This window comes from Sciurus carolinensis, chromosome 2 (assembly GCF_902686445.1).
Source record: "Sciurus carolinensis chromosome 2, mSciCar1.2, whole genome shotgun sequence".
NCBI lineage: Eukaryota > Metazoa > Chordata > Mammalia > Rodentia > Sciuridae > Sciurus > Sciurus carolinensis.
The window spans coordinates 172000353-172061600 of NC_062214.1; the positions used below are offsets into that span (position 1 = coordinate 172000353).

General features: G+C 40.3%; 2 protein-coding genes, 1 non-coding gene and 1 pseudogene across 3 annotated transcripts; 3 read left to right on the top strand and 1 right to left on the bottom strand.

Annotated features, from left to right (window-relative positions):
* Positions 1 to 4619, top strand: part of LOC124976631 (acyl-coenzyme A thioesterase 1-like) — a 5920-nt pseudogene extending 1301 nt beyond the window's left edge.
* A 30272-nt stretch (positions 4620 to 34891) lies between these two features.
* Acot4 (acyl-CoA thioesterase 4) lies at positions 34892 to 39780 on the top strand (the record flags this gene model as incomplete). Its single annotated transcript, XM_047539403.1, has 3 exons — positions 34892 to 35420; positions 36394 to 36596; positions 37340 to 39780. Coding segments are annotated over 3 exons (1338 nt in total), but the record flags the coding sequence as incomplete, so codon positions are not given.
* Trnav-cac (transfer RNA valine (anticodon CAC)) lies at positions 38408 to 38481 on the bottom strand. Its single transcript has one exon. It is a non-coding gene; the product is annotated as a tRNA-Val (tRNA).
* Positions 39781 to 47126: 7346 nt separating the features above from the next.
* Positions 47127 to 54847, top strand: Acot6 (acyl-CoA thioesterase 6). Its single transcript, XM_047540011.1, has 3 exons — positions 47127 to 47715; positions 51118 to 51320; positions 52943 to 54847. The coding sequence occupies exons 1-3, from the start codon at positions 47259 to 47261 to the stop codon at positions 53546 to 53548; spliced, it is 1266 nt and encodes a 421-aa protein (XP_047395967.1). The 5' UTR covers positions 47127 to 47258; the 3' UTR covers positions 53549 to 54847.
* Positions 54848 to 61248: the final 6401 nt, after the last annotated feature.

The following is a 61248-nucleotide window of genomic DNA, read 5'->3' on the forward strand; positions in this document are numbered from 1 at the left end:
CATACATAGGAGAAGAATGTCGATAAGCACATGAATAAATTCTCAACTTCTTAGTGCTCACAGAAATATCCTTTTAAAGTACTGTGCAATACCATCTCATACCTTTCAATAAGGCAAATATTTTTTAAATGATGGTCAAGAGTTGGTGAAGATGTAGTAAAACAAGAACATTCCTTATTTCTGGCACGTCTGTGCAGTAACACAACTTTGGAAAACAACTTGGCAGCTCTTGGTCAAAACTGAAACATACAAACTATATAAATAACCTAGGCATGAAAACTGAATATACAGTCCTAGCTAAATACAGCTGGGGTTTAGAGGATATGTGTCACTGCAGTATAAGTAATAATCAATTGCAACAATCTTAATGAGTATCAAAAAAAGAAACAGATAAATTGGGCTGTATTTATTAACACATTGTGCATGGTGCAGATGGATTCCCCACCCTTCGTTTGGAAAGAAAGACAATAATAATCTGGGTCTTTGTTAGTTATAATCTTACTACAAAAATAAAAATCTGGAAATTTGTGACACCAGGTATAGATGAAATAGGGACTCAGTTTGACTATTTTGATGGCAATCATGAAAATCATAAGCCTAGACCTAGAATATGTAAACACTACCTGAGATTTGGAGTTCTTTTCCAGATTTTCCAAGATGACCAATAGTACCTTTTGACATCACAATTTTTAAAAAATTTGTACTGAGAATTGAACACAGGGGTGCTCTACCCCTAAGCCACAGCCACAGCTATTTTTATTTTATTTTTTTTTTATTTTTAGACAGGGTCTTGGCTAAGTTGCTGAGGCTGACCTCAAACTTCTGATCTTCCTGCACCAGCCTCCTGAGTTGCTGGGATTACAGATGTGTGCCACCTCACCCAGCTTTGTCATCATAATTCCTGGAAACTCAAATTAACCAGAACTTAGAATTGCAAGCATCAAAAACAAACTCTGAGTTACCTAAATAAGAAAGGAATTTATCACAAGGCTATTGGTTTAAGAACAAAGTTGACAAGAACTCTGGGGATCAGAATCAGAAAACTGAGAGGGTCCACAGGAGATTCTACCACTCATACCACCACAGGACGTCACTAGTGCTTCCGGCTCCTGTGGACTCAGTGTCAACCTTGCTGACCTGAATGAATTCTAAGCTGTGCTTACCTCTGTCACTCATGGGAGTGAGACCAGGTCTCAAGGGAAGTCAGGTCTCATTCTTGGCTTTTGTAGTAAAAGGTAGAGCCAGGGGTTTCACTAATAAAGCCGCCAATAAGGCATTTTTTTCAAAACAAGAAAGGGGGCTTCGATGCTCAGCACTCCCCAACCTGTCCCCTACCCCAAATAAATGAGAGTCTGATTCCAAATTATTTGAGGACTAGATCTGTGTTCTGTTTCTTTCCAAGGACCTGGGCCCTATCCTGGGATCGTGGACCTTTTTGGACTTGGAGGTGGCCTTCTGGAGCACTGAGCTAGTCTGCTGGCTGGGAAGGGTTTTGCTGTGATGGCTGTGGCCTATTATAACCATGATGACCTTCCCCAGAGTGTGGACACCCTTCACCTGGAGTACTTTGAAGAAGCCGTGAATTATCTGCTTCATCACCCTCAGGTTGACTGTTCTTTTAGTTTTTTAATTCCTAAATACCTGCCCCAGATAGGGTCAGATTTTCAACTCTATGACCTGAGAGATTTTGCTCTGTGACAAAATTAAATATTCAGTTTCTTATAAATTTACAGAGAAAAGCAAATTTATTCTTTTTTAAATATTTTTTTAGGTAGATGGACACAATGCCTTTATTTTATTTATTTATTTTTGAGTGTGAGGATCGAACCCAGTGCTTGATACATGCTAGTCAAGTGCTCTACCACTGAGCCACAACCCCAGCCTGAGAAAAGTAAATTTCTGAGCTAGGACAGTCCCACAGGGCATAGAATAAATAGTGAAACCTCATGTTTGAATTCCAGGTAGGGGGACCTAGCATCCCAGTATGCCCAGTACAGTGTGTTTTCTGGGTTATAGACCTGTCCGTGCCTCACCAGGAGGGTTCGTCACCTCAGAAGTGTCATTGCTTTGTGGCTTTGTGAATCTGTCTCCAAACTCCAGGTATGTTATGAGAGTTAAATGAATCATGCTGGTAAAGCCTTTGAAATGCGTCCAGATGTTTACAGAGAAAGATATTCATTCCTATGGCAAACACTCAAGGATCTGGCCTAGCATGTACAGAGTGAGGAAGACCAGGTTCATATTCACATGAGCTTAGAGTACAGCGTGGGAACAGGGGAGGGAGGGCTAGGAAAAAAGGAACCTTAAAATTCCAAGTGTTAACAAGGACACTAATGGGGCAGTGATTAAAAAAAAAGGCGGGGGGGACGTGAATGGGACTAGAGAGAGCTCAGGAAGTGCCTCAATTAGCAAAGACTGAAATGATGATGATTATTATTAGTGGTGGTGGTAGTGTTGTCTGTTGTTAGGAGATAATTCTAGTGATTTTTAAAAACCTTTTGTTACCTGCTACCATTTACATGTTAGAAACAAAACACACACGGAACAAAATTCATTATGACTTAGGGTCAGAATTATGACTTACATTGATACTTTGGGTTTATTCATATATACTTGATTATTACTTTATACCCATGTATATACTGTTTGTCTGCTAGGTGAATAATTACTTCCAATATTATTTAAAGAAATAACTATTTTTTTAAACTTCATTTAGTTTTGAATGTGGTGCTGAGTATTGAACCCAGTGCCTCAGGCATGCTAGGCAAGCTCTCTACCACTGAGCCAGAATCCTAACTCCTAAAGAAGAAACTATTAATCTCAGGAAGAATGCTTTTCTTTGAAACCCAGGACTCTTCTTCCCCGGTACTTTCCTGGGCATCCTGGAGCCTTTCATACAAATGGAATGTTACTTAGGTTCACCTTAAATTTCTTTAGACTATCATAAACTTCCATGAGTACAGGGCCCATTGAAGTATAAAGACACCAGACACTACAGAGCAAGCAGTTTTGGAACTTGAAAGCTTCTTACTGACAAGCATCGAGCTCAGAGCTTACACGTGGTTTCTCATTTGAATTTCACATGGATTTTGTGGTGTAGGGTTGAGCCTTATTTTACTGCTAAGGAAACTGAGCTTAACAGGCTGAATAATGTTTTCAAAGCTATGATATTGATGGAGCCCAGGTTCAAGCTCATGTCCACCTAACTTCTAGGTGGTTACTACTCATGGTCTATACTATTAATGGTCTCATTCTCCTTTTTCTTTTTCCCATTTTCAGGTAAAGGGTCCAGGAATTGGGTTGCTTGGGATTTCCAAAGGGGGCGAACTCGGCCTTGCCATGTCCTCTCTCCTGAAGGGCATCACAGCTGCAGTCATAATCAATGGCTCTGTGGCTGTCGTTGGGGCAAGCATACGCTACAAGGATGAGACGCTGCCCCCTGTGACTGTCATTTGGGATCGAGTCAAGATGACCAAAGATGGCATCAAGGACATTGTGGAAGCCCTGAAAAGTCCTTTGGAGGATGGGAAGAGCTTTATTCCTGTGGAGCGTTCTAACACCACCTTCCTGTTCCTTGTGGGTCAGGATGACCACAACTGGAAGAGCGAGTTCTATGCTAATGAGGCCTCTAAACGCTTGCAGGCCCATGGGAAGGAAAAGCCCCAGATCATCTGTTACCCAGAAGTGGGGCACTACATTGAGCCCCCTACTGGCCCCTGTGCCGGGCTGGCCATCATGTCTTGGTGGGTGGCCCCATCTTCTATGGAGGGGAGCCCAGGGCTCATGCCATGGCCCAGCTTGATGCATGGAAGCGACTCCAGACTTTCTTTCACAGACATTTGGATGGTGTTGAGGTGACCATCCCAGAAAAATTGTAATTTTGATTGCTCTCTCCTGGGAATAGCTGCCACACTTTGTGTGTATCCTATTGCCTTTTTAATAAGTACTTACAGTTTTGCCAAAAACCCATTTTTATCAACTGTGTCCATTATCAATTTGGGAGGGGAGTGATTCTGCAGAAAACCAGAAACATAAGAGGTAGAAAAAGGTTACTTTTCACTCTTGCACACCATGCAACTGACAAGGCTTTAGCTCTCAAAAAAAAAAAAAAAAAAGTAACACTGATTAACAGTGCTTGTGCATAATTAAGAGTTCAACAGTTGTTTGCTAAATGACTGATTAATAAGTAAATGACTAGGTACTGTGTAAGAAAAGCAGATATGGTGCCCTTTGTGTCTGTGGGTTCCAACTGCCAACTGAAAATATTTTAGAAAAAAATTGTGACTACTGAATGTATGCAGATGTTTTTAATGTTAGTATCCCCTAAACAATATAGTTTAGCAACTATTTACATAGCATTTACATTTTATTAGGTGTTATAAGTATTCTAGAGATTATATCAAAGTATACAGGCAGATTTGTGTACGTTACATGCAAATACTACCCTATTTCATATAAGAAACTTGAGCCTCTGCAGATTTTGGTATCTGCAGGCATCCTACCCAATCTCCCACAGATACCAATGGATAACTATAATACCAAAAAGGCTATACTATCACCTTTGAGTTTCTTCTTTTAGAATGAAAGTAACACCTTAGTTATTAACTATTAGTTGGATATAAACCTAATAAAATTTTCCAAATTCAATATATTTTTGTTTTTTGGTGTTTTCTCTTTGGATGAATATGGATTCCCCAACAAGAAAAATTTGTTAGGTTCCTGTTTATACATATGACACTTACGATTTTGTTTCAAAAGCTGATAAAACATTATTTAAATGAATTACCTAAGTGATTTTAACAGTGATATACATGAAGATAAAAAATAATACATGTATCACTTAATATAAATAGATGAGGAACTTAAACATTTCTTAAACTTTATTTGTATTTAAAATAAAAACACCACATCAGGCACAGTGGTGCACTCCTGTAATCCCAGTTGTTCAGGAGGCTGAGGCAGGAGGATTGAAAGTTTGAGGCCATCTTGGGTGGCTTAGGGAGGGAGACCCTGTCTCAAATAAAAATTTAAAAAGGACTGGGGATGAATCTCAGTGATAGAGTGCTTGCCTCGCATGCATTAGGCCCAGTGTTCAAACCCCGGTTCTGCCCCCCACAAAAAGCCCTTTAACTTGTGGTTATTATGATCTGTTTCCTTTTATTTTTTATTTATTTATTTACTTACTTATTTATTTATTTATTTATTTTGCGGTGCTGGGGATTGAACCCAGGGCCTTGTGCTTGCAAGGCAAGCACTCTACCAACTGAGCTATATCTCCAGCCCCCTTTTATTTTTTAATAAGTCAATTCCTGATAGATTTTTTTTCCCTTGAAACTCAGAAAACAGTATTAACAATGTCACAAACACCTCCTTGTTTGGTTACTAGATGATTGAGAGGGCATAATCTATCAAGAGAAGTTAATGAGTGATGATCCGTGGCACAGCCCTTGCAGTGGAGTCTGCATGAATTCCTAGTGACAGATTCCTGATCGGTTCCTCTTTACTAGCTATACCACACTCTTCTCCCTTACTGGCCTTACCAGCAAAGTCAGAGGAAATCCTGTAAATATCTGACTCAACAGATAAAATCTCCTATTTCTATGTTGTAGTGTTGCACATGGTTTACTGTGAAAACTGGGAGCAATAAGCAGAGTTCAAGGATTTTAACAACTTGCCATTTGACCAGAAAAATGCATACACAGCAGGGACCAAGGAAGGTATGCTTGTTGAAGAGATTACTCCTGACCCTGCCATGAGCTGAGCAGCTTTCGTGCACTGGGCCCTTCCCCCATGATGTGCTGCCTCATCTTGGGCCCAGAACAATGGAGTTGGGTTATCTACGGACTGAGAAGGAAATAAACTTTTCCTTCTCTAAGTTGCTCTTGTTGCTTGTTTTGGCCACAGCAAGGCAAAAGCTGACCAAAACAGTGGAGAGTTTATAATTTCTTTGACTGCCTAGGATCTGAACATCCTTCCAAAACCAGATGAATATCCTGTGAGTCTTAGGAGACTTGCTGAGATGCATAGCTCAAATATTACTGCTGATGGTGGAAATAGCACCAGGGTTAGGGATAACTTCTAGTCATGGAAACTCAATACATTGGTTTAAACAAATCAATGTTTATTACTCTCTCAAAAAAAAAGTTCAGGTTCATCACACAGAGCAAGGATTAATTGCCACAGTATTACAGGGCAAGGATTAATTTCCACAGTGTTAACAAGCTAAGTAGCTACTACAACTCCAGCTCTTGCTATTACATCTAGGTCTAGCCAGCTGGAAGAAGTAAGGGGCAGAAGGGCACACCCTCTCCCTTGAGAATACTTCCCTATATTTTCACATTCCACTTTTGCCTCTACTAATGACTGGAATTTTTTTTTTTTTTTTTTTTTTTTTTTGCTTTTGTTTTTCGAGACAGGGAAAATCACTCCGTTTCCCTGGTTGTTCTTGAATTACAGATTCTCTTGTTCATCCTGGGACTACAGGTACATGCTCGTGCACCTGACTTATGGCCAGAATTTTATTTCCTGTCCATATGAAGCTGTAAAGTAGGCTGGAAATTGTAGTATTTATTCTTTGTAGTGATGTACCATTAAATATGCAATCCAGCAAGACATTAGCATAGTTATGGGCATTTATATAACTAATAATATGAATACGTAAGACAAACATTTTAGAAGTGCAAAGAGAAAAATACAATACCATCATTGCATCAATCTAGCCCTTCCCTTAATTTCTCTTTTACCTATGAGGAAGTCAGATATTCAAGATTGGGAAATTTGAAGGCAAATGTATACATGGGGAAACTTAGAAAGGGACCATGCATGCTGCAGGAAAGATACCAGATCAGAAAGGATGTGAGAAGACCTTGAGTTGACACCTCAGTCTGACCCCTGGCATAGACCTAATCTATAACAATCAAAACGGCAAAACAATATACCAGAACAAAACCCAGCTGACTGCGGAAGGGCAAAAATTTGATTTCCAGAATTAATATATGATGATATTTAAATTGTTCAATTTTCAACAACAAAAAGAATAAGGCATGCACAAGAGAAAGTATGGCCTGATCAGGGGGAAGAAAAGTCAACAGAAACTGTCCCTGAAGAGGACATGAAGGCAGATCTATTAGATAAATACTTTGAAACAACTATCTTAATGATGCTAAAGAAATAAATGAACATGTCAAGATATTCAAGAAAATAATGCATTAACTGAATGGAAATATCAACAAGGAGACAGAAAACCTTAAAAGAAATCAAGAATTTCTGGAGATGAAATGTATAACTGATGCTATGGTTTGAATGTTTGCATTCCTTCCATGTTCGTGCATTGAAACTTGACTGTCAGTGTGACAAAAGTAAGTGGTAGGGCTTTTAGGAGGACTCTACCCTCACAAATGGAATTGATGACCTTGTAAAAGAGGCACAAGACGGTGTTCATCCCTTTGCCCTTCCATTTCTTCTGCCATCCAAGGACACAGTGTTTATGCCTCTTCTTTGAGAGGGTACAGAAAAAAGTTGCCATCTTGGAAGCAGAAAGCAATCCCTATAGCAGAAAAGTAAGAGGCACTGGAGGTTGAAATTAACATTTGGATTATACTGTGATAGGTGCTGAAGTTAGGATATACCAACATACTTCACAAGAGACCCCCTCCTTAAAGAAGAAGAGCAATCTATCTGTGCAGGATGAAGAAACCAGCAAACAAGTCTCTTCCCAAAATTTATAATCCCCCAATAAAGGAAGCCCACAGACATAATTCAAGGGGATGAAATTCCAGAGAAAGATTACAAAAATGATTGTTAAATTTATTACTAAGCTAAAAGAAGATCTGAGAATAAATTCAGAAAGAAATGTAAGGAATTAAAGGCAATTTTAATAAAGAGAAAGGAAACCAATCAGATCTGTTTGAAATGAAAGCCACAATAAGTCAAATAAAATTTCAGTTGAAAGTATCACCAATAATTTATGTTATGCAGAAAAAATTTAGATTATGTAGAAAACAGAACTTCAGGGTTCAAAGACAAGGTATATGATTTTTAACACTCATAAGTGTGAAGGGGAAAAAAGATAATGATCAGAATATATGGGAAAACATTAAGAGACCAAATTTAAGAGTCACTGGGATTCAAGAAGGCATGGAGATACAGGTTAAAGACATTAAGAACATTTTTCAGTGAAAAAGAGTAGAAATTTTTCTAAACCTTGGGAATGAGCCAGACATACACATAACAGGCCCAAATAGACAAGATCAAAAAAGAGTCCTTCTAAGACATATCATAATCAAAATGCCTAACATAGAGAATAAGGATAGAATATTAAAAGATGCAAGTGAAAAATGACAGATCCCACTTATAAGTAAATCAATAAGGCTTACTTCTGACTTCTCAACTCAGATTCTAAAATCCAGGAGGGCTTGGAAATGAGAGGATTCAAGCTTTGAAAGAAAACAGTGGCCAACCAAAATTGACATATCCAGCAAGACTATCATTCAGAATTGAAGAATAAAAACTTTCCAAAATAAGGATAAACTGAAAACATTCATGACATGACCCAAGTCAGCGCTAGAGAAAATATTTTTTAACAATACTACAAATGGAATAATTCAAAAACAAATCCCAGAGCTCCTGAATAAACAAAGTTCACAAGAAGAACAATTAAGAAGATGAAAATTAAAAGAGAGTTAAATACGTGAAACATACCACATAACAGAAAATAATATCTCTCCATAAGTATGAATATAAATGGTTTCAACTCCAGTTAAAAGACATAGATGGGCAGAGTAGATTAAAAAACAATATTTAAATGTATGCTATTTGTAAGAGACTCAAGTTATAGGCAAAGACAAGCATAGACTGAAAGTAAAAGGATGGAAAAAGATATTCCATAAAAATTGTGTTCAAATCAAGCAGGAGTAGCGCTATTCTTGTGTCTGACAAAGTGCAAGCAAAAAGTAATCAGAAGAGATAGCAATAGCCAGGTGCAGTGGTGCATGCCTGTAATCCAGCAGCTCAGGTAACTGAGACAGGAAGATTGCAAGTTCAAAGCCAGCCTCAGCAATTGAGCAAGGCTGTAAGCAATTTAGTGAGACTGTTTCAAAAAAAAGAGTAAAGATTGATGGGGATGTGATTCATCTCAATCCAATTAGAATGGCAATCATCAAGTACATATTATCAATCCCTGGTACTAAAAAAAATAGAAGAGACAAGAAAGGCCACTACATACTGAGAAAAATCAAACAAGAAGATATAATGATAGTAAATATTTATGTCTCAAATGTCACTGCACCTAATTACCTAAAACAAACACTTCTTGACATTAAGTCCCAGACAGACCTCAATACAATACTGGGTGATTTCAACACACTCATTTCACCAGTACATCCAGACATAAAATCAATAAAGACACTTCTGACATAAATAATGTTATAAGTCAAATGGACCTAACAGATATCTATAGAATATTTCATCTAACAACAACTGATTTCACTTTCTTCTCAGCAGCTCATGGAATATTTTCCAAAATCAACCATGTTTTAGATCACAAAGCAAGTCTTGGCCAATACAAATATTGATATAATCCCTTGTATTTTATCCCATCATAATGAAATGAAATTGGAAATCAACAGCAAGAAAAATTATAGAAACCACATACATAAAAGATGATTCAACAATACTCTTTTGATCAAGGAATGGATCGCAGAAGAAAAGAGAGGGAAAAAATTTCCAGAATCAAACAAGAAGAGTGATTAGTGTATCAAAATCTCTGGAATACTATGAAGGTGGTTCTAAGAAGAAAGTTTATCAGCATTAAATGCCTGTATTTAAAAAAATAGAAAGATTCTAAATAAACAATCTAATGCTACATTCCAAGGCCCTAGAAAAGCAGGAACAAACTCCAAAACAGCTGAAGACAGGAAATAATTAAGATCAGAGTCAAAATTAATAAAATATAGAATTAAAAAATACAATGGATCAATGCAACAGAGATGGTTATTTGAAAATATAAATGAGATTGATAAATCCTTAGTCAAACTAACCAAAAGAGAGAAGACTTGAATCAAAATTAGAGATGAAAAAGACCACAGACATTTCTTTTTAAAAAAATTTTTAGACCTTTATTTTATTCTTTTACTTACATGTGGTGCTGAGACTTGAACCCAGTGCCTCACACATGCTAGGCAAGCACTCTACCACTGAGCCACAACTCCAGTCCCACCACAGACATTTTTGAAATCCAGAGGATCATTTGGGACTCTTTTGAAAATTTATATTCCAACAAATTGGAAAATCTAGATGATATTGCCAAATTTCTAGACATATATGACTACCAAAATTGAACCTGATACAGAAAATCTAACAGACCAATATCAAGCAATAAAACTGAAGCAATAATAAAAAGTCTTCTAACAAAGAAAAACCTGGACCAGATGGATTCTACCAGACCTTTACAGAAGAACTAATGAGAACTAATGCTAATCCTCAAATTGTTCCAAGAAACACAAAAGGAGGGAACCCTTCCAAATTCATCTAATGAATCCAGTATCAATCTGATACCAAAACAAGATAAAGACATATCAAGGAAAAAAAAAAATACAAGACCAATATCCCTGATGAACATAGATGCAGAAATCCTTAATATAATAATATTAGCAATCTGAATTCAATCATTAAGATTCTACACCACAATCAAGTTGGTGTAGAATTCAACAGATGCAAGTTTGGATCAACATATGCAAATCAATAAATGTAATTTATCACATAAATAGAATTAAGGACAAAAATCACAAGATCATTTCAATAGATACAGAAAAGCCTTCAACAAAATCCAGCACCCATTCATGAGAAAAACACTGACGAGACTAAGGATACTAGGAATGGAAGGAACTTAACCTCAACATCATAAAATGTATACATGACAAACCAAAAGCCAACATCATACTGAATGGAGAAAAAAATGAAAATCTTTCCTCTAAAATCAGGAACAAGAAAAGGATGTCTACTATCCCCACTCTTGTTCAATATAGTCCTTGAAACCCTAGCCAGAGCAACCAAGCAAGAGAAGGAAGCTAGAAGAATATGAAAAGAAGTAACATGATTATGTACTTAGAAGACCCAAAACATCCACCATAAGACCTCTAGAGCTGATAAATTTGGCAAAGTATCAGGATACAAGATCAACATACAAAAATCAATAACTTTTCCATATTCAAATAATGAATCTGCTGAGAAAAAAAATCAGGAAAACAATTCCATTCACAATAGCCTAAAAATGTAACTAAACTTTGGAATAAATCTCAGGAGGTGAAAACTTCTACAATGAAAATTATAAAGCACTGAAGAAAGGAACTGAAAAAGACCTTAGAAGATGGGAAGACCTCCCCTCTTCTTGGACGGGCAGAAGTAGTATTGTCAAAATGGCCATATTACGAAAGTAATCTACAGACTCAATGCGATCCCTATCAAAATACCAATGACATTCTTTACAGAACCACAAAAAAAAAAAGTCCTAAAATTTATATGGGAGAAAAAAACACCCAGAAAAGCCAAAGCGATCCCAAGTAATAAGAGCAGTGCTAGAGGGATCATAATTCCTGACCTCGAATTATACTATAGAGCTATAGTAATAAAAACAGTAGGCTATTGGCATAAAGACAGATATAAAGACCAATGCAACAGAAGATACAAAGACAAATCCATGTAGATACAATCATGATCCTTGACAAAGGTGCCAAAAACATATGTTGGAGACAAGATAGCTTTTTTATTAAAGGGGAAAACTGGATATCCATATGCAGAAGAATGAAACTAGATTTCTTTCTCTCATTCTGTACAAAAAACAACTCACAGTGGTGCAAAGACCTAGGAATTAGACCAAAACCACTACAACTGCTAGAAGAAAACATGGGGTCAATATCAGCATATTCACATAGGCATCAACTTCTTCTCAGGCTCAAGAAATAAAACCAACAATCAACAAGTGGGATGGTGCATATTTAAAACTTCTGCACAGCAAAGGAAACAAGAACATGAAGAGAGAACCTACAGAATAGGAGAAAATCTTTGCCAGCTACTCTTCTGACAGAGGAGTAATATCCAAAATATATAAAGAACTCAAAAAGCTGAATGCCAAAAACAAAACAAATAACCCAATCAATAAATGGGCAGCTAAACTAAACAGACATTTTTCAAAAAAATTATATAAGTGGCTAACAAATATATGAAAAAATGTTCAACAGCCTTAGTAATCAGGGAAATTCAAATCAAAACTACACTGATATTTTATCTCATTCCAGTTAGAATGGCAATCATCAAGAATAGAAATAACAAAACAGGGAGAAAAAAATAACACAAATAATAATAATCCTGGAGAAGATGTTGGGGGAAACTCTTACACATTTTGGTGGAAATGCCAATTAGTACAACCACTTTGGAAAGCAGTATGGAGATTTTTTAAAAGCCTAGAAATGGAGACACCAAATGATCCAGCTATCCCACTCCTTCACACTTATGCTGATCTAAAATCAGCAATACTATAATATACATACATACTAATGTTTATAGCAGCGCAGTTCACAATTGCCAAGCTATGGAACCAGACTCAGTGCCCATAAACAGATAAATGAATGAAGAAAATGTGGTATATATACACAATGAACTTTCAATCAGCCCTAAAGAAGGAAATTATGCCATTTGCAGATAAATGAATGGAAACGGAGAACATCATGCTAAGTGAAATAAGCCAAATCAAGAAAGTCAAGGGTGTAATGTGTTCTTGCACATGCAGAAGCTAGAGAGAGAGGAAAAAGGGAATTAAAAAAAGAGGGGATCTTACAAAAATAGAAGGGAGATCAATAGAGTAGAAAAAGGGGATCAAGAGCAGGGGAGGAGGGAAGGACATGGGGAAGTACTGGGGAATGAAATCTGCCCAGTTATGCAATGTCCACATACAAAGATATCACAATGAATCATATAAGTATATGATTATATAAATAAGTTATATATAAGAATATAATGTTATATATAAGTATATTGTGTATATTATATATGATTATGTAGACTATATTATATATTATTATAGCACACTAATTAAAATAATAATGACAGAAGGGAGATTAGTAGAGAAAGCAGATGGGGAAGGAAGGGGGAAAGGAAAGGGAAAGTGAGGAATGAGATTGTTCAAATTGTTAAGGGCAGGTATGAATATGGTGTAATGAATCCCACTATTCTATATAATTATAACACACCAATACAAAAAAGAGATTATAATTTGCAAGGATCATTTGGGAGAGAGAAAAAGAGAGGAATAGGTGGAGTGCAGGCAGTTTTAGGGCAGTAGAACTATTCTACATGGTAGTTTAATGGTGGATACAGGTCTTTATACATTTATCAACACCAGTGGCATGAAGGACACTAAAAGCCAGCCCTTGCTTAATGGGTCACAACAATCTACTAGGCATTTACCAACAGAAACACTTATAATTGTAAATATGCATCTTTTGCAGCTGAGATGCATCTCTCAAGGACCTGAGAGCAGTTCTCAGGCATGTAACCATCAAAGAATAGGACCTCCATCTCCTAGATCCTGGGGAGGACAGAATCCCAGCGTTAATAATTACCCTCCAACAAACACAGCTGACTTAGGCTCATTTTTACCAACTAAGTCTTATACCTTATACATTTTATCTCTCTGACTCAGTCCTTTTGCTCCCCACCCCCCAGTCCTTAGCTACTTGCTTTCAATTGGTTTTAAAAATCACTAATCTTGGAGGTTGAGCAGTTGAGTGTGTTTTTTGTAGTTGTTTGTTTGAAATGGGGTCTCACCATGTTGTCCAGGATGGTTTCAATTATGTAGATTATGATGATAATGTAGAGATTGAAAGGGACCTGACGGCCATTTTAGTCAAAACTATTGACTCCTCCTTTGGACTTACTCAAGTGTCTGATAGGTTACCTTTTGTTGTCAAGAGGCCAGAAAGTCCAGCCTCAGGTGCCACTAACAATCCCATTTTCTGACCATTGATCCTGTGAGGAGCTGTGAAGTTTGATTACATGTATGCTGACTGAGGCCTCCATGAAACACAGGACCCCTTTAGGAGTAAGAGTAAAATTTCTTAGTGGGGAATGAGACAGTCAAGCCAGTTCTCAGTCTTATGGGGTTAAAAGACACACCAGAAGAGTAGGAGTTAAAAAGTGGACCAATCTTCAGGGCTCTGGAAGTAAGATAACCCCTCAGAGATGGGAGGTTTGGAAGTCAGATCAGCATCAGACTATGTGGCCAGCTGAAACATCAAGAAGCCAGAGCCAGACAAGACAAGGTCATTAAAACCAAGCCCACTGGGACAGATCAACAGTCCACTCTGATCCAGTAATATTCTTAGGGACTCTCCCAGATGGTAAGGGGCAACTCCAGGTGGTGAGGGGCTAACACATGCATAGGATAGTCACTAAAGTAACCTGCAGTTACCTTTACTATTAGCAAAGTAAAACTGACACCCCAAGGGGAGACCTATTGGGAGCCATCTATGAACCATGTGTGTGAACTGAGCGATGTTCAGGCCATAGGCAGGGAAGTCGCTGTCTTGGGAACTCCCAGGTGGAAAGCCACTGGTTCGAGACCGCCCACTTCATGCTGGCACCCTGACCTGCACTCAGATCAAGTTTAAGCACCACCTCCCAGAGATGCCAAATGCAGTCAGCCTGTTTACTGCAAGACCCCTGCCACACCAGGGAGAAACAAAGCTTCTTCCACTGAAACCATATCCCTGCCTTTGATGTCCTCCCCCTTAAGTAAAGAACTGGGGCCTTTTTCAGTTGCTCAGTTCCAGTTCCTATTAGGACTGGAAGTCCCCTCTGGCGCTCTGCTTTTTAAATCTAACCTTTGGCTTTGTCTCTAATCTTTTACTGATTATTTCAGACCTTTCATTTTCTCAGGTGGCTCACACCTTCTGGGCAGGAACCTGCTCTGTCAGGGTGCTGGCACTCAGTTAGAGACCTGAAGCATGATGAAGAAGAGCACAGGTGTAATCTAAACCCCACCTCTATCTATGATGACCTCAAGAGTGGGGTCTCTCCAATCCTGTAGATGCCTTAAAAGCTGTACACCTCTGTCCTCTGCTTGAGCAACCGGCAGGATCTCAGTCAGAGCTGCATCTCCCTTCCTGCTTTAGCAGAAGTCCCCAGTAAAACCTTGCCTGTGTGTTCCCACTCACTTGACCCAGGTTGTTTTGTTGTTTTTTGTTTTTTATTTTTTTGGTACTGGGGATTGAGCCCAGCAGTGCTTAACCACTGAACCATGTCCCCAGTCCTTTTATTTTTTGATTTTGAGACAGGGTCTCACTAGACTGCTTACAGTCTCACTAAATTGCTGAGGCTGGCTTTGACCCTGCAATCCTCCTGCCTCAGCCTCCAGAGCCACTGGGAGTACAGGAGTGTGCCCACCACACCTGGCTCCAGATTCGTTTTTAATGTCACGGTGTCTGAAGCTCCTGTCTGATGTGTCAATAGCATTGACAACTTTACCTCCAATTCCCTTTCCCCAACCTTAAATCACCCTGCTTCTTTACCCTATAAACATCCTACAATCTACCTTCCAGAGAGGTGGATTCAAGATTTGGGTCTCCCGCATCCTCACTCAGCCACCTTGCAAAAAATCTCTTCTCTTGTAAAACTCATCATTTCAGTGATTGGTGAATTGCATTGGCAGGCGAAATGGGCCAGGTTTGGCAACAACACGAATGCACTGGACCCTAATGCATGAACCCTCATGTAAAACTTCGGAGTTGAGTTAATAATAAAATAGCAATTTTGGCTTATCGATCATAACAAATGTACCATACTAATGCAAGATGTTAAAAACAAGGGAAATTGTGTGTGAGAGGAGTGTTGGTGAGGGAGGCATGGGGAATTCTCTGTACTTGTCACTCCAAGTGCAAGGGAAGGGGTGCTGAGAAGTGAATCTGGAGCTTCACTCAATTTTTTGATCAACTTAAAACTGCTCTAAAAAATGAAGTATGATATTTTTTAAAAAATGTTTCCTCCTTTTGAAAAGCATATATATAATTATAATACATTTTTTAGAAATAGAGATAATGTACAATGTTACTCAAGGGGTTAGGAAAAGGGGCTCCCCACAGGTACTGTTGGTAAGAGTTTGCATCGGTGTGAGAGTTTCATTTGTTTGGGTTTTTTCCTCATATAAAGCATCTTATTAAAGATTAGAACTTGTAATTTTTTGGTGACCATTTTTTTGTTTTTAAATTGATATTCGCCATTCCTTAGACACATATTTATCCTTGTGTTGGGGTCTTATGCCCCCCTGCTCTTCTCGACCAGCGACAAGGGAAGGGGACACTCCCCAACAAGGCCAGATCGGGATAGGTAGGGTTGACTGACCGCCCACACCACCCTCTGGGCGGAGGACAATCAGACATGTCAGGGAGACCAGTCACGGCAGGAACTCGTTTATTGAGGAATTCACACAGCTTTTTAGTAGGGTGGAGGTTAGATGGGAACCAATCAGCTTAAAGGTCAGCAAGGCATGGGGGGTTCACACAGGCGAGAGTCCCATTGGACTATATGACAAGCACGAGCTGATCACGTTCGCAGAACTGTTGTTAACCAATCCCTGACGGTGGTCCGATTTATCATCATTAACTTTTGAAACCGTCTTTGAGGCCTTGATCTTGCTCACCCCCCAGGGAGTAAGGAGTCAGCCTGAGTTAGTTAACGTGTCATTAGTCCCAATATCCTTGGAGACTCAGAGATGTCAAGAAGAATCTTTTAAGCTGGTCTTACTAATATATTACTATCACCTGAGGAGGTCTAAGGAGTTCCCAGAAAGGGGGACCTCAAGTAAGAAAAGTGGAATTTTTTTAAAAGTCACAGAATGAATTTAAGGACACATTAGTTAGAAATAGATTTATATAGGAACACAGAGACACATTCAAGGAAGAATGTAGGCCATTCTAAGAGTGAGAGATGCTTCGGGATCCTGGACTCGGACTCTTGTTTTTGGTACCAGGGATTGAACCCAGGGGTGCTTAACCACTGAGCTACATCCCCACCCCTACCCCCTTTTTTTGAGACAGAGTCTGGCTAAATTGCTTTGGATCTTGCTAAGTTGCTGAGGCTGGCTTTGAACTTGCAATTCTCCTGCCTTAGCCTCCTGAGCTGCTAGGATTACAGGTATGTGCCACTGTGCCAGGCCTGGGCTCTTCTTTTAAAGAAAACTTGGGGAGTGGTGGGATGTGGTGATGACATCAGTCTGGTTATCACAAGATGCATCTGGTCATTCTCCAGATCCTTAGGCTGACATGATCTCCACTCTCTAATCAATATTGAAAAGTCCCCTAAATAATAGGATTCTTTTTTTTTTAATTTATTTTTATTGTAAACAAATGGGATACATGTTGTTTCTGTTTGTACATGGAGTAACAGCATACCATTTGCATATTCATACATTTACATAGAGTAATGATGCTTGATTCATTCCGTTATTTTTTCCTTCCCCCCACCCCTCCCTTCCCTTTTTTCCCTCTATACAGTCCCTCCTTCCTCCATTCTTGTCCCGCTCCCACCCCCTATTATGTGTCATCATCCGCTTATCAGTGAGATCATTCATCCTTTGGTTTTTTGAGATTGGTTTATCTCACTTAGCATGATATTCTCCAATTTCATCCATTTGCCTGCAAATGCCATAATTTTATTATTCTTTATAGCTGAGTAATATTCCATTGTATACCACAGTTTCTTTATCCATTCATCAGTTGAAGGGCATCTAGGTTGGTTCCACAGTCTGGCTATTGTGAATTGAGCAGCTATGAACATTGATGTGGCTGTATCTCTGTAGTATGCTGATTTTAAGTCCTTTGGGTATAGGCCGAGGAGTGGGATAGCTGGGTCAAATGGTGGTTCCATTCCAAGTTTTCTAAGGAATCTCCACACTGCTTTCCAGAGTGGCCACACTAATTTGCAGCCCCACCAGCAATGTATAAGTGTACCTCTTTCCCCACATCCTCTCCAACACCTATTGTTGCTTGTATTCTTGATAATCGCCATTCTAATTGGGGTGAGATGGAATCTTAGTGTAGTTTTGATTTGCATTTCTCTTATTACTAAAGATGGTGAACATTTTTTCATATGCTTGTTGATTGCTTGTAGATCTTCTTCTGTGAAGTGTCTGTTCATTTCCTTAGCCCATTTGTTGATTGGGTCATTTGTATTCTTGGTGTAGGGTATTTTGAGTTCTTTATAGATTCTGGAAATTAGTGCTCTATCTGAAGTATGAGTGGCACAGATATTCTCCCACTCTGTAGGCTCTCTCTTCGCATTGCTGATAGTTTCCTTTGCCAAGAGAAAGCTATTTAGTTTGAATCTATCCCAGTTATTGATTCTTGCTTTTATTTCTTGTGCTATGGGAGTCCTGTTAAGGAAGTCTGATCCTAAGCCAACAAGGTGAAGATTTGGACCTACTTTTTTTTCTATAAGATGCAGGGTCTCTGGTCTGATTTCAAGATCCTTGATCCATTGTGAGTTGATTTTTGTGCAGGGTGAGAGATAGGGGTTTAGTTTCATTCTGTTGAATAATAGGATTCTTAAAATACTATCTTTCTTTTTGCTTTATTTATTACACAGGCTAAATAACAGTGTACAAAGTAATTTTCCTGAGTGAATTCATGGTAACTCTAGGATGTACAGAAATTTTGGAGTGATGGGCCTTAGAAGGTTTTTTTCTGTTTGTTTTTGTTACCAGGGATTGAACTCTGCAGCACTCAACCCCTGTGTCACATCTCCAGTCCTTTTTATATTTTATTTAGAGACAGGATCTTGCTGAGTTGCTTAGGGCCTTGCTAAGTTGCCGAGGCTTACTTTGAACTCACGATCCTCCTGCTTCAGACTCCCAAGCTTCTGGGATTGTACGTGCTCACCACTGTGCCTGACCAAGTGAAGATTTTTTTTTTTTAAACAATCTATTTGCTTTTAAAGTCTTTTAATCACTTTATAACTCTTGTTAAGTCTGGCTTATAACTCTGGTTAAATCACTCTGGTTAAATGAAAGACTATTATTTCACCATTATGTGCAACCATGTTTTGGTTAAATGTTCTAAACCTCTTGGAAATCTTTGGCAGGTTTCTGCAGGATCAAAATTCTAAATGAAATCTTTTGGATTTTGAGACTTTCCAGCTGAACTCCCCAAGAACCTCAAAGGATGTTATTTCCTCTTGCATAGTTAATAAAATAATTAGGTTTATGGGGTATATTGGGTTCTATGGGAAACACTGTCAAATAATAAACTAACACTAAATGTTCTTTAAATTATATTTGTATGGATATGTTACGATGTGAATGTTCTGGATTAATGAAGTTTATAAAATTCTAAGCGTGACTGTGAGTTGCAATTCTCTTTAAATACTGTATGCAATGAAAATAACTGAACTTCCGTGTCAATTGCTGACCTCTCATCAAAAATTTAACCATCCATGTTTGTGACTCTTCCCTAAAAACATTTACAGTCAGAATCATGGAAAAGACTCTTAATAAGTACTTTTGAATACAGGCCTCAGCTTTAAGACTGAAGGACTAAATTTTCTCTGACGAAATCACTAAGAAAAGGAACTCAGGGCATAGTGACACATAACTGTAACCCCAACCGCTCTGGAGGCTGAGGCAGGAGGATCACAGGTTTGAGGTCAGCCTAGGCGACTTAATTAGATCCTGCTTCCGTTCAAAATAAAAGTGCGGAACTGAGGATATAGCTGAGTGGTTGAGTACTCTTGGGTTCAACCCCCAATACCAATCCCCTACTCTGTTCCGTCCAGTGGAACCGGCGCGGAGAAAGGAGACACCACCAATCTTTAGTTGACCAGATTTATTGCGTCCTCCCTGTTTTCCTGCTTCCTTTGTTCTCCCACTGTCTCCCTTCTTCTACCCTCTCCCTCTCTCCTCCCCCAGGCTCCTAGCTTATCAGCCAATCATAGCAAAGCTTTCTCTCACACAGGAGAGCATGCAGAGGAATGTCAGCATAGCACTATATGAATCACGAGCTGTCCACGCGCGGCATGATATTAGATAGCCAATCCTAGAGCCTGGCGTCAACACGTCATAAGTCTCCAAGGAACTAGTAGGCAAGCAACCTTTTTGGGTACTTCCTTATTTTGGTATCCAGTGCCCTTTGGCTCACTGCCAGGCGCCATCTTATCCAAGACGGCCCTCAACACTACTCCCCTCAAAAAAGAACAGAACTACTTTTCTCCAACTCCCTGTAAGGCCAAACCTGGACAACTTGAAGTAAATTTCAAGGGTGAAGACTCACAGCTTATGCTGATATCTGAGCCACAAAGAAAGTACACCAAACTACTCAGTACCATAAATGGAAACATTTAAACTTCAAACCATGACAAGGAATTGATATCTGTAATACAAATCTGCTCCCCCATCCTTTCTGTTGCCTCACAACCTAGCTTGTCAGTCTGAAAGCTGCTCTCCCCACCCTTTCCGGTGCAGCCATTTTCCCGCCTCCCAACTGCTGTCAGTCTGTAAACATCCTAGCTAGTTATTGGTTCATCAGTCAGCTTGCAAGTATCCTTCTCCGTTATTGGTCCCCTGTTAGCCTGGTGGAATTCAACTGCTTAAGGGTAGCTACCCTGCCATCTTTTCTCTTGCTTGTCTCTCTCCTACTCACTTGCTTTCTCTCTCCTCCTCGCTTTTCCACTCTCTCTGGCATCACCCTTTCTCTTTTCCTCTCATTTCCTCTCTTACCCTGCAGGGAGACACTCTGTTTGCTTAATAAACTCCCTTATGTGATTTCCCGTGTCCGGCGTGGTTTTCTTACAATATCAGTACAAAATTCCATACCATAATGATACTTTTTCTTCTATTTGTTTATCCTATGTATTTTCATATGGCAGTATAATGCTATATTTAAAATTTCACAGTCAATAGAAACTGTGGGTAACCTGACAAAACAGCTTTTAAGGAATTCTTTGGTCTACTTATGTGGTGAATAATGTTGGCAACATCCTCAGTGCAACTGAGGCTCAAATTATATCATCTTCTGTTTTATAACACTCTTAATTCAATCCAGTCATGGGATATCAAATGATAAGGTAACTCTAGATGGTTTTGCTATTGCTAAAACTACATGATGGACCTGGGAAATTGAGCCTGAACTACATACAAGTACAGTTAGAACAGGCCTCACCTAGTTCCTCTTCGTCATCTGATTTATACCACTGGTTAATTTTAGCAGTAGGTTCTTGATCGAAAACTATTATGCAAAGTAGATTTTTTTCTTTCTTTCAACTTTGTACTTATTGGCTATTAAAATTCTGTGGAAGTACAACTCTTAACAAAATAATACCAGCCAACCACTTTGAGATGATAGCGATCACCTATGGGACAGATAAAGCTGAACTGAACAATGGGATCCAGGGAAACATAGCCTAAAACCTCCTTGTTGCTGAAACATGGATGAAAGGACTGTGATGCTGCCTCCGAGCTACCAGTCCTTCCCTCTGATGTGCAAATAGATCAGACCAACAACCACAAGTCCATATTGGCAATGAGGGACAATCATACCCAACTCTAGGACCAACATCCTCGCCATGTTCATGCATGTTCATGCTGTGTTCTCAACTCCCATTCCAGTTACAATGAGGAAAGGGTTTTAAAGGTTAGCCAGCAGATACAATGACAGCATTAACTTGCTCAGTTTGCATTGCTCTTTGCATGGCCAGTATTCCAAGGACTAGGACATACAAGAAAGAAAGCAAGAAAGCAGTATTATAGAGCAGATAACTCTAGCTTGTCCTAGTTCTTGGCATTCATAAGAAAAGGCAGCATTCAGCCTAGTTAAAACTTACCTACACATTCCAGCATGGCCTGCTCTCATTGTTCTCCTGACTTAGCTCAGGTCCTGGGAACAAAGAGGTAGGTATAGTATGAACATGGTGTTCTTTTGTTGCCATCTATCTTTCTTTCAGGATGACACAATCAAGCAAAGGAGTTTGTCTAACCAGAAAGTCCTCACTCTTAGTTAAGGACACAGAAATTAATATTTGGTTTAATTCTGGATACAGTATGTTAAAGATCTCTCACCCTGCACAAAACTCAACTCAAAATGGATCAAGGACCTAGGAATTCGACCACAGATGGTCTGCACCAAATGGAAGAAAAAGTAGGCCCAAATCTTCATCATGTCAGTTTAGGACCAGGCTTCCTTAACAAGACTCCCAAAGCACAAGAAATAAAAGCAGGAATTAATAAATGGGATGGATTCAAACTAAAAAGCTTTTCCGCAGCAAAGGAAACTATCAACAATGTGAAAAGAGAGCCTACGGAGTGGGAGAAAATCTTTACCACACACACTTCAGATAGAGCATTAATCTCCAGCATTTATAAAGAACTCAAAAAACTTTACACCAAAATACAAATAACCCAATCAATAAATGGGCTAAGGAACTGACACTTCACAGAAAAAGATATACAAGTGATCAACAGATGTATGAGAAAATGTCCAACATCTCTAGTAATAAGAGAAATGCAAATCAAAACTACCCTAAGATTTCATCTCACCCAGATTAGAATGGCTATTATCAAGAACACAAGCAACAATAGTTGTTGGCGAGGATGTGGGGAAAAAGGTATACTCATACATGGGAGTGTATGCTGGTGGGAATGCAAATTGGTATAGCCATTCCAGAAAGCAGAATGGAACCACCATTTGACCCAGTTATCCCACCCCTTGGCCTACACCCAAAGGACTTAAAATCAGCCTACTACAGTGACACAGCCACATCAATGTTTTTAGCAGCTCAATTCACAACAACTAGAATGTGGAACCAACCTAGTTGCCCTTCAATAGATGAACGGATAAAGAAACTATGCTATATATACACAATGGAATATAACTCAGCCATAAGGAAGAATGAAATTACAGCATTTGCAGGTAAATGGATGGAGTTAGAGAATATCATACTAAGTGAAATAAGTCAACGCCCAAAAAAGGCCAAATGTTTTCTCTGATAAGTGGATGATGATACATAATGGGGAGAGGGGGAAGAAGGTGGTAAGGAAGAATGGAGGATCATTGGATTGTGTAGAGGAAAATGAGGGATGGGGAGGGGGTGGGGGGAAGGAAAGATAATGGAATGAGACAAACATCATTATCCTATGTACATGTATGATTACACAAATGGTGTGACTCTACTTCATATACAACCAGAGAAATGAAAAGTTGTACCCCATTTGTGTACAATAAATAAATAAATAAATAAATAAACTAAAAATCTGTGTGTTAGGCTCAGCAACTTTGTTAAGTCACTGGAAAACAATGGCAGTTTTGTGGGGCTGCCCTCCTTTCATGGGTGCAAAGCACTTTCTATGGCAACTGATTCTTCTGCACATGATAATGATAACAAGAGTCAGAGGTATGATGGGCAGTTAGGGCGGGGACCTTGATAAGGGGCAGATTCCATTTTTCTTTTTCTGGCATGCCCATCTTCATGTGCAGAGTCTGATGAGCCAGCAGCTCATGATCAGTGACTTCACTGGAGCCTGAAGGTATGCACCAGAACCCTGAGTCTATCCCTGAGGAGACAAGCATGATCAGCACAAGATCAACATTCTGATTAGATAAGGAATGTGGGAACACAAGTGACTCACCCTGATTGGATACAGAAGCTCCCCTCCCATCCTTAGAATAGTGAGAAAAATGGACCAACAGACTATCACTCTTTTATTTTCTGGGAATTCTATACTTTTTATAGAAAAATCTACTTTTGTCCAGAGAAATGCTAGGGACCTCTAGTCAGTTAAAAGCAGTTAGTGCAGCTGCCAGTCTAAAGACAGGGGTGACAAGCTTCCTGGGACAGGCTTGATTTGTCTCCAGTGGTGGAATGTTGGTCAAGCTCTGTTTCAGCTTCTCTTTGCAGAGCATGAACTAGGCTGACCCATCTAGTTCAAGTGTCCACTTCTTTCTTTCACTTTCAGATTGACTTGGCCCAAGAATGGGGGGCACCCTCACCCAATGAATCTTGAATCCTGAGACAAAGTCAGTCTAATCCAAAGTCTCTGAGAAAGGGGAGACTAATCCCCAAAGTGTGAACCAAATGGTATCTTTTTCTATTTTTTTTTTTTTTTGCTAAAAGTGCCTTTCCCTTGTATGTGTCTCAGAGCCCATGAGGACCCCAGTTTCTTGAAATGCCCCTTAAAACCTCAATACTTTCACTTTCTCCCTCCAAGAGTCATAGATAAGTCTCCTGGAAATCTTTAAGCCCTTGAGTGCCTCTTAGGACCCCAACCCCAACCATATTCCTGATGACCACTCTAAGACAGGGATCCAATTTTTAGGTTTCCAGCCTTGATTCTTTGACAGCGACTACTCTAGACCCAACCCTAGGACCCAAAGTACAATCCAAGCTAATCATCGTCAATTACAATATGTTTCTTCTAGTACAAGGGACCCCATTGTTTGCTCTCCTTAATTGAAGATATCACCCAGATCATTGTGGGTCTGCCTCCTTGTCCAAACCAAAGAGCACAATATGAGATGGTCAAGGGAACACCCACACCAGATACTGGAGGCTCAGCCTATAGGAGACTCAAGCCTTCCCTTAACACAAATAATCATTAAAAAAAATAATAATAATAACATCCTCCATACCGTGTGAGACCCAATTCTCCCTCCAAAAATTTTTCAACTGGTAGTGGGTTCAACACAGGCAAGTCATAGTTAATCATAAAAAGAAAAGGAATCTAAGAGAATCACAGGATCCAAGTCCATGTCAGTAAGAGCAACTAATCCAATAGCCACAATCCTTTACCCTGGTCACTCATGGGACAGGGAAGAAATACCAGGGCATGACCTGGTCATAAAACAAAGGGAATAACAGGGGATTCCTTGTTCTTCTCCTATCTCTTGTACAGATGGGAAATAACTGCTCTGCCATCTACAGATCTTTAGAATGTATCTTAAAGAGGAGACTCACAAACTCTAAAAAAGAAATGCCTTGTTTTTTTCTGTACCCACGCCTGGCCTGTGTATAAACTGGAGGATGGAGAGAAAGGGCCTTCAGAAAGAAGTATCAATTATAACATCATCTTAGAGTTAGACCTGTTTTGCAAATGAGGGTACATGGTTTGAAGTCCCCTACATGCAGGCCTTGTTTGCTTTGAGAGATAACTCCCAATCGATGTTAAAAATGCTACACAGACTCAGCACTTCTGGCTGTTCTCACCTTATGACTAAATCAGGGAAGGAGTTCTTCCTCTAAAAGTAAAATAATACACTGCTCTCCTGCCCTTCCTATCCAGGGACCCCAGAGATGCCTAAGGCCCTTAAATCAACACCCAAATTTATCCCTCCCTTTTGCCTTTAAGAGAAGCAGGTTATGAGCCTAGATGGGAGACCCACTAAAGTGCATGCTCCCTTCTCTTTACATGACTTAAGACACATAAAGGCTGATTTAGGGAAATTTTCAGATGACCCTGACAAATACATTGAGGTTTTTCAGGGATTGACTCAAACTTTGGCCTGGCATAGAAAGATGTTATGTTGCTCCTTAATCAAATCCTGACCCCAACTGAAAATCTGGCAGTCCTATAGATAGCCAAGGTCTGTGGGGATGAATCATATGCAGCCAATGGGAATAGGGATCTCCGGACTAGCCAAGAAAAAAAATGAACATTTCCCCATAGGAAAACTAGTCATTCCCCAAGATCCCTATTGGGACCCTAATTATTCCATAAGAGACTGGACACCTAAACATTTTCAGTTCTGCATTATAGAAGGGCCTCAGAGAACTCATACTAAGACTTTAAATTATTCTAAGTTATCTCAGGTCAGGTCACTCAGGGTTCCAAAGAGACCCCCTCCACCTTCCTAGAAATACTTAGGGAGGTTCTAACCAAATATATCAGCACGACGCCAGAGTCTACTCTCAAGTGCCAACTGATCTTGAAGAGATCACTTTATAACCAGTCAGCTCCAGACACCAGAAGGAAACTCCAGAGAGTTCTCTTAGGACCTAATAATACTCTGGACAATCTTAAAATGGCAACTAAGATTTTTACAGACTCCGGCGGTGGGCCCCGCCCACACAGCCAGCTTCTCCAGGTTCTCGGAACGGAACTGGCCCGCTAGTGAGAGCCTTTCTGACCAGAACAAGCTCCAAGTCCCGGAGCCACTGCAGCGCAGCGTACTCCGGCACGCAAGCAGATTCAGGGACCAGGATAGGGCAGCCAGAGACTTCCCCAAGTAGCCTGGACCCCTGCGGTAGGAGGTGCCGTTCAAGGCTAGCTTCTCGGAGCAGACCGCCCAGTGAGAGTCTTTCTACATAGAACCAGCCACAAGCCCCCGAACCAATGGAGAGCCTTGATCCGCAAGCAGCCTCTGGGATCAGGGCAGGGCAGCCAGAGACCTCTTCAGGCGGCTCTGCCCACTCTGGCTGCAGGCTCTCTTCACGGGGCGATCCAAGATGGCGGCCTAGAGGGAGACTGCACCCCCAGTAGCTCCAGAACCCAGGAGTTAAGAAGGGGAGGCATTGAGAGACTCGGACTGAAATAGAGCCACAGGTTAGTCTGCCCACTGGGTAAAGCTCGGCCCGGGTGGCAGGCCCAGATAGAGGTGGCTTATTGGAGCCGGGCAGGGCAGCTAGAGTCTTCCCAAGGTAGCCTTCCACACTCCGGCAGTGGGCTCCTCCCACACGGCCAGCTGCACGGTGCAGGCCCACAGTGAGAGCATTTCCGCACAGAGCCAGTTCCAAACCGTGGAACCAGTAGGGGGCTAGGGGCAGTTTTCTTCGGATGCGCTGCTTTATCAGATTCCTCCAAGACATCAGGCTACTGAAGGCTGGGAGGTGATACACTGGAAATCTACCGGGACACTATAAGCCAATAGCGGAAAACTGCAATATCTCAGGGTCCCACTGACAGCTGACCAATATGAGAAAACAAGGGAAGAAAATGTCCCAAACAAACCTAGATACTACATCAATAAAACCCAATGACAGCACAGCAGAAGAAATGTCAGAAAGGGAGTTCAGAATGTACGTAATTAAAATGATCAGGGAAGCTAATGAGGAGATGAAAGAGCAAATGCAGGCATTGAAGGAGGAGATGAAAGAGCAAATGCAGGCATTAAATGATCGCACCAATCAACAGTTAAAAGACCAAATACGGGAAGCAAGAGATCATTTCAATAAAGAGTTAGAGATACTGAAAAAAAAACAAACTGAAATCCTTGAAATGAAGGAAACAATAAACCAAGTTAAAAACTCCATAGAAAGCATAACCAATAGGATAGAACACCTGGAAGACAGAACCTCAGACATTGAAGACAAATTATTTAATCTTGAAAGCAAAGTTGGCCAAACAGAAAAGATGGTAAGAAATCATGAACAGAATCTACAAGAATTATGGGATATCATGAAAAGGCCAAATTTAAGAATTATTGGGATTGAGGAAGGCTTAGAGAAACAAACCAAAGGAATGAACAATCTATTCAATGAAATAATAACAGAAAATTTCCCAAATCTGAAGAATGAAATGGAAAACCAAGTACAAGAGGCTTATAGAACTCCAAACATACAAAATTACAACAGACCCACACCAAGGCACATTATTATGAAAATACCTAATATACAAAATAAAGACAGAATTTTAAAGGCCGTGAGAGAAAAGAATCAAATTACATTCAGAGGGAAACCAATAAGAATATCAGCAGATTTTTCAATCCAGACCCTAAAAGCTAGAAGGGCCTGGAACAACATATACCAAGCCCTGAAAGAAAACGGATGCCAACCAAGAATCTTATACCCAGCAAAACTTACCTTCAAATTTTACGATGAAATAAGATCCTTCCATGATAAACAAAAGCTAAAGGAATTTACAAAAAGAAAGCCAGCATTACAGAACATTCTCAGCAAAATATTCCATGAGGAAGAGATGAAAAACAACGATGCAAATCAGCAACAGGAGGCGCTAGTCTAAAGGAATAGCCAAATAAAGGAGAAACCAAATCATGTCAAAAACAAATATGAGTCAATTGACTGGGAATACAAATCATATCACAATAATAACCCTGAATGTTAATGGCCTGAATTCATCAATCAAAAGACACAGACTGGCAGATTGGATTAAAAAGAAAAATCCAACAATATGCTGCCTGCAAGAGACTCATCTCATAGAAAGAGACACCCATAGACTAAAGGTGAAAGGATGGGGAAAAACATAACATGCACACCGACACAGCAAAAAAGCTGGAGTATCCATCCTCATCTCAGATAATGTGGACTTCAAGCCAAAACTAGTCAGAAGGGATAAAGAAGGACATTACATGTTGCTTAAGGTAAGCATAAATCAGCAAGACATAACAATCATAAATATCTATGCCCCGAACATTGGCTCATCCACGTACGTCAAACAAATCCTTCTCAATTCCAGAAATCAAATAGACCACAACACAATAATACTAGGTGATTTTAACACACCTCTCTCACCACTGGATAGATCGTCCAAACAAAAATTGAATAAAGAAACTATAGATCTCAACAACACAATCAGCAATTTAGACTTAACGGACATATATAGAATATACCATCCAACAAAGAACGAATACACTTTCTTCTCAGCAGCACATGGATCCTTCTCTAAAATAGACCATATTTTATGCCACAAAGCTACTGTTAGCAAATACAAGAAGATAGAGATACTACCTTGTACTCTATCAGATCATAATGGATTGAAATTAGAAATAAATGACAGAATAAAAAACAGAAACTTCTCCAATACCTGGAGACTAAATAATACACTATTATATGATGAATGGATAACAGAAGACATCAGGAGGGAAATAAAAAAATTCTTAGAAGTAAACGAGAACAAAGACACATCATATCAAAATCTCTGGGACACTATGAAAGCAGTACTTAGAGGAAGATTTATTTCATGGGGCGCATTCAAAAAAAGAAGTAGAAATCAACAAATAAACGACTTAACACTACAGCTCAAAGCGCTAGAAAAAGAAGAGCAGACCAATACCAAAAGTAGTAGAAGACAGGAAATAGTTAAAATCAGAGCCGAAATCAACGAAATCGAAACAAAAGAAACAATTGGAAAAATTAACAAAATAAATAGTTGGTTCTTTGAAAAAATAAATAAAATTGATAAACCCTTAGCCACACTAACAAAGAGAAAGAGGGAGAAAACTCAAATTACTAAAATTCGGAATGAACAAGGAAACATCACAACAGACACGAGTGAAATACAAAACATAATTAGAAGCTATTTCGAAAATCTATACTCCAACAAAACAGAAAACCTCGAAGACATCAACAAATTTCTAGAGACATATGAATTACCTAAACTGAACGAGGAGGACATACACAACTTAAATAAACCAATTTCAAGCAATGAAATAGAAGAGGTCATCAAAAGCCTACCAACAAAGAAAAGTCCAGGACCAGATGGGTTCTCAGCCGAGTTCTACAAAACCTTTAAAGAAGAGCTCATTCCAATACTCCTCAAACTATTCCATGAAATAGAAGAGGAGGGAACCCTCCCAAACTCGTTCTATGAAGCCAATATCACCCTGATACCTAAACCAGACAGAGACACATCGAGGAAAGAAAATTTCAGACCAATATCCTTAATGAACATCGACGCAAAAATTCTCAACAAAATTTTAGCAAATCGCATACAAATATATATTAAAAAGATAGTACACCATGATCAAGTGGGTTTTATCCCAGGGATACAAGGTTGGTTCAACATTCGGAAATCAATAAATGTCATTCACCATATCAACAGACTTAAAGTTAAGAATCACATGATTATTTCAATAGATGCAGAAAAAGCATTCGATAAAATACAGCATCCCTTCATGCTCAAAACATCCCTTCATGCTCAAAACACTAGAAAAAATTGGGGTAGTGGGAATATTCCTTAACATTATAAAGGCAATCTACGCTAAGCCCATGGCTAATATCATTCTAAATGGTGAAAAACTGAAAGCGTTCCCCCTAAAAACTGGAACAAGGCAGGGATGCCCTCTTTCACCGCTTCTATTCAACATCGTCCTTGAGACTCTAGCCAGAGCAATTAGACAGACCAAAGAAATTAAAGGGATACGAATAGGAAAAGAAGAACTCAAACTATCCCTGTTCGCTGATGACATGATTATATATTTAGAGGAACCTGGAAACTCCACCAGAAAACTTTTAGAACTCATAAGTGAATTCAGTAAAGTAGCAGGTTACAAGATCAATGCTCATAAATCCAATGCATTTTTATACATAAGTGATGAATCTTCAGAAAGAGAAATTAGGAAAACTACCCCATTCACAATAGCATCGAAAAAAATAAAATACTTGGGAATCAATCTCACAAAAGAGGTGAAAGACCTCTACAATGAGAACTACAGAACACTAAAGAAAGAAATTAAAGAAAACCTTAGAAGATGGAAAGATCTCCCATGTTCCTGGATAGGCAGGATTAATATTGTCAAAATGGCTATACTACCTAAAGTGCTATACAGATTCAATGCAATTCCAATTAAAATCCCAATGATGTACCTTGCAGAAATAGAGCAAGCAATTATGAAATTCATCTGGAAGAATAAAAAACCTAGAATAGCTAAAGCAATCCTCAGTAGCAAGAGCGAAGCAGGGGGTATTGCAATACCAGATCTTCAACTCTACTACAAAGCAATAGTAACAAAAACAGCATGGTATTGGTACCAAAATAGACAGGTAGATCAATGGTACAGAATAGAGGACATGGACACAAACCCAAATAAATACAATTTTCTCATACTAGACAAAGGTTCCAACAATATGCAATGGAGAAAAGATAGCCTCTTCAACAAATGGTGCTGGGAAAACTGGAAAACCATATGCAATAGAATGAAATTAAACCCCTATCTCTCACCCTACACAAAACTCAACTCAAAATGGATCAAGGACCTCGGAATCAGACCAGAGACCCTGCATCTTATAGAAGAAAAAGTAGGTCCAAATCTTCAACTTGTTGGCTTAGGATCAGACTTCCTTAACAGGACTCCCATAGCACAAGAAATAAAAGCAAGAATCAATAACTGGGATAGATTCAAACTAAAAAGCTTTCTCTCAGCAAAGGAAACTATCAGAAATGTGAAGAGAGAGCCTACAGAGTGGGAGAATATTTTTGCCAACCATACCTCAGATAGAGCGCTAATTTCCAGAATCTATAAAGAACTCAAAAAACTCTACACCAAGAATACAAATAATCCAATCAACAAATGGGCTAAGGAAATGAACAGACACTTCACAGAAGAAGATGTACAAGTAATCAACAGATATATGAAAAAATGTTCAACATCCCTAGTAATAAGGGAAATGCAAATCAAAACTACCTAAGATTTCATCTCACCCCAATTAGAATGGCGATTATCAAGAATACAAGCAACAATAGGTGTTGGCGAGGATGTGGTGAAAAAGGAACACTCATACATTGCTGGTGGGGTTGCAAATTAGTGCAGCCACTCTGGAAAGCAGTGTGGAGATTCCTCAGAAAGCTTGGAATGGAAACACCATTTGACCCAGCTATCCCACTCCTTGGCCTATACCCAAAGGACTTAAAATCAGCATACTACAGAGATACAGCCACATCAATGTTCATTGCTGCTCAATTCACCATAGCCAGATTGTGGAACCAACCTAGATGTCCTTCAGTTGATGAATGGATAAAGAAACTGTGGCATATTTATACAATGGAATATTACTCCGCAATGAAGAATGATAAAATCATGGCGTTTGTAGGCAAATGGACAAAATTGGAGAATATCATGCTAAGTGAGTTAAGCCAATCTCAAAAAACTAAAGGACGAATGATCTCGCTGATAAGCGGATGAGGACATATAATGGAGGGTGGGAGGGGTTAGCATTAGGTTTAGGGTTAGGTTTAGAGTTAGGCTAAGGAGAGCGGTAAGAATGAAGGAAAGAAGGACTGTATAGAGGGAAAAGAGGGGTGGGAGGGGTGGGGGGGAAGGGAAAAAAATAAACATCATTACCCTATGTAAACGTATGATTACACACACACACAAAAAAAAAATTCTAAAATCCCAACAGCCCTAAAAAAAAAAAAAAAAAGATTTTTACATAGAGATCAAGAGGATACTGAAAGGAAGGGAGAACAACACAATAGAAAGATGGTGGCCCTAGTGACTGAATTACAGAAGTCAACCCAAAGCAAGGCTCCCAAGAGAAAAGGAAGTTCACCTCAGCCTACTTTAACTATAGGCAGGAGGGCAACTTCAAGCAGGATTGCCCATGGAAGTCAAAGAGGCTGCCCAAACCTTGTCCTATTTGCATGGATTCAACTTTTGGCTTCTGCCTTTAATTTCACTTGACTGTTGAATGTGTGAAAGAAAACCACTTACAACTGTAATTCCTGCCTCCCTGGAGGTTTAGAAAGACTTAAGTTATATCATGTCTCTCTGGATGCACTATAAGACATGATTTCCTAATCAAGACACAGAACAATTGATTTTAAAGGCATGGGAAGAAGACTTTCAAGCCAGGTCAAAGGTTTAGTATTAATATTCTGTGACCCCTTCTTGGCCTACTAGCCTTTGTATGAGTGCCTCATTGACATTTCTAGTCTGCTTTGAAAATTCTTCCTATATGCCATTTGATGGTCCTAAATTGGGCTTTCTAAATACATCAGTATGCTCCTGGACATTCCACTGACCACAATAGAAAGAGAAGGAATTCTTCCCTATATGATCAATTAAAATTATACCCAAACCCCCAGAAAGTTAATTGCTCTTATGCTTAAAGATTCCCCCTCCCTGTAAGGCCTCCTTCCACTCTAAAAGTAACACCTCCAGTCTCTCACTAGGATAAAATCCAGTATCTCTTAACAGAATCAACTCCCCTATTGCTTGACAATTACTATTTTCCTCTCAAAAATTCTTATTAAAATTGCCTACTATTGGAGTTTTGACTAATACAATCTATATAAACAGGTTAACATCAATGCCACTTCAATTTGGGAATTGAAGTGGCTCCATTTCTTCTTAGCATTCTTCATCAGCATCATAAGCTTTCTGCCTCTCCCTTATCCTGGTGGCAACAACTACAAGGAAATCCTGTGCCCTAGACTCTCAGACCCTCAGTTCTACACGAAACCTACAGTGCGTTAAAAACAAACAAAACAAAACAAAACAAAACAGCACTGTCCATACGTTTTTAAATAGTCCTTTTATGAAACTCTTCCCATGACTCAATTTGTGTGAGCATCTTGATTCCCAACAGAATTCTGATACAATCCAAGTTGATACTGCCAGTAAGTAGATCTAACTTGAGAAAACCTTTTCCTGCACACTGTTACGGCAGTTTTTACAAGAATTACTCCATTTAATACTCCCAAAAGACCTTTTCAAGGAAATCTGCAAAAGAAATTAGGTTCAGAGACTTAATTAGGTATCTTGCTAAAGATCCCCACACTATTAAGAAACAGAGTCAGACTGGAGTCCTGGTGGTCTGACTCCATAAGCAGCAACCTGCTCTGGAAGCAGCTCCAGGTTCCAGGAGCTCTAGACGAAGGCTGGTGGGGGTCTGAGGGATAAGGGGATCAGGGCTGTGTTTCTCATGAATAACCTGAATTACTGTTACCTAGGATGCCTTCACATCCATGAGTTTTTGTATGGTATTAAAATTAAACTGGTATAAATTCAAACGAGAAGGTTAAATACGAAGGATGTTCCCTGTAATCATCATGATAACCACAAAGAAAATAGCTATAGAATATACAAAAATGGAAATGAGAAAGGCATTTAAATACTTCATGACAAAAAAAGCAACTAAACCAAACTGATAGCAATGCAGGAAATAAGGCATGATATAAGTCATACAGAAAACGAATATCAAAATGACCACATTTAAGTCCCTTCTCAAGAGTAATTAAGTGTAAATAGGTTCAATTCTCCCATCAAAAGAATAAGACAAGCTATTGTTCACCATATATGTGTGTGTGTGTGTGTGTCTGGGTTTTGTTGTTTTGTTTTGGGTTTTTGCTGTTCTGGGAATCAAAGTGGGTCTCAGGAATGCTGGATAAACCTCTATCATGAAGGTACACACCCGGCCCAAAATCTTTTTAAGTGTAAAATTGTTATGGCTTGAAAGTGTCTATCAGTGTTCATGTGTTGGAAACTTAATCCCAAATACCACAGTGTTGAAATGTGGGCCCTGTAAGAAGGATTGAATAGATTCATGCATTTACAGCAGGAATGGGTTAGTTTTCCCTGCAGCAGGCTCCTGCTAAAAATGAGTGCTTCCTTCCCACAACTATTTTTTCCCCCTTTTGCTGCTGAGGCTTGAACCCAGAGCTTGTTGTATGCCAAGTACATGCTCTACAAGCAAGCCACACCCGCAGCTCTATCTCTCTCACATCCTTCTTACATGCTCTTTTGCTGTTCTGCCATGGAATGACATGGCAAGAAGGCCCCTCTGACTTGGACTTCCAACTTTCAAAATGTTAGACATAAATCCCTATTTTTTTTTTTTTTTTTTTTTTGTAAGTTATCCGATATCAGGCATTCTGATATCGGCCTAAGAGAAAGTTATAACTTACTGAAAGGTTAAAAAAAAAAAAAAAAAAAAAAAAAAACGCTGCCAAGAAACCCACGGACTGGTTGAACTTTGTCTTGATTGCATTCACTGATCATGTCACCATCCAACAACCTGGACTCAAACGAGTGGGAGTGGAGAGGCAGAGAATGCTCCTCTGGACATGTCCACCCCTACTGCCAGAACTTCTGACGTCGGGTCGGCCCGCCCAGGGGCGACATCTTGGATCTCAGACCAGTTCTCGGCGTGGAGTCGACCGGTCTGAGCTCCAAGATACTCTCTGTGATTTCTGGGACTCAATCAGGCGCGCCACACATCATTCCCAAGGGGCCTCTTGCTTATCGGCTCAAGGTTCACCCTGGCTGCGAGACTGATCCTAGAGCCCGCGGGCGGCTGCTGCTGGGACCAGCCGGTGCGCATCGCCGTGCGCGGCCTGGTCCCGGAGCAGCCCGTCACGCTGCGCGCGTCCCTGCGCGACGAGAAGGGCGTGCTCTTCCGAGCCCACGCGCGCTACCGCGCGGACGCCGGGGGCGAGCTGGACCTGGCGCGCGCACCCGCGCTGGGCGGCAGCTTCGCCGGCCTGGAGCCCATGGGGCTGATCTGGGCCATGGAGCCTGACAAGCCGTACTGGCGCCTGCTGAAGCGGGACGTGCAGACGCCCTTCGTGGTGGAGCTGGAGGTGCTGGACGGCCACGAGCCCGACTGCGGGCGTCTGCTGGCCCGGGCGCTGCACGAGCGCCACTTCATGCGGCCTGGGGTGCGGCGGGTGCCGGTGCGCGAAGGTCGGGTGCGCGCCACGCTCTTCCTTCCACCCGGTGAGCCCAACCTGCTGCTAAGTAGGAGTTTGTAGTCTGGGCCCTCACTGGTTTCCGGTGTTGCTCTGGCTAGGTTTTGGCTACTTAGAACCTGCAGAGAAGTTGTCATTGGCCGTGATCATGGTCGACCAATTAGAGTGGAAAATTTTGACTTGTTAGACTCTTTTGCATTATCTTATTTAATCTCTATTTTATCCCAAAGGGTGAGTACTGTATTGTTTGATTGAAGAATCTGGTTCACTTTGCTATTAATCAATATCCTGCAGATCTCTCCAGGCAGCAGCAAGGCTGGTCTTAGGGAACGTGGCAAAAGTCAAGGAAGCTAGTGCTTTGTTGCCTGTATCTCATGTCCTGGGCACACTGGATCCTTCACTTCTTCATGTCCTTCTTTACCACAGATCACACTTCACATTCACTGCCTTCCTCAGGAATAGGCAGCTCCTGGTGTTTTTCTTTCTTCTCTCTACACGGACATCTGAAATAGTACACAAACCAACTCCAGTGGTTGATGCAACACAATATCCAGCTTTTATTCACATTCTTTATTATATGTGCAGTCCTTGAGCACAGCTCACTGTTGTTTTGTTTTGCTTTGTTTGTGGTGATGGAGATGGAAACCAAGGCCTCCCCAGCCAGGCAAGCACTTTATCACAGAATCACATCCCTATCCCCAAATCATGTGTTCATCCACTTAAAAAGTTCCCTTGCTGTCCCTTACAACTGATGATTCTTAGAACCCTGTGGATAACTTAACATAGAATCACATGAGGGTCAAATCACCAATGGGAAGTTACTCTATGCTTTCGATTTTTTTTTTTTTTCTCCTTCCAGAGAGCTTGTATCTCTTTTCAGTAGTGACTCAGGAATCTGTCCTCTTTCTTTGATTTATGGGAACCCACTAAATAATTTAGAAAGCTATCTGAGGAAAACAAATTTTTTAAGCTGTATAACACTTTCCTATTCCCTTCTCTAGGACCTGGTCCCTTTCCGGGGATCATTGACATCTACGGAGTTGGAGGGGGCCTGTTGGAATATCGAGCCAGCCTTCTGGCTGGCCATGACTTTGCCACATTGGCTCTAGCTTTTTATGGCTTTGAAGATCTCCCCAAGGATTGCAGCGACATACACCTGGACTACTTTGAAGAAGCTGTGTGCTATATGCTTCAACATCCCCAGGTTCTCCTCCCTCCCTTTATTTAGTCAGTCTCCCTAGAAATAGCTCCATAGGTGGTGTCTCCGGAACCAGGTGCAGTGATACAGCTCTGTCCTGTTTTCACAGAGAGTCCTTTTGGAAACTTCCTAGGCTTCAGGTGCTTATTGTTTCTGCTTTCTCTGATAAATGGGTTCAGGATGTAGAACTGACCTTACAATCCATGTGCAATTTCACTGAGCAATATTTAAATTCCTTTTGTAATACAAATTGTGCTTCTCATTAGTATCTTTGCATGCTTGTTGTTTAATTTTGGAGAATCTGATCTGAACTTGCCCACTTTTTCAGAGGTTAAGAACAACTGAACTGGACTCTGAAGTCTTACTTTGTTTCCATAAAGTTAATCATTTGCCAGTATTATTAGACAGGGTCTGATGAATGAGTTGCATTTTGGAAGAGAACTTGGTTCCACACAGTTGGATAACCAAGCCACATAAAGACTGAAATCAGACCCACTTGAATGAGCCTGAACTTGACAGGTTCCATAGCTCAGCATTTTTGAGTAGATGATTCTCTGGAACCAGTTCCTAAATTGCCAGTGAGTTTAAGATTTGTTTGCTTCATGTTTAACCAAATAGTCAATACTTGGGAAGAAACTCCCTTGTCACCTGACATTGTGGATACTTCACAGAGCTAGCAGCACTTTGAGTTGCATTTTTGTGTTGGATAAAGTCTTGACTCTTGACTCTTCTCTCTTCTTTTCTTTAAGGTAAAGGGCCCAGGCATTGGGCTTCTGGGCATTTCTCTAGGAGCTGACATTTGTCTCTCAATGGCCTCATTCTTGAAGAATGTCTCAGCCACGGTATCTATCAATGGATCTGGGAGCAGCGGAAACACAACCATACACTACAAACAGATTAGCATCCCACCACTGGGCCTTGACCTGAGGCGAATCAAGGTTACTTTCTCAGGCATTCTGGACATTGTAGATATACGGAATGATTTTGGGGTAGAGTCTGAGAACCCCAGTATGATTCCAATAGAGAGGGCGCAAGGGCCCATTCTTTTCATTGCTGGTCAGGATGACCATAACTGGAGGAGTGACTTAAATGTGCAAATGGCCTCTGAATGGTTACAGGCCCATGGAAAGAAAAAACACCAGATCATCCTTTACCCTGGGACTGGGCACTACATCGAACCTCCTTATTTCCCCTTGTGCCCAGCTTCTACGCACAACTTGTTGAACAAAGTTGTGCTCTGGGGTGGGGAGCCCAGAGCTCATTCTAAGGCCCAGGTGGATGCATGGAAGCAAATTCTATCCTTCTTCTGCCAACATCTTGGAGGCACCCACAAGAGTGTGTCCCCCAAGTTGTAATGCATCTGTCTGTTATTGAGAGGGGAGATTTGAGATCACATTCTAGTGTTTAGTGATTATGTGAATTCCCCTGGATAGCATTAAATGCCTATTTGCCATTTATGGTATATTTCATGTCATTTTATTGAATATCCTTTTTTGGCAACACAGTACTTTGCTAATGTGACACATGCATGTGGTAGAAGATTCAGATATATGCCACACAAGTGCCCCCTCTGTTAAAATTTGTTTTCTTCTAGGTTTTTTAATTTTTTAAGTCTTTTGTTAACAATTTGTAGTAGATGACTTTTGAAAATGGGAGAATTTTTCCATCACTGTGAGAAAATGGTCCAATATTACAACCATTAGTAGCAGAATAGAATCTTTACTGACAATAGCATACAGAAGGAAAACCAGCTCTTTTATTATAGAAGTAAGAGGGGAATCCTTCAGGGGAAGGATTGGGAACATCTTTTTCTTTTTTGGGGGGTGCTGGGGATTGAACCCAGGACCTTGTGCTTGTGAGGCAAGCACTCTACCAACTGAGCTATCTCCCCAGTCCCCCCTGGGAGCATCTTTCTGTAGAATAATTAAGTGTAAACTGTGTACCATGGGTAACTGGACTATGATCTCTTTTCCATCTTATTTGCAGGTTCTAGGGTTGATGTGGGAAAATTATAGTGGAATTACTTTAGAGGAATAATTCCTTACTTCCCTTTACTTCAGCATTGCAGAGTATTGTGCAAGTATATTTGAAAAGACGGTGGCTGCTGAGGCTGGGGGGTTGGTACAGACAGTAGAGTTAAAAGAACCTAGCACATAATCTGTTCCCAAAAGTCAGAATTAATTATTCAGAAGCAAACAGATAATCCTAGAGGATTTTATAGTTTAAAACACAAAAACTGAAAGTCACAGGTAATACTCTTCATTTCTTGTGTATTTTCAACCCTTCCATCAAGAAGTCAAACCCTTTGCTTATTTGTTAACATTTTATTTCTTGTTGACTAGAAACTATAAAATAAAGAGGGAAATAAAAACCTAAAGATCTGAAAAATCAAGAAACAAGCACATCTGTCTCTGAACAATAGATTGAATCTTCTATAGAAAAATGTAGAGGAAAATTTTCTTCTCTTGGGTACTGGGAATTGAACTCAGGGGGTGCTCTACCACTGAGCAATATCCCCAGTGCTTTTTATTTTTTATTTTGAGAAAGGGTCTCACTACATCGTTGAGGGGCTCTTGCTAATGTTGCTGAGGCTGGCCTTGAATTGGCTATCCTCCTGCCTCAGCCTACCAAGTCACTGGGATTTATTTTTTAAAAAAGACAATTTTCCAAAATTGATGTCCAAGATATCAAGCTTCATATTCAAAAGGTTCTGTAACCCTGTTCAGAATAAATACCAAAAAATTATCTTAAACATATCATAGTAAAACCATTTATGGCAGTTTTATGACATAGCTGTAAATTATTTGCCATTCTCCCACTAAGAGTGGGACCTATGTCCCTTCCCTTCAAATCCACACGGGCTTGTCACTGGGACAATCAGTAGAGCAGAAGTGGTGCTGTGTGCCTTCAGAGTTCACCTGGTTTGCTGGGAACAGGCCTTCACAGTCCTGAGCCACCTCTTCTGAAGTATGACTACCTTCAGGCTTCGGTGCTGTAGGGAGCCCAAGACACAGGAAAGACCAATTGCTGGGACACCTATGTCACTGACAAGTGAGGTGAGACTGAATCATGTCTGCCCAGGTGCCATATAATCCGAAATAAAACTCATATGATGCCAGATTCAGACATTTGAGTCTTCCTAGCAAATGTCTCAAACACCCTGGAGCAGAGAAGAGCTGTCCTGATCAAACCCTACCTAGAGTATGGAAATGTGAACTACATAAATGAATGTTCTTGTTTTAGATGACTTGTGTTTGGGGTTTATTTTAATCATCTGTTACGTAACAAACTATCCCAAAGCATAGTGATTTAAAACAATATCTGTTTTTCTCAAGACTTTGCTAATTGGACAGGATTTAATAGGAATGAATCACCTCTGTTCAAAGTGACATTGGTTGGGGCAGAGTGACAGGGGGTGGGAGGAATTCAGGGCAGGGAGGTTGTGCTGGCCATCAGCTGGGAATTCAGGCAGAGCTGTGGGTTAGGGGGGTTCTCTGTTTCTCTCCACTTGGGCCTTTTCACTGGTTACTGGCATTGAGTTCCAAGAGTGAGTATCCCAAGTCAGCAAGACACAATTGCATGGCCTCCCTTTGACTTGGGAGTCTTAGGAATTAGATAGCATCTCTCTTGTCTAACTCTTCAAAGGAGAGTGCCAAGGTTCTGGGAAAACATGTGGGTTGGGAAATACTACAGCCATCTTAGAATATTACAATTTGCCTTCTGGCCCCTAACCCCTTCCACATGCAATCACGCCCATCCCTCTTCTGAGGCCCCCCTATTCCCATTCTTTAGAGCACCATGCTCATGCTCCATCCTGATCCAAAAGCTCCTCATCTCTATCAGGTTCAGGTACAGATGTGGCTCCTTGGAACAGTTCCTTGGGTACCACTGAGTATCATTCTTCTCAAACCAAACACCTGTGAAATAAGTAAGTTAACCATCCCACAGAGACACATACCTAATACAATGATGGGAAAGGTATAAGACAACTCCTACTGACCTATTCAAAAATGGGGAAAATGGGAATAACAACTGTCATTGTTCCTTAGCAACTCTAAAATCCACCAAGAACAGGAGCCAACTTCCTTAGTACTTAATTTATTCTGTGTCAGTAGTTCTCTGTGGCTCTTGGTGTTACTCTTTGAACTGAAATCTTTATAATAAGAAAGCTATATTAGCAACTAAAGAGTCCATTCAACTTGTTTCCCATCTGAAAAAGGAGTTCAGAATTCTCTTTATTTTATATTCTCTCAACTTCAAATATATTTGAGATAAAAATGTTCTACCTCAGACTGCCTGTGGGGGGTAATGCAAGACAACACCCTTAAGATTTCTGGATCCTGTGAAGTCTGGTGGTACATGCCTGTAATCCTATAATTCCATCTACTCAGGAGGCTGAGAAAGGAGGATTACAAATTTGAGGCCAGCTTTAGCAACTCAGCAAGACCCCAAGCAACTTAGAGAGACCCTGTCTCAGTATAAAAAATGAAAAGGGTAGTACCCTGGGTTCAATTCCCTGTACTAAAAAAAATCTTTAAAATGATTTCCAGATCCTTACTAGACAGGGTCTGTTAGGCATATTATTTAAATATTTTCATTTCTAAGAGTCACAGATAATGTTCTTCAGTGAGGGATATCATCTTTCTGAGACTGGACCCTTAAGAAAATCTAACATATCATGTGACTATGTACCAGTTATTTCAATTCTTTATATGTATCCATTTTAATCTCATAAATTAGTGATGAACTACTGATTGGTAGGTTTGGGGGTTCTCATTCTACTTAGAATTGCTCATTAGCATTGCAATTTGCCTACATCTTCTCATTTTGGTCTCATCATACGTGAATGTGTGATGGTCTTACAGAGTGATTATCTTTTCTCATAATGTTCTCTAACATCATGTATATAATATACTTAATATAATATATAGGATATATCTTTTTTTTTTTTTTTTTTGCGGTGCTGGGAATTGAACCCAGGGCCTTGTGCTTGCAAGGCAAGCACTCTACCAACTGAGCTATATCCCCAGCCCAGGATATAATATCTTGACCACCATAATTATAATTTCAAACATCTTTTCATTTCAATCACATAAAAAGATGAAAAGTGATGACAGAGTTCATCTCTAGGAGGATCTCCTATATTATGTCATCTCTTCTGAGATCTTCATCCATCACAGAAATGTCACTCATCGTCCATAGATCTACCTCACTTTATATTGATAAAGATATGGCAAGACTTTGGTTCACTCCAAGGTGCACCATTTATAATCTACATAACAGTATCAACTTTCTACATTTTCTTCATAATCCTAGCATTCATTCTCTAGCCCTTTTCTGGACTCAAACACAATGATGAGGAGAGTCCTGCCTGGACCAGGTCCACTCTAGGATCTTGCACATGAAAATATGATTCACTGGAATGTCCACCAGTGTTCCGGCTAAACCCATCCATTGTACCATAAAAATTAGGAAGTTGATCACTAGTATAAACCAGAAAACATTTCCCTTACTGTTTTTGCTGTTAAAGAGACAGATCTTTGTCATTCTTAAAATATAAATGGTGGTACTTTGGATAACTGGTTTTATGAAATATAAATACATTTATCAGATGATGAGCAAGAATATAAACAACAAAATGAATTAAGGCCAATTTTCTGAGAATGGTAAATTGAGAGAATCTAAAAGCCACATGTCACTTACTTAAGGATATCATGTGTACAAACAGAGACATTTTGTGATCTAACACTGTAAATGGAGTTAATATTGTCTAATAATAGACAATATTAAACATCCTTCAATCAAGTGGTTTGCTAGCTTCATTCAGTATAATCCTTAGTAAAAAATAAATAAATAAATAAAAATAAAACTTACATCAGGTTCCAGGCCAAATACCTTTTCATAGGTATTTACAAGAAAAACAAATACAAGGTACAGTAATGCATGTCTGTAATCCCATGTGCTTGGGAGGCTAAGGCAAGAAGATAGCAAGTTTGAGGCCAGCCTGGGCAACTTAGCAAGACCCTATATCAAAATTAAAAATAAAAAGTGCCAGGCATTTAGTTCAGTGGTAGCGTGCCTCTGGGTTCAATTTCCAGTACCACCAAAAAACAAATAAACAAACAAACAAACAAAAATACTGTTACATAACATAAATACACCTAAATCCAAGAGTGTTCAAAACTTGATATAGGCTACATAAACTGGAATTATGAAACTGAATTCATTTCCAAAAGGCCCTCGGGCTTTATCTGTGGCACACGTGGCCAAGAAATTCATCTGCGAGTCATAGTCACTAGAAAGTTCAACAATGTAAACTAATAATGGGATTGGGCCCATCTCTCCCAGAGTAATCTTTAATTACATACATGCTTTCCAAGATTTCTTTCACAGTTGGTGGCTTTTCTATTTTATTTTTTATTTTTCTGGGTACTGGGAATTGAACTCAGAGACACCCAACCACTGAGCCACATCCCCAGCCCTATTTTGTATTTTATTTAGAGACAGGGTCCCACTTGCGTAGCACCTCACTTTTGCTCAGGCTGGCTTTGAACTCAAGATCCTCCTGCCTTAGCCTCCTGAGTTGCTGGGATTACAGGTGTGCGCCACCACACCTGGCATTTTTCTGTTTTATTAACAGCATAATTTTTTTTTAAAAAATTAATGCATTTGAGACAAATTTATTGGTACCTGCTATGTATGAGATGCCGAGAATTAAAAATTAAATGGAAAAAAAAATTAAATGGGAAGCTCTGGATCTTCAGAGATTTGAGCCCAGCTGGAAAAATTAATCTATAAATTAAGTAAATATGAGTATAAGCCATCATAAAACAAGCACATCCATGCACTACTGCAAAGAGTGTCAGATGTGGTTACTTTACTGGAGAGAGTTACACATCCTCTGGTATACAAATGTTCTATAGTTTTGATATTAAATGTCCCCAAACACCCACAGGTTAAAGGCGTGGTCCCCAGCAAGGCCATATTGGAAGATGGTACAAACTCTAAAAGGGGAAACTATGTCTATTCCCCTTTCTCTCTATCACTTCCCAGCCATGAGGTGAAAGGTCTTGCATCTCTCCCACCATGATGTTTCCCTACAGCCCCAAAACAATAGGTTCAATTCATGAACTAAAACTTCATATGTGAGACAAAATTAACCTTTTCTCTTTATAAGTTGATTATCTCAGGTATTATAGTGACAGAAAGCTGATTAGCACAGATGTGACGATTAAATCAGTTTAGGATGTAAACTATGGAGTTTAGTTAATAATAAAATACCAACAATTATAACAAATGTATCACATTAATGCAAGATGTTAATAATAGATGGAACTGTGTGTAGGGGTGTTGATGAGAGTGGCACATGGGAACTCTCTGTACCTCCCATTTAACTTGTGAGTGGGGGCGTCAGGGTAGATGCACGCTCACTAGGAAGTAAACCCAGGGCTATGCTCCATTTTCTTGTCAACTTAAAATTGCTGACAAAAGTGAAGTCTAGCCAGACCTGGTGGAGAATGCCCATGATCCCCAGCTACTCAAGAAATCGAGACAAGAGGATTTCAAGTTCAAGATCCTACCTCAAAATAAAAAATAAAAAGGGCCTGGGGTGTAGCTCAGTGGTAAAGTGCTCCTGGGTTCAATCTCCACTATAGATAGATAGATAAATAACCAACAAAAGGTTTTTAAAAATCCACAATTAAGGGCTGGGGGTATAGCTCAGCTGGTAGAGTGCTTGTCTCACAAGCACAAGGCCCTGAGTTCGATCCCCAGTACTGCAAAGAAAAAAAAAATCCATAATTAATAAGTATGGGGTAACTAGTTATTAGTTTCTCTCACCCTTTCTCTCTTTCTTTCTTAACATTGTTCATGAATTTGTAAATAGTCCTTTTATGAAACTCTTCTTTAATGACCCAGTAAGGGTCACTTGTTTCCTGCCAGAATTCTGATAAAACCCAGAACTGATATTGCCAGAGGCTAAATCTGTAAGTTGAGAAACAATAGTCTCTTTCTCTGTCTACTGATACCACAGTGTTTTTACATGTTAGCCCGTTTAATAATCCCAACAAATCTTTTCAGATGACCAAACTAGATTCAGAGTCTTCATTAGGTACCTGCTAAAGATCTCCACACAGCGTGAGACCGGGGGCCCAGTGGTCTGACTCCATAAGCATCAACCTGCTCTGGAAGCAGCTCCAGGTTCCAGGAGCTCTAGACGAAGGCTGGTGAGGGTCTGAGGGATAAGGGGATCAGGGCCGTGTCTCTCATGAATAACCTGAATTACTGTTACCTAGGATGCCTTCACATCCATGAGTTTTTGTGTGGTATTAAAATTAAACTGTTATAAATTCAAACGAGAAGGTTAAATACAAAGGATATTCCCTGTAATCATCATGATAACCACAAAGAAAATAGCTATAGAATATACAAAAATGGAAATGAGAAAGACATTTAAATACTTCATGACAAAAAAAGCAACTAAACCAAATTGATAGCAATGCAGGAAATAAGGCATGATACAAGTCATACAGAAAATGAATTCAAAATGACCACATTTAAGTTCCTTCTCAAGACTAATTAAGTGTAAATAGGTTCAATTCTCCCATCAAAAGAATAAGACAAGCTATTGTTCTCCATATATATGTGTGTGTGTGTGTGTGCACATATATATATATATATATATATATATATATATATATGAAATATATCACACATTACTAGAATTCTGCATTGAGAATTAGTGGATTTCCTGCCACTTATTACAGGTGTGATTTTCAGAGACTTAATACCCACCAAACCTCAGGTTCCTCCATGTGATGTTTGGAAAATACTCATGTCTTGCACATACATTAAACTTTATATGCAAAACAGATAGGACACTGGTGAAGGATAGTTACTATATATATTCTCTATATGATGGTTTATACATTTTTACATCAATCAAAAGACATATCCTTAAATATTCATACCATTATCTCTGACAGTCCCAAAATGGAAAGTACTGAATGTCCACTGGCAGTAAAATGGATAAATTCTTTTATGATCACAAATATAATACTATTTAGCAGTGATTGTGAAAAACCTACAACTACACTGAACAGTATTGCTGACTCTCACAAATATAGTGTTGAGTGAAAATTGACAGGATTCATTCCCACAAAGTGCAATGAAAAACTCACCTTTGGCACTGGAATCAGTATAGAGTACTGCTATGGTCTGAATATGCTTGGTATCCCCCAAAGGCCCCTGTGTTGAAAGCTTGAACCCTGGGGGAGTGTTCCTGGGAGGTGATGGAAACTTGGAGAAGGGAATCCTACTGGGGGGCCCTTAGGTCGTTGGGGGTGTTCCTTGAAGGGGACCCTGTGATCTCAGTCTCTCAGTCTGTCTCCTTTTTTATGGCTTGTGACGTGTATGCACAGGCACTCCTCACCACTGGCATCTAGTGCCCTCACCAGAAGCCCAAACCAATTGGGCCTTCTGATTTTGGACTAAAACCTGTAGCACTATGAGCTAAATAAAACTTTTCTTTTTATAAGTCAATTGTCTCAGGTATTTCCTTGTAGAATTACAAGGTGAAAAATGCAAGCATATTTGGGGAAGAGGGAAATGTCTGGGACAGGACAAAGAGTGGCATCTGGGGTAATGATCTGCTTCTGGTCCTGGATCATGGGTTGGGTGCATAGGTATATATGTATGCACATATGTGAAAACTCGCTGAATTATGGTTACCCACGGTTACCATGGAATTCTTTTGTTATTGTTGTTTTGTGTTTTTTGTTTTGTTTTGGGTTTTTGCTGTTCTGGGAATCAAAGTGGGTCTCAGGAATGCTGGATAAACCTCTATCATGGAGGTATAAACCCGGCCCAAGATCTTTTTAAATGTAAAATTGTTATGGCTTGAAAGTGTCTATCAGTGTTCATGTGTTGGAAACTTAATCTCAAATACCACAGTGTTGAAATGTGGGCCCTGTAAGAAGGATTGAATAGATTCATGCATTTACAGCAGGAATGGGTTAGTTTTCTCTGCAGCAGGCTCCTGCTAAAAATGAGTGCTTCCTTCCCACCACTATTTTCCCCCCTTTTGGTGCTGAGGCTTGAACCCAGAGTACACGCTCTACAAGCGAGCTACACCCGCAGCTCTATCTTTCTCACACTTTTCTTACATGCTCTTTTGCTGTTCTGCCATGGAATGACATGGCAAGAAGGCCCCTCTGACTTGAACTTCTAACCTTCAAAATGTTAGACATGAATCCCTATTTTTTTGTAAGTTATCTGATATCAGGCATTCTGATATCTGCCTAAGAGAAAAAGTTATAACTTACTGAAAGGTTAAAAAAAGAAAAAAAAAAAAACTGCTAAGAAACCCACGGAATGGCTGAACTTTGTCTTGATTGCATTCACTGATCATGTCACCATCCAACAACCTGGACTCAAACGAGTGGGAGTGGAGAGGCAGAGAATGCTCCTCTGGACATGTCCACCCCTACTGCCAGAACTTCTGACGTCGGGTCGGCCCGCCCAGGGACTACATCTTGGATCTCAGACCAGTTCTCGGCGTGGAGTCGACCGGTCTGAGCTCCAAGATACTCTCTGTGATTTCTGGGACTCAATCAGGCGCGCCACACATCATTCCCAAGGGGCCTCTTGCTTATCGGCTCAAGGTCCACCATGGCTGCGAGACTGATCCTAGAGCCCGCGGGCGGCTGCTGCTGGGACCAGCCGGTGCGCATCGCCGTGCGCGGCCTGGTACCCGAGCAGCCCGTCACGCTGCGCGCGTCCCTGCGCGACGAAAAGGGCGCGCTTTTCCGGGCCCACGCGCACTACCGCGCGGACGCCGGGGGCGAGCTGGACCTGGCGCGCGCACCCGCGCTGGGCGGCAGCTTCGCCGGCCTGGAGCCCATGGGGCTGATTTGGGCCATGGAGCCTGACAAGCCGTACTGGCGCCTGCTGAAGCGGGACGTGCAGACGCCCTTCGTGGTGGAGCTGGAGGTGCTGGATGGCCACGAGCCCGACGGCGGGCGTCTGCTGGCCCGGGCGCTGCACGAGCGCCACTTCATGCGGCCTGGGGTGCGGCGGGTGCCGGTGCGCGAAGGTCGGGTGCGGGCCACGCTCTTCCTGCCTCCAGGTGAGTCCCCTCTGCGCATAACCTGATCCAGTCGTTGGAACCCGGACTAGTCTTCTGGCCTGTCCCTCTAACCACGTGCTTGCTGTTCCCTAACACAATCCCTAAGCTCCTCCCCGGGTCTGTCATGAGTTCTGATTCTTTTTAAATTTATTTATTTGCTTTCGGTATTGGCGATTGAAAACAGGGGTGCTCCAGAACTGAGTTACTACCTTCTCCCCTTTTTATTTTTCATTTCGAGACAGCGTCTGGCTCAAGATGCTGACGCTGGTCTAGAACTTGGAATCCTCCAGTCTCAGTCTCCGAGTGACTGGGATATCCCACCCCAAGCAGGTACCGGGGATTGAAACCATGGTAACTGGCTTGATAAACAAGTGCTTTCCGGCTGAGCTATACTCCCCACTACCCAGTGGTTTTGAATGAACGCTTTTGTTTCCTGACACTCCCTGGAGGCATGGTCAATCCCTAAAGTGCATTCAGTTTATATTTATATTTATTGAAATCAATGTTTTGAATATTTATAGCATCACTGCCACCTGAGTGGAAAGGGTGACTTTTGCCTCCTTTCACATCAAATTTCCAAAGAAACTAAAACTCAACCCCCCACCCCCAATAAAGGCAGTCCCTCGAATCATTGAAAACACAAAATTCCCTGACAGTTCACTCCTTCCTATCTTATACATTGTTAGCGGTCGCCTTTCTTGGGGAACACTTGGCATTATCTGGAGACATTTTTGGTTGTCACACTGGAGGGGGAGGTGCTACTGGTCTGTATCAGATAGTGACCAGTGATGCTGCTAAACAACCTGCAATATACAGGACAGCCCCCAGAACAAAGAACTGTCTTGCACAAAATGGCTATAGTGCTGAGGTTGAGAAACCACAGTCTAAGTTAAAAGAGGGTAGAGTCTAGGTAGAAGGGACCTGAATGGTCCACTCCTTCCAACCAAATTCCTGACTTTAACCCCTAGTGTATAAAAGTGCTAGAGTTGCTACAATGCCCAGAATTCATAAACTGAATACTGTGATTATTCCCCAAAATAAGAGAATGCATTTTATTTTTACAGCTCTTTACCAATCCCTAACCTTAAATAGGGCTGCTCACTACACTGTGAACTCCTATGGCTGGAGTAGGGTCTTACACTGTGATGGCTTAGATAGGTGTCCCCCAGTAGCTCAGGTGTTGAGATGATGCGAGAAGGTTTAGAGATGAAATGATTGGGTTATAAGAACCTTAGCTAATGAGTGAATTAATCCCTTGATGGGATTAACTGAGTGGTAACTATAGGCAGGTAGGATGTGGCCTGAGGAGGCGGGTCCCTGGGAGATGTCTTTGGGGTATTTTGTCTTTGTTGAGCAGAGTTCTCTTTCTGCTTCCTGGTGTGGTAACTTCAGCCGCTTCCCATCACCACACTCTTCCTCCACAGTGTTCAGCCTTGCCTCAAGCCCCAAGGAATGGAGCCTGCTGTCTATCTATGGACTGAGACCTCTGAAAAACCATGAACCCCAAAATAAACTTTTCCTCCTCAAAAGTTGTTCTTGTCAGGTCTTTTAGCCATAGCAGCAGACAAGCTGACTAAAACATATATACATTTACAAATCTCTGTATTCCTGGAGACTGGCACAGAAATACAACAGAAACTCCACAGATTCAATAAGAATCTTCTAAAGGCTTTCATTTAAAAGAAGGAAGAAGGACCACTCTTCACACCCAGTTGTAGTACCTGATATCTGGTCAAGTCAATCTTGTACTATTTCAATGTCTACTGTGTGACCCATTTAAAATGTACTGGGATGCAGTAGCTAACCAAATCAGACATGAGCCTCATTTTATTTATAGTCTACTTGAGGATACAGGCAATTACCTATAATACAGCGTAGCAGGTGCTATCATAGGGGAAGGGCAGGCCCAGCTTGTTGTTGGAAATAAATTAAAAGCTATCAAACCCAACTCAGCCTCTGGGGGATCTGGGAAGGCTTTCAGGAATAGAGACTTAAATTTAGGTTCAAAGACTAAGGGGTCAATAAGATCAAAAAAGTAAGGCGGAAGGGTCAAAAACCCAATGAGTGTCCCATGTATTTTTATCTTTAAATCATTTAGTCAATATTAAGTTTCCAATTGGGACAAATTGTGCATATACACAGATATATACACATACGCCTAGGGAGAGATCTTGGATATATTTAATATTAATTATTAATGCATCATAGTATACATACAGACATATGCATATTAGGAATATTTCCAAATGCATATATTCAAATTAACTTTTTTTGAAATGAACTTTTAGTAGTCTTATTTTGAACTTTTGAAATTATGAAGTTTTTTTCTGAAATACATATTGTACATATCTTCAGTTGTGTCGCATATCATTCATTTAAAAAATTTGTTACTCTTGTTGACGTTGTAAATTTACTCATTCACTTCTTTTATACCTCCTAATAAATAAAATAGTTTCTTCTTTTAAAAAAAGTGAGGAGGGAGAGAGAATAGTATTGTAGTTAAATGAAATGGCATATACCAAAGTTCAGGGTCAAAAAAACATGGCACATTTACAGATGGTACTCTTCAAGGCTGGAGCAGAGAGTAGGAGGTGGAAAGTGTACTCTAGTGATCTCCTGAAAATATAGAGCACTCTACAGCTCCATTCTCAAATAGAAGACTAAGAAAAACTAAAAATAAAAGGTGCTAGAAAATGTATGTCTCAGCTGGGTGTAGTGGCTGTAAGCCTGTAAGCCCAGCAGCTCTGGAGGCTGAGGCAGGAGGATAGAGAGTTCAAATTCAGCCTCAACAACTTAGCAAGGCCCTAAGCAACTCAACAAGACCCTGTCTCTAAATAAAATATTTTTAAACGGCGGGGGATGTGACTCAGTGGTTAAGCACCCCAGGTTCAATCTCCCATACCAAAAGAAAATGTATATCTCACTATGTTATTTCTAACTTGGCTTATGTATGTTATTATTGTGAAAACATGTGACAAATTTAGGAGAAAAGAAGGGATTTGCTCCCCCTCCCTTCTCCCTGTAGCTTATTAAAAGCAAAAGAAGTAAAATAAACCAGGCATGGTGACACACGCCCGTCATCCCAGCAACTTGGGAAGCTGAGGTAATCACAGATTGGAAGCCAGCCTCAGCATTTTAGTGAAGCCTTAAGCAACTTATTAAGACCCTGTCTCAAAGAATTAAAAAAAGGGCTGGAGATGTAGCTCAGTGGTAAAGCTTCCCTGGGTTCAATCCCCAGTACCAAAAAAAAAGGAAAGAAAAAAAGAAGTAAAATAAAAAGGGTCCACTTTCACCAACCTCTCCACCCACAAACTCTCTAGCTTTTTGCTGACTGCAGAAATCTCAAAACGAGAATGTCTTTTTGAGAGGCTAAAGCTTCTTGTGATTTGTGGTGTTCCACAGGTGATGGACGCTTCCCTGGGATCATCGATCTGTTTGGAAGTAGTGGGGGCCTTTGTGAATACAGAGCCAGCCTTCTGGCTGGGTATGGTTTTGCTGTGCTTGCTCTGGCTTACTTCAGATTTCAAGACCTCCCTGAATATTTGAATGATATGCGCTTGGAGTACTTTGAAGAAGCTGTAGAGTTTATGCTACGGCATCCAAAGGTGGGTTCTGGTGTTCACTGAATGCAGAGCTGGACATAGAGCTGGATTCAAAAGCCCTACCAGGACACTGGAACTAGAAATAAGCAGGAAGACACTGCCCCTTCAAACGTTACTAGTGGTATTATTTCCATTTCCAACTATCTTTCTCCCTTTTCTAAGACTTGACCATTCAGTTCCTTTTTTAACCATTTACCATAATTCAAAGAGCACTAGGCTAAAACAATACTAACCTTGAGTTCTGGTTCTGTATATACCACACAGCAACCTAATCATCCTGAATAAGACAATTGATCTCTCTAATGTTTAATTTTTCTTATTTATAATATTAATGTAAATGTGTAGTGGGAAAAGTTTGAATATAAAAGACATTTTTGAGACAACTGCTGACTTTTGAATAGGAATAGTGTATTTGATAATATTAAGGAATCGTTATTAATGTTAAGTGATAAAAGAATTATGGCTTGATTTTAAAAAATTGATAGAAAAAAATAATTAAAATATTTTGATGTGACTATAAATGGAATGATACATACTCTGTTACCATCTTGATTTAAAGAGATGCAAACATTCTCATATTAAAATATAAGATGTTCTTCAAGGCCTGTGGGATGGTCTAATCTTAACAAAGTTGCTAAAGCCTGGATGATCTTAAACTGTGAAGGTTAGTTTATTTAGGGGAGATAAGGCCCTGAAAAAAATAAGAAACCAACATATACTACCAGTTCTGCCCCTGAAAGAGGGGCTTCTGCCCTCGACCCTTTGCTTTAGATTACCATACTTTGGCTCTCCTTTGACTGGACCCCTACCCATAGGTTAAGGAGGCTGAGGGGCTTAGGGATTGTGTCCACCTGGAACCCCCATGGTCTCCACCATGCCCGTGGGATCTGGAAACCGAGATTCTCTGCCTAATAGCTCTGAACCTGCTTCTAGGCCCTTTGCCTCTTCTTGGGCCCATCACTATGTATACATACCTAGGCTTTAAACATGCAGATTAGGTGTCTACACAGAGGTATGAGAACCCCTCAAGGTATGTAAAGGATGGCTGGGGTTGTAGCTCAGTGGTACAGCACTTGCCTAGCATATTTGAGACGCTGGGTTCAATTCATAACACCACATACAAATAAATTAAATAAAGGTCCATTAACAACTAAAGTAAAAAAAAAAAAAAAGGTATAGAAAGGAGACAGAAGTGGAAAGAGAAGGAGTCCGAGTCATGGCCCCGAGACTGGAGTCAGTAATTGACTGTTTTCCATGCCATGTCCCAATACAGAATTCCAGAGAGCTCTAAGATTTTAAATTTGAGCCTTAGAAATTGTTATGGTGGTGTATCTATCAAGCTTGGGGGGAAAATAATGTATTTATTAAACAGTTTGCTCATTTGACTTAGGGTATAAGGGCTTCTGTATATATCCTTGACCCAGACTTCACACATATAAGGGGATGACATATATACTAGAAAATCTATTGATTTGCTTATTAGAAAACACACTTTAACTTTGTAGGTGTTACAGAAGAAAGGGAAGCAAATTATATGTGAGAAAGCTACTTAGAGAATGTGCAATCACTGTTTCTGTCTTTACATTAGGAATTCTAGACTTGTTCTCTCTTTGTTTTCTTAACAGGTGAAAGGTCCCAATATTGGGCTCCTTGGTTTCTCCAAAGGAGGTGACCTATGTCTCTCAATGGCTTCTTTCTTGAAGGGCATCACAGCCACTGTACTTATCAATGCCTGTGTGGCCAACACAGTAGCTCCTCTGCATTACAAGGATATTATTATTCCTGTTCTTGGCAGTGAGCTAAGAAAACAAAAAAACACCGACTTAGGCCTTTTGAATTTGGTGGATATCTGGAATGATCCACTGGAGGAACACAACCAACAAAGTCTTATTCCATTGGAAAAGGCGCACGGACCCTTCCTGTTTATTGTTGGTATGGATGATCAGAACTGGAAAAGTGAACTCTATGCTCATATAGCCTCTAAACGGTTACAAGCATATGGAAAAAAAAAACCCCAGGTAATCTACTATCCAGAAACTGGCCATTTTATTGACCCACCTTACTTTCCTCTTTCCAGAGCCTCTGTGCATTCAGTTTTGGGTGAAGCAGTATTCTATGGAGGTGAGCCAAGGGCTCATTCAAAGGCACAGGAAGATGCCTGGCAGCAAATTCTAATTTTCTTCCAAAAATATCTCAATGGTAAAAAATCTGTCCAGCACAGCAAAATATAATTTGGCAATCATAGACCAAATATCATTCATAAAAATCCTAATTGTACAATTTCTCTTGGGTCTACCAGAACACTTAGGAAACTTTTTGTTAGAAAAACAAACTGCTCAGTTTCCTTGTCAGGTCCTCTGGACTCAGCCTTTTCAACCCTCCTGCCGTCACTGCTGGGACCCATTCCTCTCTCCTTGAACTTTACCAAGTGTGTAGGTTTATACCTGATTTTATCTGTATAGGACCAGTCTTCATATTAGGCAAAAGAAATGTAAGAAGTGCTTGCCTGACTCTCAATTACTGGCCTACCTTCAGCCTTGGGTCCCAGTTCTGAGGGTGAGTTTCTGTATTATTCTGAAATCTCACATGCCCTTTGACCCCTAATTGATCTTGGCTGAGCTTTGGGAACTTGTCCACTTGAGTCCTTTAAGGAATGACTTCTGCCACATTTTTACCAGTCTGCATTCCCGAAAGTTTACTCAAGCCTTGTCTCTGACCCCTAGACTGAAGACTGAGGGCACTATATCTGTTGATATACTTCCTTTAGGTTTACCATCTATATGAATTCCCAGTCACTATATGGTAGCTGCCTCTCTGGAGGAATGCCTTGATGCTAAGATTTTCAGGACTTTACCCTGTGGGCTTTGACCTTCATCTTTGGATGTCATGTATACCTGCCAAATCAGATTTCCTCCCAGCACCATCTGTTCCTGTTACTTTCCACGAGGGAAGGACTAGACTGGGTCTGCATAAACCCACTGCAGGTGAAGCACAATCTAGAATCCTGAGATACCACAGCAAAGACTCTTCCCTGAGCACAAAAAATTTTTCTGAGACTGCAGAGAAAACCTGGAGTTTTCTTCACATAAAATCATGGTTTCCTGGGTACATACAAAATCTTTCACCAAACTGAGTCTATCCAAGCAAATGCCCACTGGATCCTAATTAATGAAGTGAAAGTTTACATAGAGGTAACTTAAATTTGACCAAGGTTAAAACTCTTGAGTATCATTCACCATATAGTATAATTTTCCATGATGAGACTACTGAGAGCCTCAGCTTTAACTCACTCTCTGGTACACCTTCCACCCTAGAGATGGGATGGGAAAACCAACATTCATAAAATAAAAACAAAGTTTAGAAATCAATTTATCACAAAGATGGTCCCACTAAGAAACATTAAGTGATATAAAAGTTAGTATTTCTGGGGATGCCTCTACGATAGATAGAAATTTCAGACTTCCCCACTTACTAACTTGTAAGTTGTTAACCTGTCTAGACCTCCATTTCCTCCATCTTTTTTCAAGTGGGGAAAAAAAAATAAAGTAGGTATAGTAATAAGCACTTCACCGCACTGTTGTGATTAAATTAGACAATCCAGGTAATATAATTTAACTTTCAAATATTAGCTATTATTTCTTTGGGTGTGGAGACTAGAACCTGGGAGGATTAAGAATCACATCTAGTTGGTGGGAGAGTTGAGTCAGCCTAATTCCATACCCCAGTGCCTTCACTGACCATTTGGCTCTGCTGCCTTCCAGTCTGAGAAAACACACTCTAATAATGCAATGGGAACTACTGGAAAGTTAATGGTAACTTATGGTTACATAATGAAGGCTCCATAAACCACGCTGGAAAGTTTAGATTTGAAGTGATAAAAATAACTAAGCATTTTAAACATAATGATTCTTTAAAAAGTGCTGCCAATCATTTTTATTTGAAGCTTAGGGCCTTAAAACATTGAAACCCAAAAGGAATTCAGCTGGAGACACTTTCTAAAAGGGAAAATGATAAATAGCAAATCAGAAAGCATAACTGAGTTGAGCCCAGCGTGGCAGTGCACACCCATGATCCCAGCAACTCAGGATGCTGAGGCCAGAGAATCACAAATTCAAGGCCAGTCTTGGCAACTTAGTGTGATCCTGTCTCAAAATAAAATTAAAAAGAAAGGCTGGAATGTAGCCCAGAGGTAAACTCTTCTGAGTTAGATTCCCAGTACAGAAGGGTAGAGTGGGAGGAGAGTGGAGAAGGTCAGGAAGAAAAGAAAGGAAAATATATCCAAGTTTAGAATAGAATGGTGGTTACCAGAGGCTGGAGAGAGCAGAGAGTGGGGGTGGGGGGAGGTTGATCAATTGGTACTAAGTTGCAGTTAGATAGAAGTAAGAAGAGTGTGATACTGCACAGTAGGGTGCCCATAGAAAACAATAGCTACTTTATATTTCGAAAAGCTAGAAGGAAGGATTTTGGATGTTTTTACCATAAAGATATGATAACTGTTTGAGAAGATAGATTTAGCCTGTTGTAAACACTACACAATGTTTACATGTATCAAAACATCACATGGTACCCCATAAGTATGTATAACTTTTATGGTCTTACGTATCAGTTAAAATAAGTTTAAATTAAAAAAAAAGAAAACATAACCAAATTCAACCCATTGTTCTGCTCTTTGTAAACTTAATGCTCTTGAATGCACTTCTATCAGAGTGAGAAAGGCCAATGGACGATTTTGGAAACAAATACATTTTTGTCAACTACTGGTCACTTAAAAATATTTTTGCACGTCTGTTATGTATTTCAGGCAATTAAAAACAAAGAATTCTTAATTATTCCAAATTATTACAAGCTCCTTTATACACTCATTTTAAATGACCTTTGAACCCTGGGAAAATCAAAGCTGTAGAAGACATATTTTTGCAGGTGTTAAAGTGCAGGTATGCATGAAACCCAATATTCATGACCAGTGTATATGATGGATCTGGAGGCAGCCATGTATATATGGCTGAAGGACCAAACAGAGAAGGACTTTAACAAGTGTACTTTTTAAAGAAAACAGAACTGTTGGATGACTCTGAACCAGAAGTTCTTGGTGAAATGCCATTGCTCTCAGTGGCTGATTAGATTCAGAAATCAGGATGCATGGCAATTATGATTTTATTTATGGTAATGAAATAAAACATCTGAAAATGTGATTGTTCCCCCAAACTCAAGATTTAAATATACACCATTTTCCTTGACAATCAGTTTAATGGAATGTGTTCACTTGGATTAATTAACCTCATTTTACCCATGCATTTTTTTTGGGGTGGGGAGGGTACTGGGGATTGAACTCAGGGGCACCAGACTACTGAGTCACATCCCTAGTATCTCAATGAGTTGCTTAGCACCTGGCTTTTTTTTTTTTTATGATCATATAAATTTTTTATTTAATTTGTTGATATAAAGAATTACATTGATAGATTCTCTGCTATTAAATCAATTCTGTGCTCCTGGAATAAACTATTTGGTTGTAACATAATATTTTTTAAATTCACTATTATATTCTGATACTATTTTAGAGATTTTGCATCTATATTTATCTTTCTTTCTTTCTTTCTTTCTTTTTTTTTTTTTTCCTCCCCTCTGAGGGCCTGGGGACTCGAACCGGGGTCCTTGTGCTTGCTAGGACCAACAAGAGCCATTCCTTCAGCTCCATTGCATCTATATAAGTGAATTTGGTTTCTAGTTTTTTAGTATCTTTACAAGGTTTTTAATATTAATGAAGTCAGTACAGTTTTCTTCCCCCTTAATGTGGGGGATGGAACCTGGGGCCTCATTCATGCTAGGTGAGTGCTTGACCTTGAGCCTACATTCCCAACCCTTAGCAAAATTTTTATTTTATTTTTTTGATGGTACTGAGAACTGAACCAGGGATGCTCTATCACTGAGCTATATTATCAACACTTTTTAGTTTTTATTTTAAGTCAGGATCTGGCTAAGATGCCCAGGCTGGCCTGGAACTTGTGATCCTGCCTCAGCCTCCCTGAGTAGCTGGATTACAGGTGTGGGCCATCAGCTGGTTCCTTTCTTTTCTTTTTAACAATGAGAGCATTTATGGCTATCTGTCTTTTCCCAGAGTACAACTTTTAGATTTGGGGACCTGTGTTCCTGAAATTAGTAAAGTTTTCTAAATTAAAAAATATGATGGGGGATAGAGGAGTAGTGCACACTCTGTTGTGGGACACAACTTAACAACAGACTGATCACCACTGAGAAGTCCAAATTTGAGAATATTAGCCAACCAACTGTCTCACACAACGCCCAAAATGGCTATTGGGAGAACAGCCCCGACCATAGGGTTTGCAGGGGTTTTTATGCCATAAGTCAGTACATCAATCATAAGTGTCTGTTGCTATGATTCGAAACTATAAACTAACATCATGAGATCTAAAATCATAAGCAGAAAGGGAAATGGGTCAAAATGACTTTACTTAGGTACAAATTAAAGAATGGTTACTAACATCTAGACAATCACTATTGACATCACTGTTGACATGGTACAGTGTTTAAGAAAATAGGAATAAAAAAAGAGAACAATTTTTCATTATACAAGAATTGCCATTTTGTGTTGCCAAACATGTCATGCTAAGCAACTGATGATGGGTACAGAGGCAGAGTGTTCCCACGGGACAAGTATTTCCTATATACCATGGAGTCTCAGGGTAAAATGGAGTCTGTTCAGTCATTGTCCGTATAGCCTGGCCTTTTACATTTCCATGGAGTCAAATATGTCAACCTGTCACAACTCAAGGACTAGTTTCAACCCCCACACTCCCCTGCCCTGCCTAAAAGAAAAATGGATTTACTAATAGGAAAAGTTGTTAAATGCAAAGCTGGATTAGAGCCAGGAGGAAACTGGGAGATTTGTTTCCAGATCTCAGCTGGATAAGTGTTGGGCTCTTTCAGCTGCAGGCAGAGCATACTTCTGCCCATAGGTCCTCACTGTAAGACCAGAAGGAAAGATGCCAGTAAGTGGAACCAAAGAGGTCGGTCGGTGACTTGTGGAAGTTCACACAACTCACTGCAAAGTTGGCTTGAAAATCAGCTCACAAAGAAGGAATTAATGGAGCCAGAATGGATCTGCTTTTTGGAGTACACCAATAAAATAGAGCTAAGGACACAATCTAGAGAAATGTTTAGAGTAAGTGGGTGCTGGATGCTGGAGCACCTCGATTTTGCAGAGGCTGGCTTTGAACTTGTGATCTTCCGGCCTCAGCCTCTCAAACCACTGGGATTACAGGCATGTGCCACTGCACCCAGTAACCCATTCATTTTAATTAAGGTGTAAATCTGTAGTAGAAATTAAATTTTAATTTATGCTTAACACTACATTCTTCACCACAAAAGATTTAAGTAATACAGACAAAATATAAGATTCTCTTATCTCATTACCTGATCCCAGTCTTCCTCCAAGTTTATTACTGTTATCAATTGAAGTGTACCCTTCCAGAACTTTTTTTTATTCATATACATACAAATATATGGATGAATGGGAAAATACTGTTTTATTTCATGGGTTCAAAGCCTTCTCTCCCAAAAAAACAAAACTAAGCAAAATACAAAAGGCATATGATGTATGCTTTTTTTTTTCTGCACAAAAATATACATTGTTAATCCTTGTTCCAGACCAAAGGAGAATAGGGTTTATTTCTTTATACCTCTAGTTCTACTTTCTCAAAGAGCAAAATCTGTGCTCCCTCATCCCCTCCATCCCAACTAGTTTTAGGGCTTTCTGGTCTGGGCACTGTTTCTGTGCTAGTTCAGATCTCATCCCCAGTCACATTATAGTTCAATCCAGCGTCTCATCTGAAATATTTAAACTTTAGCCGCGACAGTCTTTCTTAATCTGGGGCAAAGGTTGTTTATATCAAAGAAGGAAACGAATTTAGCAGGTACCAGCATACGTGGCTTCCTTCTAGCAGGTTTAGGAAACTGTGCCCCCTGGTGACCAGTGACGGATTTTAGAGGAGGCGACCGGCTGACTTTTTTTTTTTTCCCCCAGAAATCTTCACTTGTTATTTCTGGAGTTGTCATGCAGTAGAATCGGGATAAGATTATCTCTTTCGGGCGGGTTCTCCTTCTCCCTCTTGCAGCTCTTTGCTAAGTGGTGTCCCTGCCCCTGGGCGCTGGCCCTCCGGCCTGTCCGCTTCGGGCCACGTCGTCCTCGGCTGGGGTCAAAGTCACCACATGCCCGCACTCTGTGATTGGCAGCCGGGGATGCTCCTCTGAGTCCTGCTCCAGCCCCGGAAGTTGATGTCCACACGGTCCCTTTTCTAGCAAAAGGCCACGACCTTGACGTCACACCGAAGACTAGGCTGGCAGAGTTGCTCCTGAATATTCGCGTGGAGGGCTCATGGCTCAGCAGCGGGCGACCGGACAGCGACTTCCATTCGCTGGTCCAGTGTGCAGCCTCACTCCGGCCTGCCTCAGCCAGATGCCGAGGAGCATGGTGAAAACTCCCATCCAAGCAGGGGTGACTGCCCACCAACGCATGGCGCAGCCGGCTGGCCGCTGGGCAGGGCGCTGATTCTCCACCCCAGAGCCTGTGGCGCTAGGCGGCAACTCTGCCACCTGCCGGTTTCTGGAGGTCTTTCCGCTGAGCGCCCAGGCCTCGGATTGAGGGACTTAACTGCCTGCTTTTCCTCACCAACCCACTTCCCCCTCTGTTGATGATCTCCTGATGTTAGTTTGTAATTTTGAATCATAGCAATAGACACCTGATTGATGTGAAAGATTGATGTGATTTTTGGTATAAGAATCCCTACAACCCTATGGTTGGGGCTGTTCTCCCAATAGCCATTTTTGAGGGGCATTGTGTGAGACAATCAGTCGGCTGGCTTAATAAAGACTCTCAAATTTGGACTTCTCAGCCGTGATCGGTCTGTTCTTAAGTTGCACCCCATAACATTTCCACCCCCAGGATTCTTAGGAATCAGAGATTTTAAGACATTTTCACTGGGGGTCAGTTTTGGAAACATTGCTGAAGGTACAACCAGATGTCCTTCCAGATTGGGGATTAAATTACTGAACCAAAACAAACAAAATAAACAATATCTCAATCATTTCAAAATAGTGATCAGGTCAGTCACTATATATATATATATATATATATATCCTCCCCCTGTGATTTACCACTGAGCTACATCCCCAGTTCTTTTTATTTTTTATTTTAACAGGATCTCACTAAATTGCTGCGGAGCTCATTAAATTACTGACACTGGTCTATGGACTTGAGATCCTCCTACTTTAGCCTCCCACATTGCTGGGATTACAGGCATGAACAACTGTACCCCAACCCAGGTCAGTATCTTGAAGTTCGTGATTGGAAAACTCTATTCTTAGAATGACTTTGGGATCTCTATACTTGTATATATATTCTGGTTTGCTTCAGAAACTAATCTTGGATCCAGAAATGCTTGAGATTTACCTATTTTTAAAGAGGCAGATCAAGATATACTGAGATATTTGAATAATAAGAAAATCACTGTTGGGACTGGTTTAGTGGTAGAGTACTTGCCTGGCATGAGGGAGTCCCTGGATCCCCAGCACCATAAAAAAAGAAAATTGTCTTTCTGCTAGCGGGGAGCTCAATGGTAGGGAGCTAGCCTAGCCTGCTTGAGATCCTAATGTTGAGCCCCAATGTTAGCAAAAAAAAAAAAAAAAAAAAAAAAAACCAGGCTGGATACAAACCATGGATCAACCAAAAACTTTGATTCAGGAATGTAGTCATGGTTCTGATGGACCCACTTTCCTGGTGGAAAATGAGCCACTGGCCAAAGGAGGAGTTGGGTTTATATAGGTTACATTGAGAGATGATTTAGTGAGCATGAAAGTTTGGGCACTCAGGAATTTGGGTTTGGGGGTTGGGGGGTCTGTGGTCAGCACCTGGAGT

Excerpts from the sequence above, each read along its gene's own strand:
- Acot6 (XM_047540011.1), top strand. The coding sequence starts at position 47,259 with ATGGCTGCGAGACTGATCCTAGAGCCCGCGGGCGGCTGCTGCTGGGAC. Across the intron at positions 47,716-51,117 it reads CACGCTCTTCCTGCCTCCAG|GTGATGGACGCTTCCCTGGG; the intron begins GTGAGTCCCCTC and ends GGTGTTCCACAG. Across the intron at positions 51,321-52,942 it reads TTATGCTACGGCATCCAAAG|GTGAAAGGTCCCAATATTGG; the intron begins GTGGGTTCTGGT and ends TTTTCTTAACAG.